The 72089-nt window shown below is 45.5% G+C and overlaps 6 non-coding genes across 6 annotated transcripts; 5 read left to right on the top strand and 1 right to left on the bottom strand.

The window, feature by feature from the left end:
- The first annotated feature begins 34803 nt into the window (after positions 1-34803).
- LOC121438106 lies at positions 34804-34962 on the top strand. Its single transcript, XR_005973053.1, has one exon. It is a non-coding gene; the product is annotated as a U1 spliceosomal RNA (small nuclear RNA).
- Positions 34963-36465: 1503 nt separating this feature from the next.
- Positions 36466-36536, bottom strand: Trnag-ccc. The gene has a single exon. It is a non-coding gene; the product is annotated as a tRNA-Gly (tRNA).
- A 4440-nt stretch (positions 36537-40976) lies between these two features.
- On the top strand, positions 40977-41048 carry Trnah-gug. The gene has a single exon. It is a non-coding gene; the product is annotated as a tRNA-His (tRNA).
- Positions 41049-46920: 5872 nt separating this feature from the next.
- Positions 46921-47084, top strand: LOC121438090. Its single transcript, XR_005973037.1, has one exon. It is a non-coding gene; the product is annotated as a U1 spliceosomal RNA (small nuclear RNA).
- Positions 47085-48115: 1031 nt separating this feature from the next.
- Trnan-guu lies at positions 48116-48189 on the top strand. The gene has a single exon. It is a non-coding gene; the product is annotated as a tRNA-Asn (tRNA).
- A 6431-nt stretch (positions 48190-54620) lies between these two features.
- On the top strand, positions 54621-54784 carry LOC121438092. Its single transcript, XR_005973039.1, has one exon. It is a non-coding gene; the product is annotated as a U1 spliceosomal RNA (small nuclear RNA).
- Positions 54785-72089: the final 17305 nt, after the last annotated feature.

Below are 72089 nucleotides of genomic sequence, written 5' to 3'. Positions count from 1 at the left end.
TATATATATGTCTATATATGTCTATATGATTAATGTTTAAGTTTTTCACAATGAACAATGAGTTTTTCCTGAAGTGACATTTGAAGTTTCCAGGAAGAAGATGGGGCCACATAAGAACAACTCCACCTGGTTGATATGACGTCATGATACTGATAGCGCTACTACAAGACCTGCTTTGAGTACCAGCTGCACAGGACAGTTCCAACATGGTTAGCTGAAATGGTGCACATCTTATACAACATTTTGGCCAGACCTGCACAAAATACTCAGAGACTATTGGCAATTTTAAAAGACATTGATCTTGAAATTTAACCATCATTTTACTTTCACAGGATCCCCCAGAAAGAACGTCGCGCCCATGACAGCTGGAAGTAATTCTAGAGGACGACGTCCCCTCTCCCAGTAAAGTTTGCCCTTGGGTTTAGGGACATCATTTAGGGGTTGATTATAATTAGTATACGATTGAGGGTTGGGGGAGGAATTTCATAAGCTCAGGGATCATTTTGAAAAAAAAAAAGAGAGATGATGGGATAATAGATTTGTAATTGTGAGTTACTGTTTTTAGACAAATATATTGGTATAGATTCTTGTATATTGATACAAAGTTAAACTATATTGACTATTGTATGCATGCATGTTTCTACCTCCGTTTAAAACATTTTTATGTATTGACATATATTGTATTGATATATATATATATTGTATATATTTACCATATTGCAGTGTACATTTCTACCTCTGATTAAGATACTTATATAATGTTTGTGTATTGATATATATTTACCTACTGCAATGTATATTTGTACATTGTTTATATTTGGAGGTCATTGTCCTCATTTGTTTCACAGTCATTTATTGTCTTAGTGTTTAAGTTAGATAGATATTGAGAATTATATAGACTAATAGTCATCTAAGTTTGTCATTTATAATAGGACTAATCAGGTTCTTTAGATATATAGAGATTATACTCAGTATAGATAGATAATCTTCAACTTCTTCAAAGAGCTGTAGAAAATGGCCTTTAATCTAACTCAGAGTTTTGTGGTAGTGAGACACAATTGCTCCTGGCAACACCACTCTATTCCCGAGAGAATGTTGAGCACCAAAGACACTCCACCTGGAGCCTTTCTTTTTGGCAGAACTGGCCTTGGGGCAAAGAAATGCCCGTACCTCAACCACTGACAAAGATACAGAGCGTGCATCAATGGATAAAACAGGACTGTCATATCCTGCCAAGACAGGGTAAGATAATTTTGAAAAGTAGCTTGCCTTTGAAAATGGTATGTCAGTTATGTTAGGCCTTAGCCAAAGTTGGTTGCTTCAACGCTGCTAACGTGACTTTGGGTGACTGCCCAGGTAGCTAGTTGTCTCTGTGATTTGTTGCATGTTTTGGAAGTTGTTTTACTGAACTTCCTAATTACCCAGGTAACATTATTTCCCTTCTCAGATCTTTGATGGGGTTGAAGACTATATAAATGGAGTTACTTTCTCTCATGAGTTGGCCAAGTTATTTATTATACAAGACCTAAGCTACTTAGAATAGGATATTTGTACTTATTGTATATAATTTCATAGTAGGTTTAGAACTCTCTTATTTAAACAAAAGGGGGAGGTGTTGCGGGAGGTCCTCCCGTTCCTCCAGCCTATAGCTGCTGAGATACCAGCCCATTGGGGCGTGGTCTCTCTCTCTTTAAAAAAAGCGGCCACTTCCCTCTCCTCTCTGTCTTTACTTCCTGCTCTGCAGGAGACTAGACTCCCTTCCTGGTTGCGCAGAGGGCTGACGGTGATCTGTAAGTTTTTTCCCCTTTAAATAAATACCACCCTATTAATCATATTTCCAAGCTGGTGTGGCATTGTTTATGACTTACGCCTTCAGGCCCTCCTTTACACAGAGGACAAATGGGCTGAGAGAGAAATCAGAGAAACATCACCCTTCACAATAGCCACAAATAGCATAAAATGTCTCAGAGAAACTTTAACCAAACAGGTGGAAGACTTGTATAACAAGAACTTTAAATCTTTGAAGAAAGAAAATAAAGAAGACACCAGAAAGCGGAAAGATCTCCCATGCTCTTGGGTAGGCAAAATTAACATAGTAAAAATGATAATCTTACCAAAAAACAATCTAGAGTCAATGAAATGCCTATCAAAATCCTAGAAAAATTCTTGACAGACCATGAAAGAATAGTACTCAACATCATATGGAAAAGCAAAAACCCAAGGATAGCCAAAACAATCCTGTACAATTAAAGAACTTCTGGAGGCATCACAATCCCTGAATTCAAACTCTACTACAGAGCTACAGTACTGAACACAGCCTGGTATTGGCATAAAAACAGACAGGAGGACCAATGGAACCAAATCTAAGACCTGGATATCAATCCACTCTTCTTTAAACAGCTTATTTTTGACAAAGAACAAAAAAAAATCAAATGAAAAAAACAGCACATTTAGCAACTGGTGCTTAAATAACTGGATATCAACATGTAGAAGAATGAAATAGAACCATATCTTTCACCATGCAGAAAACTCAAGTCCAAATAGATCAAAGATGTCAACATAAAGCCAGACACACTGAACCTGATAGAAGAGAAAGTGAGAAGTACATTTGAATGCATGGGCACAGGAGATCACCTTCGGAATATAACCCCAGCAGCACACACACTGAGAAAACCAATTAATAAATGGGACCTCCTGTAACTGAAAAGCTCCTGTAAGCAAAGGACATGGTCCACAAGACAAACTGAGAGCCTATAGAATGGGAAAAGATCATCACCAACCCAACATCAGACAGATGTCTGACCTCCAAAATATACCAAAAACTCAAGAAATCGGTCGTCAAAAGAACAAATGATCCAATAATGTTCTATTCTGGAGAGGTTGTGGGGTAAAGGAAACACTCCTGCATTGCTGGTGGGAGTGAAAGCTGGTACAGCCCCTTTGGAGGAAACGACCTTCCTCAAGACCCAGCAATAAAACTTTTGCGTATATATCCAAAGGAGGCTCAATCGTGCCACAAGGACATGTGCTCAACCATGTTCATAGCTGCTTTGTTTCTCATAGCCAGAACATGGAACCAACCTAAATGCCCCTCGATCAAAGAATGAAAAAGGAAAATGTGGTACATTTACACAATGGAGCACTATACTGCAGGAAAAATAATGACAGCTTGAAATTTGCATGCAAAGTGATGGAACCAAAAAACGTCATTTTGAGTGAGGTAACCCAGATCCAGAAAGACAATTATCACATGTATTCACTAATAAGTGGTTTTGAAACATAAACCAAAGAAAACCAGCCTAGAAATCACAACCCCATAGAACTTAGACAACAACGAGGACTCAAAGAGACACATACGTAAATGTAATCTACATGGGAAGTAGAAATAGACAAGATCTCCAGAATAAATTGAAAGCATGGGGACCGTGGGAGAGGGCTGAAGGGACCTTACCAGAGAATAATGTATTGCTCAATAAAATAAAATAAAATAAAATAAAAAAAAACCTGTTAAAGTGGGTTCCGTTGTTTGGCTGGTGATCCCGTCTTGCACCCAGTAACTTTTCCATTGTGATGTGTATGTTCATCATTGGTTGAGTATTTCGGCTGAATCATTTTATCCTTCTTTGTACCTGAAGCTACAGATAAATTCTTGTTTCAAAAACATTGTGAAAAGGTTTTGGGACCCAATAAACCTCTCCACCAATGCAATAACCCATAATCAGACCAAGTCAAACTGTATCAGAAAACGCCCATGTTTTTGAATGAGTGCTAACGCTCCCAGTGGCCTTCCAGATCCTCAGAGGGGAGATGAGGAAATAAGAGAGAGAAACCACAAGTTTGTCCCTGGGGGGGGGGCAGTTTAAACACCCTGTGGGAGTGGTTCTTGAGCATCTCTATGGAAGGGTCAGCCTTTGGCAGGCTTTCTCTGAGGTGAATTCTGAACAGAGGCAACTCCCACAGGAGGGGATTTGAGGTAAAATTTTCAGCTCAAACATTCCAGACTTTTTGTGTATATGGATGCCAGGGGCTGAGGTGTGGCCTCAACCCAAACACACTATAGAAGAGAAATTGCCATGTATGATGCAATGATAAACGGTACGATCATCTGAAAACCTTAAATTGCTATATTATGTCTGCACGTGGGCTAAAGAGGTTTTAAGGGGGTCAGGCACGGCAGCACAAAGCTCTTCTTGCCATCACTATGTAGACAGACCCTGTCTGGGGTGGGGGTGGGGTCTTGTGGAAGGAATGCAGAGAGGCAGAGAAGAACAGAGAGGGAGGGATTTTAAAGGGACATAGAGAGGGCTTGCAGGCAAGGGCTTGCTGTCAGGATTGATCATCCAAGACCTTGATCCACGGAGCAGGTACAGCAGAAAGAGATCCGACTGCTGCAAACTGTCCGCTGGCCTCCACACGCGAGTCATGGCACACACACCTGCCCATCCCACACAAACACAACACAGAAAAAAGCACTTACTTATTTTTGTATGTGTGTTTGTACCTGATTGTATGTGTGCAGGAAATACATGCAGGAGCCTGAGGAGTCCGAGAGAGGGCAGAGTGGATCCCCTGGACCAAGAACACAGACTCGGGCAACTCTGAATACCATGTCCCAAGGTAGTGTCAGTTTCATGGTGTTTCTGTAGAAGAGAGCAGAGAAATCCATACATCAAGAGCCTTGTAAAATGCAGTGGTGGAGACATGAGGTAGGCAGGTTCTAGGGTAGCTGGAGACCTCTGCTGTAGGGCTGGCTCTCTTGCTGCCTAGCTTCTCTGACTTCCTATTGGCAGAAGATAGGGGTCTGCCAGTACACAAATCAGCGACAAGGCTGTTAGTACATGGCTGTGAGCAGCCATCGGCTATTTGTGGGTCACAGAAAATTCAAGATGATTTGTCTCTGGTCCTGAAACACTCCATCCAGCTCTCAGCAAGGAAGAAAGTCCACCAAGCTATCCTCTGGTATGCAAACATCGGGAATTTCTCTCTCAAGCCCTGGGATGGGCAACAACACTCCCCCCTCTCCACTTCCACATCTCCTGTACCTGTATAGCAGGCCAGCTGGTGGCAACCTTACACTAGGGCCAGCCTTCACTCACAGCCTCACTGATGTTCCTAGCATCACTGAGGAAATTTTACATCAAATAGGAAGGAACGTCTTCAAATTCATCCTTACTATCTGCAGCAGGCGGTCAGCAAATAGTTTCCCTTTTTCATATCTGTATGCAAACAAAAGTATTAAAGCATCTTACAATAAAACGGTTTTTAAAAGTCAACTTCTGTACCAAGTTTCTGTGAATTCTTCTCATCCCAGCAAGGCCTGTGAGGGGAGGGGATAGAGAGCGAGGGGGACCGGGAGAGGGAGCCATGGTCAGAGGACAGTATTCATAGTTAAAGAAGCTGGCCTTCATCATGCTTGCTGGCAAGTCTTTTCATCCACCTTTAAAAGATAAGCCCCACTGCCTTTTCCATTTTGTTTTGTTCTGTTTTTGACAGGGTCCCAGGCTGATATAACTTGAATTAATGATCCTCTTGCCTAGGAGCCTCTGTAGAATTACAGACTTTAGCCGACAATCTAGCCTAAGTTTTATTCATGGATAGTAACATGAGTTACTGTGCTTTTGTGGCTCGTCTCAAACTTTAGAGTTTTCAGTTCTTGGAAATCTGGCCACTTTGGTGTGGTCGTCCCTCCCCCATTTTGTGTCCTCTCTGGTCTAAGTGTTATTCCTGCTGTAAGAGATGTCTTGACTTCAGCAACTCTTAGAAAGGAATACATTTAGCTAGGACTGGCTTACAGATACAGAGGTCCATTATCTTTCTTTTCTTTCTTTCATTTTTTCATGTAAATAGTTTTATTTTTCTATATCTACAGTCAATTAAACATAGTTATGTATCTTCACCAGCAGCTGGGGCGTCCCCGACCTTTGTGTTTCTCATGGAAATTACTTGGGCTCTGAGCTCTGAAACCAGCTTGATGAGCCCTTTACTAAGCAGCTCCTGAAGGGCTGCCCTGGCCAAGGAACCCTGAACCTTGAGTCTCTCGGGGACCACAGCTGGAGTAATAAGCTTACAGTTAGGAACGTCCTTACAGCGTTTGTCATATGGAGCCTAGTCAAACAGGACTAGATAGTTGAGCCTGCCCTGAACTTTGACTTTGGACCACTCCTTCGTTTTGCCTTGCCACCAGACTTATTTACTGGGCCTGTGTCCTTTTGGGCCGACTTTCAGTCATCTTTCTTCTTCTTGCCACCCTTGGGCGGCATGATGGAGCTCAGAGAGTGGAAAGGACACTGCAGCCTCCCTAAGATGTCGGGAAAAAGTCAGAGGTAGACAAGAGAAATATATAGCTCACCAGACTTATTTTGTCATGCCACAAAGAAACAAAGAACACTTTTTATTTTGCTCTTCACACACACCCTGCTTTTTACCTGGTATTTGTTAAGAAAATTGATATTGAAAGAATATATTTAACAAAATTATAGAAGAAAACTTTCCCAGCCTGAAGAAGGATATTTCTACGAAGGTATAAGAAGCTTACAGAACACCAAATAGACTGGATCAAAAAAAATCTCCTTGCCATATAATAATCAAAACACATAACATACAGAATAAAGAAAGAATATTAAGAGCTGCAAAGGAAAACGGTCAAGTAACATATAAAGGTAACCCTATCAGAATTGAACCTGACTTCTCAATGGAAACCATGAAAGTCAGAAGGTCTTGGATAGATGTGCTGCAGACACAAATAGACCATGGATGCTAGTCCAGACTACTAAACCCAGCAAAGCTTTCTTTCACCATCGATGGATAAAACAAGATATTCCATGACAAAAACAGATTTAAGCAATATGTATCCATAAACCTAGCCCTACAGAAGGGCTATAAAGTACTAGAAAGTACTCAAAGGAAAACCTCAACCCAAGGAAGGAAAAAATACCCACAATCGTACAGACATTTGATAACCATCCACAACACCATTTAAAGAAGGGAAACACACAAACACTAACACCAAAAAAAAAAATTGAAAAACCAAAAACCAGAGTTAACAACCACTGGTCTTTAATATTGCTTTATATCAATGGACTCAATTCACCTATAAAAAGGCACAGGTTAAAAGAATGGATACGAAAAGAGGATCCAACATTCTGCTGTTTATAAGAAAGACACCTTAAACTCAAAGACAGATGCTACCTCAGAGTAAAGACCTGGGAAAAGATTTTCCGATCAAAAGGAACTAAAAAAACAAGCTGTATGGGTATCCTAATTCCTAACAAAATTGATTTCACACTAAAATTAATCAGAAGAGATGGAGAAGGACATTTATACTCACAACAGGAACAATTTATCAAGATGAAGTCTCAATCCTGAATATCTATGCCCCTAAAATAAAACACCCACACACGTAAAAGAAACATTACTAGAACTCAAAGCATATACGAAACCCCACACTCTAATAGTAGGAGATTTCAACACTTCTCTCTTACCAATGGAGGGTCAACCAGACAGAAACTTAACAGAGAAATAAGAGAACTAATAGATGTAAGGAATCAAACAGACTTTAACAGACAGCTATAGAACAGTCCACATAAACAGGACAGAATATACTGTCTTCTCAGTACCTCCTGAAACCTTCTCGAAAATTGATCACATACTCAGTAACAAAGCAAACATCCACAAATACAAAGAAATTGGAGTAAACCACCTCTGTCTTATCAGATCACCATGGAGTAATGTTAAAATTTAACAACAATATAACCCCCAGAAAGCCTACAAACTCACGGAAACTGAACAGTCAGCTACTGAACCACCCCTGGGTCAAGGAAGAAATAAAGAAAGAAGTTAAAGTCTTTCTTGAATTCAACGAAAATGAAGACACAATATACCCAAACCTATAAGGGCTTTATGAAAGCAGTGCTAAGAGGAAAGTTCATAGCACTAAGTGTCCACATAAAGAAAACAGAGAAAGCTCACATTACAGACTTAATAGCATACCTGAAAGCTCTAGAATAAAAAGAAGCAGACTTACCCAGGAGGAGTAGAAGACTGGAAATATTTAAACTGAGGGCTGAAATCAACTAAATAGAAACACACACACACACACACACACACACACACACACACAAAACAACCAGTGAAATACAGTGCTGGTTCTTTGAGAAAATCAACAAAACTGACAAACCCCTATCCAAACTAATCAAAAGGCAGAGAGAGAACACTCAAAAAACAAGATCAGAAATGCAAAGGGGGATATAACAACAGACACTGAGGAAATTCAGAGAATCATTAGGTCTTACTACAAAAGCCTGTATCCCACAAAAAAGGGGATTCAAATAAGAAAGAAAGAAGTCAAACTTGCGTTATTTGCAGATGATATGATAGTGTACATAAGTGACCCCAAAAACTCTGCCAGAGAACTCCTACAGTTCATAAATGGCTTCAGTAATGTGGCAGGATACAAGATCAACTAAAAAAAAAATCAATTGCAATCCTATACACAAACGATAAAGAAGCAGAGAGGGAAATCAGAGAAACATCACCTTTAATGATAGCCACAAATAGCAAAAAGTATGTTGGGGTAACACTAACCAAAAGAGTGAAAGATCTACTTGACAGGGACTTTAAGTCTTTGAAGAAAGAAATTGAAGAGGATACCAGAAAATGGAATGATCTCCGATGCTCTTGGATTGGTAGGATCAGCATAGTAAAAATGGCAAGTCTACCAAAGGCAATCTACAGATTCAATGTAATCTCCATCAAAATCCCAACAAAATTCTTCACAGACCTTGAGAGAACAATAATCAACTTATATGGAAAAACTAAAAACACAGGCTTGCCAAAACATTTCTATACAATAAAGGATCATCTGGAGGCATTACCATCCATGACATCAAACACTATTACAGAGCTACAGTAATGAAAACAGCTTTTTATTGGCATAAAAAACAGAGACACTGACCAACGAAATCAATTCACAGACCCCGATATTATTCCAAAAACCTATGAACATCTGATTTTTGAGAAAGAAGTTAAAATTATACAATGGAAGAAAGAAAGCATCTTTAACAAGTGATGCTGGCATAACTGGATGTCAACCCGTAGAAGAATGAAAATAGATCCATACCTATCCCCATGCACAAAACTCAAGTCCAAATGGATTAGAGACCACACTGAAACGGATACAAGAGGAAATGGGAAGTAGCCTGCAATATATGGGCACAGGAGACCACTTCCAACGTATAACCCCAGTAGCACAGTCAATAAGAACAACAATGAATAAATGTTGAAAACTGAAAAGCTTCTGTAAAGCAAAGGACACTGTCATTAAGACAAAAAGGCAACCTACTGAATGGGAGATCTTCACCAACCCCACATCAGACAAAGGTCTGATTTCCAAAATATACAAAGAACTCAAGAAACTAGATATTAAAATTCTATTTAACCCAAATAAAAAATGGGGTACTGAGCTGAACAGAGAATTCTCAACAGAAGAATTTCAAATGGCCAAAAGATACTTAAGGGCATGTTCAACTTCCTTAGCTATCAGGGAAATGCAAATCAAAACAACTTACACCTGTCAGAATGGCTAAAATCAAAACCACCAATGGTAGCCTATGTTGTTGAGGATGTGGAGTAAGGAAAACACTCATCCATTGCTGGTAGGAATGCAAACTTGTGCAAACACTTTGGAAATCAATGTAGCAGTTTCTCAGAAAGTTGGGAGTCAACCTACCTCAGGATCCAGCAATACCACTCTTGGGAATATACCCAAGAATGCCCAATCATACTACAAAAGAATCTTTTCAACTGTGTTCATAGCATTATCTGTAATAGCCAGAACCTGGAAACAACCTAGATGCCCCTCAATGGAAGAATGGATTCAGAAAGTGTGGCACATATACACATTAGAGTACTACTCAGTGGTTAAAAAAAATGACACCTTGAATTTTTCATGCAAATGGATGGAAATAGAAAACACTCTCCTGATTGAAATAACCCAGTCCCCAAATATGAATATGGTATGTCCTCACTCATTAGTGGATTCTAGCCATAAACAAAGGACATTGAGCCTATAGTTCATGACCAGTAGATTCTAGTTATAAACAAAGGACATTGAGCCTATAGATCATGATCCTACAGAAGTTAAAAAATAAGGTGAACCCACAAAAAACACATATAGATCCACCTGGAAATTGGAAGCAGACAAGATTGCCAGGCAAAAGTTGGGAGCATGGGGGTGTGAGTGGGGTGGGTGGGAGGAGAGAGGGTTAGAGAGAAGGGAGAAGGAGAAGGTTGGGGACAGCTTGGGAGAGTGGGATGGTTGAGATGGAGGAAGGACATATATGGGAGCAGGGAAGGGGATATCTTAATTGAGGAAGCCATTTTGGGTTTGGCAAGAGGCTTGGCTCTTGAGGGTTTCCCAGGAGTCCACATGGATGACCCCAGCTAGGACCCTGGGCAGTGGAGGAGAGGGTGCCTCAACTGGCGTTGTCCTGTAGGCAGACTAATGACTATCTTAATATGACCATAGAACTTTCGTCCAGAGACCGATGGAGATAGAGAGAGAGACCCGGTCTCCGTGGTGCACAGCCCCCAATCCCACCCCCAGGCCACCCCCCCCGCCCATGGTTCCCTCTCCACTCCGGGTCAAGTTCGTCCATCTCCCTCCTGTCCTGACTCCCTGAGCACTGGCACCTCACTTGCTGCCTTTCCCACTGGTGCCCCGCTGAGGTTCCAGCACACACCTGGGGCGACCACCCCTCGCGCGTCAGTTGCCGGGGTGTGTAAAAAACCCGACCCTAATGCTTACTTGGGCTCCTTTGCAGCGTCCTGATGGTCGGCCGGAACGCTACTCCACAGGTGTGGAATCCTAGACGGCCCCGACCCCCGGTGGCGTAGGGGTCAAAGTGTCCTGGATGCTCCGGGTTCATAAAGTTCACGCGAGATCTGGAAGCGGCCATGGGGCCGGCAGGGAGCCCGGCAGGTTGCCTTCGCTTGGCCTCGACAAAGTGGACATCACAGGTGTGACTGCCATGGTGATGTCTGGCTCACCAAGGAGACCGGGTTTGATCTTTTTAAGGACTCTGTGGAGCAATCGTTTAGTGTGTTATGCTATTAATCGAGAGGTCGAGCCCTCCCAGACGCCACAATTTTTAGGCTTTTAACAAACAGCTTTCTAAATTTACAGTCCTTGTGTGGTGACTTGGCAAATGGAAATTCCCCTACTTCCCTAAATACTGGAAACCCAGTAAATAAAAAGATAAGAAAAACCCCCTATGGACTTAAGGTACCTAAGGCCTTACCTTTCTGTCACACCCTGTCTATTTATGGCCTGTCCTGCGGCAGGGTAATCAATGAAGGCAATTTTTATTTTGGATGGTAGGGTGGGGATGAGGACACCTGTGAAAACCCCCACCTTCTGTCTTTGGCCTATTTGGGGATGAAAAGAATGGGAATATCTTTTTTTTTCTTTTGTTTTCGAGACAGGGTTTCTCTGTGGCTTTGGAGCATGTCCTGGAACTAGCTCTAGTAGACCAGGCTGGCCTTGAACTCACAGATCTGCCTGCCACTGCCTCCCTAGTGCTGGGATTAAAGGCATGAAACAGCACCACCCGGCGGGAATCCGTTGTTAATAAAAGAAAATTATGAAAAACAAGTCACTAAAGCAAGGAAACGAACCAGATTTTAATAAAACGGGTAAACTTTACACTACCGGCTAAAGATATGCATATGACAAGGGAACCGACAACATAATTCGTAATCAAAAACCCTAGAACAGATTTATTTCAAAAATCATGTGCTGTGGAAACAAAAAAATAAACCACAGAAACAGGCAGGCCAAGACTTGTTTAGTAAGGAGTCCAGGGACTGGCAGTGACGGCATTAGACACTGTAGACGGGGGCGTCTAGGGAAGGCTCTGGACAGCTGGTTTGCTCCCCAGCTTTTTGGGAGGACCCCAGAGCAGCTGTTCCCCTCCCCACCTGCCACAGCCAACACAGAGAAGAGGGCAATGGAGGGCTATCAGGTGTTGGAGGAAATACTGCACCTGCAAGAGTGGCAGCGCCCCACCGACTTCACAGTTAGCGACTGTCCTCACCACCCAAACATGGCACAGACGCGAGCACTTGGCAGCATCATAAGCCCAGCAGCTTTGGAGAAATCACTTCTGCAGGACAGGCCGGTTGAAGGAAGCCTCGGAAACCGGTCCGGGCCAGGATGAGTTTTACTGAGGCTTGTGTGAGCACCCACTTTAGGGCTCATTGCTTGGCATGTCGTACTCTGTGTTGTGGTCTGAGCAACCATGGTTCGAATCCGAGTCACGGCAATTATCGTCCTGCCCGTCTGGTCTGACTGCTGCTTTCTTGCTCCCATGCTCTGAGGCCTAGCTAATGTCTTGACACAGACTCCAGGCTCCCTAGTTCAAGTCCCGCGGACATGGAGGAACTCAAACACTATTAGTAAAATTTGCTGCTTGGAGTCTTCACTGTCAATCACGCTGTCTCAGGTGGACTCACAAAATCACCTTCACTGTCAGTCACCCTAGACCCAGGGCATAGTAAGCACCATCTTTGAGCAACACCCCTAGCCCAGGTTTTGGTCATGTCAGCATGATGCAGGGTTTGAATGTTCCTATCTGGTATTTGTCTTAGTAATAACACGTTAGTGGGAAATCTTGTTTTCTATGTCCTGCCCTCCCTTTATGTGTCCTCCCCCCATTCCTAGTGATGGCTCCTAGTAATGGAGTCTCAACTGGCCATCTCCTTCACCAGGCAAGGATTCCAGTGGTAGGACTGGGCTGCATTCTATTCAGTTGTTGGTCAAGGTTGCCCCATGGAAATCTCCAAACCACCCAGGCTGCTGCTAAGACACAGGGCTGCTCTCCAGAAACTGCCAGCGGGTCCCATTGCTGAGGTAACATCCACACATGGAATATGGGGAAGTCAAGCTTAGTCATACAGGAATCCTGCATCCTACCTTCTAGTCTCTATAGAAAAAGAAAAGCAGACACCAACCAACCCATTCACAAAACCATTGACCTACAAAATGTCCTGCCTACAAAATAAGAAGGGTAATCGGGGCACAGAACTTGTGTGAATAGCCAACCAGTGTCTGATTTGACTTAAGGCCCTCTCCACAAGAAGGAACCCACATCCAGCACTTGCTTGTGTAGCCAAGAACCAGAGTAGATATTATATATACATACATATATATATGTATATATATATATATACATATATATAGGATAGAGAGATAAAAAGATATGAAAGACCTGGATAAATTCAGACCCCTCTAGCAGAAAAAATAGAGCCAAAAATCTAAGCAGGGAGAGAAGAATCAAAAAATCTAGATTAACCGTTTCAGTGAAGATAAAGTTAGATTATATTCTTGAGAAACAAGGAGTTACCCCCTTGTGATTATCGCTGGTATTTTCAGAATTTTTCAATGACCACTGTTATTTTTGGAATTTTCCAATGACGCCCTCTCTATCCCTTTTGGATAGTTTCTTCCCTTAAATACTCCTTCTCCCAGTTACTCGGGGTCAAACTCTCTACCCCTGCATGGGAAATGAGTTTTGGCCCCAGTGCACTGGTTCCTGTCCTGTGAATAAACCTCGTGTGATTGCAGCAAGGACGGTCTCTCGTGAGTTCCTGGGGGGTCATGTTATCCTGAGACTTGAGAGTTTCCCTGCTCTAGAGGTCTTTCAGCTAGATAGATAGTTAGAGAGATAGTAGATAGCCCAGTAGTAGGCAGTCCAGAGACTTAGGATAAAATCAAACACTACTAGTTTATAAAAAAAATATTTTACCCTATGTCTCTGGGTACCTACTACTAGGCTATCATCTATCTATCTATCTATCTATCTATCTATCTATCTACCTACCTATCAACCATCTCTCTTAATTTTTTATAGTCTTGCACAGAAACACTCTCCACAGGAGGTAGGTGGCCACTGATACAGGCTTCTTTTACTCCAGCTAGTCATAAGGCTTACTTAGACTATGAAGAGGGGTTCCTTACCCCACCTCTCTATTCACAATAGGGTCTTCTCAAATTCTGCATGTGATTAGACAGTCCTAACCTGTATTGTCAACCTAGATGAGAGATGAAGAAATCCATTCCAATCAGACAGTCAGCGATGCTGGGTCTGGGTCCGGAACCGATGTGAGCCCTGCATGGATGTCTGGCAGCCTAAGACAATTAGCATGCCTGCTTCATGTGCCTGTCCCTACAGGTCTCAAGAAACGTCTGTCTTTGGTTGGAGGTGATCCAATCTACTGATAGAGCACATATGACTCGGAGGACAAAGTCAAGGGCAGGGACTGGAGAGATGGCTCATGCATTAAGAGCACTTTTGGCTGTCTCAGGAGACCTACCTAAATAAAGCATATACTTTATAAGCAGTCGGGACCAGGCAGAACACACTAAAGCTTCCGGCTACAGTTAGTTGTGTTTCCCTTCAGTTTGCTCTGCATGATGATGTCATGAACATGTTGTACATTGTGTGTACCACATTCTACTGAAGCTAAATATATGACCTCAGGGATACAATATGTCTAGATTTTCTGTAGACTAGTGGGTATACACGGAGTAGGCCATGCCATCAGTATCCATATCTGAGGTGCCATCTTCCCGTGCAGGCCATGACTGGAAAATAACTGTGCAGCCCAAGCTACCTGGAACTTGCAGTTACAGATCCACGCCTGTGAGTTGTGGGTTTACAGGAGTATGACAGCTCATCTGACTAAAGAAGGTTCTTAAGAGTGAAAAGTTGGAAATAGCTTTTTATTCATAAAACATTCATTTTATTCAATGGGGGCTTTAAGACAGCGATCATTAAAGACAGTGTGTAACCTTAGCAAACTATTAAAACAATGGTAATAATAAAAGAAATAACAAAAACTTACACTAAAATGAAGAAAACCAAAAAACTAATGCACAGATATCCCAAGATATAAATGAAACCAAACAATCTAAAACATAACAAAACAACCACAAAAATAAAATTAAGCAAATTTCCCACTTTCCCTTGGAATATTAAGAAAAAGCAAATCAATAACATAAGACACGAGGAAGTGGATTAGTCTCTGTAGTGAATTATCATCACCAACACTTGTGAGTGATATGGGGTCAGCGTCAGCTCTGCACTAGAGAGAGAATCTTGGGCTTTTGGGTGTGGTCTGTCTGGATAGCAGTGTGACAGAGTCTTCCTTGTCAGATTCCACATCACATATGCAGTCAGCTTGCCAAAGCCCTTGACAGTAACTGACAGAATGACTCTTGCTCACCCAAGTATCTCCCTCCATGTGGTTTTGCCCACTTGGTGATGGATGTTCGGCTTCTGAGTAATTTGTGGGGTGTCGTCTGAATCTCAAGCTTACTTCTGATGCAGTCTTTTCTCTGAAAATTGTGAGCCAACAGAGGTGAATCAGATTGTGGCTGGATCCTCTAATGATTGGTTGATATTTGCCTCAATGTTGTGCTCACAGTAGAAAGGGACATGGCTTTCTCAGAGGAGGCCTGGATCCTGGAGTGTAGAATGTCATGCCTTCAAGGTGTCTCTGGTTACCTTCAGTTCTCTTACGAGGTGCTGTTATAGAAGAAATGGAAATCAGACATAGAAACAGACTCTCTGGGGCACAAACAAGAAGAAAATCAGGGCTATTCGCCACTAGTAAGGAATAGTCAAGGAAGAAAACCCACACCGTGAACCCCTGGTTGGTGGGAATGGGCTCAATGGTGGCTCACTTGCCTGGCACATAGTGCTCCTGCTGCAGCAGCTCCATCTGCAGGAGGCTCTCCTCCTGGGCTGTGGTCTGTTCCAGTTCATGCTGGAGATGTTCAAACCTACAGGAGGAAGGCAGCTGGGACACAGGCCTGGTGGGGCCCTGCCATGTCAGCTTTTGAGTCCCCACCAGGCAGACAACCCAGCATCACCTTTTAGCTGAGCTCAATGACTGCTTCCTCAAAGGAAAAGGGTCAGAGGCCCCTGGACTGGATTTTTTCCTCAACGTTTAAAAACTGCTATAAATTGAACTGGAAAACACACTGTTAACAACATATTTTCCAACAGTCCAAAAACTTTATTTTGGAGGAGTCTCAATGTCTGAGTTAGATATTCCTGGCCTTGATTGGATACCAGGTGAAATGTGAACAACCTGTCAAACTCTATGTCTGCCCTCTAGTGGAGCCCACACAACACTGCAGGGAAGGCTCTAATTATTCCTACAGCCCAGAACCTGCATGGGCTAATTTGTCAACTCCTAATCTGTTTATGGCAGAGTAAATCTTCTCACAGGAAACTGACGAACCCTGCAGAGAGCCTGCATACAGCAGGGGTGCGCTACGTTCAAATCAGTCAAAGACTAGAAATTTATCTCTAAATGTGATGTTTCTGAAGGAAAATAAAGTGGCAGAGGACACACTGTCCTTCACAATTTACCTGCCGCTTCTCACAGGAGAAGAAGGGGACACAAACCCCAGAAGACCAAAACCAAACATATTGTTTTCTGGACAAAACTTCCCGGTGATTAGCCAACTCGATACTCTGAGATATTTTTTCCCTGAATGTGGATGGGAGCCTTGCCAAATAGACTAAAACCCAGACAGGTCAGAGACCCCGAAACAGAGAATCCACTAGACTACAACTGCTTCTGTCAGTCTGTGCTCCTACCTCATCTGGGACTCAGTGAAGTGATGCTGCAGCTTTCCTGCCAAGTCCCTTTGCTGGGTAACCAGTTCCTTCCACGTCAGCAGGAATTGAAGGTGTTCCTCCAGTCTTTGATGTTCCTATTATTAGAGGATTGTGTTCTTAGGGCAGGGTTGTCTGCGCACACGTACACAAGTGTGCATGCATGTTCACAAACACAAACACACACAGTCGTGTTCATCACAAGTACATGGATGCTCACATACAAGCACACTGCATTGCATCCACATGTGTAGTTCCTAGCTAACAATATGGAAGAAGAGATCACCTGGGAATCTATGAAGAAGAGAGTTAACTTTCATTAGCCCACACCCTCTCCCCCCGAATTATAAACCAGGTACAGGGATGTGTTGATATGATGAGGAATGTGTACTTTGTCTTTGTTTTGATAATTTTCATTATATGTCTACTTTATATGTGTGGGGGTTTTGCCTGCCTGTGTGTCTATGCACCACATGCACGCCTGGTCCCTGGGAGAAGAACACAGTGGGCAGAGCAGTCAATGCAGTGCTTGCCTTGTGCACCCAGGCCACAAATGATGGATGCCAGGGTTCCTTGATCAGTTATCTAAGCTTGCATACAAATTTTCCAGTCTGTTCATTAAAGTCTTAGTTCCGTCGTACAGGACCACTGCCTGATGGTGGAACAGCCCCTTCCTCTCACTCAGTGCTTTCCCATGGCTCCAAGAAGGGCAGCTTCCTCCAACAAGAACGTTCTAAACCACAGGTTACCTCATTTTCTGCCCAAGGAGTTTGAGCAATGAGCTCAGAAAGCCAGAAAATCTCTACAAGCAGAAGTCAAAATAAACCTTTCCGTCCAGTAAGATGATTGTGTCAGGGATTTCTCTAAGTAACAGAAGGCTGACTGAAGGTCAAATAGTACATCTATTACTTCATACTTAGCAATATTCCATGGAAGGACTTGACTTCATTGAATTTTTACTCATCAATGTTGGGCATTTGAATATTTTCTGGATTGGGTTGCTCTGAGGAATGCTTCTATAACCCAGGTGTCCCCTAGATACTCTGTGACCCTTAATTCTCATTTTGAGATTACTGCATCATTTGGAGACTGCAATTCAAGTTTCTGAAAAATTATACATAGCTTCTCACAGGGCTACACAATTTTCCCTCCTAGCAATATCTGAGGATCCTCATTTCTCCCAGCCCCCATCAGGCCAACTTTAACTCAGCGTAAAGAAGCTTGGAATGAAAGCAGCTTCTGAGCTGCAGACACAACACGCAGTGAGTGCTTTAGACGATGATGAGCCTGAGTGGGCTGCACTAAGACAGCCTGTTCTCACAGCTCAGCATGGCTATGGGACTTCTGCTGGGGGAGACACCTCTGCAGTTCAGCATCTCTTAAATGACAAAATCCACGCCAAGATCCAGAAACAAAGTGAACCAACTCAAGATTGGACAAAGGTGAAAGGAAAATGGCAGCAGGCAATGATGAGGAGAAGAAAACAGGATGCAGAAGTCGTTATGGGCAGTCACCTTTCACCCAGAGCAGAGAAGGACACACATCCTCAACCAGGCTTTCCTGCTCTCAGGCACCTTGATTTGCCTCAGCACCCTCTTTCTCACCTCCATGTCCTGCATTACCTTGGTTTTCTACAAAGGATTTCTTTGCAGATGAATATTTATGTCTCTACAAACACCTGACAAACTTTTAGCTGCATGAGTTTTGTGGTCCTTTGTTCTACTTAGCTGGGTGGACATGCCAAAGATGGGAGCTCCATGTACTCTGTGACTGATGCAAACTGATGCTGACCAGAGCAGGAACAGTACTTTCTATTAACACTGGTCTCCGTCATCCTTAAAGATGTCCATCATTCCATGAGTGGACACACATATAGAAGCTTAAACACATATTCTCAAACCCACAAAGATACATATAAACACAACACACACACAATAACACACACACACACACACACACACACACACACACACACACACTCCTCCTGAACCCAGAAAAGCAAAGGAAAAGACTACAATGTTGCAGCACCTTTCCTGCTGCAGGGGGAGGCAGCGGTCCTCAGTGCTGTCTCTCAGTGCTCTTAGCACTGGCTTCTGCCCTAGTCAGAACTTCTTTCCCCTTCCAGGAAAGTTCTTCATCTCAAGACTCACTGATCATACAGGTGAGTGAAAAACATCTGCACACCTGAGCTTGACCACAAAAGACCAAGTCCCAAAGGAAGAAGCTGCACATGAAGCCTCTCGATAGCTCTAAGCTGACCCATTCTAGTTTCCTAAGGGACCTTACCCAGGCTACTCCAGAGAAGACCTTGATAGCACTAGAGAATGAGACTGACCCATGGTCATGACCCAACAACTTTGGACCATAACACGGGGCATAAAATATGAAAATAGAATCAGATCAGTCAGTAGGAGCCTAGTGAGGTCAGCACAGTGTTGTTCTGAAATGCAGCTCTCTGTACAACTATGAGGGGATCTGTACTAAGACATAACCATGCGCATGATAGAGTGAGCATCACAATGTCAGCAAAGAGACAGACTGCAGGTTCCTTGTTGTGAAGCCAATGAGACAAACGAGACATTTCCTGGGAGGTTGCCTCAGTTCGGTGAAAGGAAAGATCTACTTTTTATTTTCAAAATAGCTCTGGGGTTTGAATTTTCTTTTACAAAACACATTAGTTCCAAAATAGTTCTTTGTCTTCCTTATAAAACAAAGCAGTTAGCAATAAGATGAGACAGAAAAAGATAGGAATCTCTACCTGTGAGGAGACAGGAGATCCAAAGAGCTCTGGCCTGGTAGCTTAAGCAGAACAAAAATATTATGTTCTAGCAAACAAATGATCCCCAGGTCCTTGTCCTCACTCACTCACTCACTCACTCACTCACTCAAAGCTCTGTGATTCTCCCTATGTGGCTCCCAGGATAAAACCCTTCCTACCATACTGACATGTAGGTGTGTGATATGTGATTTACAAGTTTCCCCAAAGAACTGCAGCTTCTACCAGAGCAGGATGGTTTGTTTTCCAGTCAGGTTGTGTCTTCCCAGAGGTTACTCCCCAGAAAGACTTGTGACGATCCCAGAAATGAACTTTTAGATGGAATGGAGGTGGTCAGCTGGGTAACTGAGTGGACGGTTACATGACAGTGTACATATATGTGTGTGTGGTTAGATAGGTGGGCAGCTTGCTCCTGCTGGCTCAGCTTACCTGCTGCTGCTTTGTCAAGATCTTCTCATGGGCCTCCTCACAGAGCTTCTTTGTCTCCTCACAGGACTCTTGCAGGAAGATCTGCTCCTGCTGCAGCTTTCTGTTGTCCTCTCTCAACATGCCCACTTTTTCCTTCATCTGTGTCTTTTCCCTCAGAAGTCGGCTGTGGAGGGTGCTTAACCATCACAAACAATGATGAGCTCCAGTCCACCTCCATCTGCCACTCCTACCTACTAATACCACCTTCCCTGCAAGGTTCTATGTCCTCAGACAGTCCCAGAGTGCAGAACACATTAGCCATGCCAGTATCACCAAGATGATGTACCTCTGAGAACAGGATTCTGCACCCCTAACACATGCCGGTCCTACACTGATCATGGTTTTGGGAGAACATTATCAGGTATAGAGCAAATCTTCTGAGGGTGAACCGAGGATCCAAGAGGAATACATTCCACATCTGTGTCCCATATCAACAGGCTCTTTAAGTCCCTGTTAAAGTCCCAGACACCATTCATGGTGCAAACCATGTTTTCTATCTAGAAGTTCTGAGAGGTGACAGGATAGTGTTGGGAGGGGCTCTCAGACTCCTTGCAATTGGGAGAAATCAGTCTTGGAGGACAAGCTAGAAGCACAGCCCTCACTCTGGTTCAAAGAGAAATAAGTGCAGCAGCTGTCCTTCCCAAGTGCGGGGTCCCATCCAATCAGACACTCACCTGTATGAGATTGTCTTCTCAGTCAGCTCCTTGCACTTGCAAGAGTCCTCACTAATTTCCTTGGGGACTTTCTCCAGCTCTGATGTCTCCTTCTGATGATCCATTTTCAGCTCCTCAAGCTCAGAATTCAGCCTGTGGTAGAGCATGGGACCAGGAACAAAGAACCCCATGAACACAGTCATCAGAACCCCATGAACACATGAATTACGGCTGGGTCTTGGATTATCCTAGTGCACTAGATGTCATGTCCCGAATCTTAGGTACTAAGACCTGTTGATATTTATTAGACTTGATAAACTGCTCCAGGGCCAGAAAGGCAGAGCAGCAGGATGGAGACAGACAGGGCTACATGAGCTTCCTCATAGGCCTGGAGAAACAAACTAGCTCTTTATAAGATGTCCCAGGAGTCTGTGCTATGGGTCTGGGCCTACCTGAAAACTCTGATGTCATGTCTCCTGTCTTCAGAAAAAAAATATTTATTCTGTGTTCCTGTTATCACAAGGATACTCAGAACTCATAATCAGGATTTCCATGGAGGAGACCGTACAGTACAATGACTCTATAAACTCCCCCAGGGAATTCCATTCAGTCACCAAGGCGAGCACAAAGGATGAGGGCAGGGATGCTCAAAGTGAGACTCCAGGGCCTCAGCACTTATATCACCTGAGACTCTGAGTCAGACAGATCCTCAGCCCTGCCACCAATCTCTGACTCACAGGATCTGAACAGATACACACATGAACACACACACTGTCAGGGAACCCCTCAGAGACAGTACAGAACACACCAGACACCACAGCACAAAGGAGATTTATTGACTCAGAAGAGCAATCATGGAATAGGTACCTGCCTCTGAATCAGGCAAGAATTGAGAGCAAACAACCGGTATTTTTCTCAGCAGTGGATTTTTAAGAAGATAAGGGGAAGTCTGTGCTAGGATGAGTTGGTGAGACCTGATTGGACAGCTTAGCCAGAATAGCCAAATAGTGAATTTTGATTGCTGGACCTTGGTGTTTGGCTTCAGGAATGAGTCATAGGACAAATAATGGTATGAACCTTGAGGACAAATTTCAGAAATTCGAATTAACGTTATATCAAGTGAGAGGGAAGTGAAAAGGGCAAAATCTGCCACTGCCATATTGGCAATGTTTGGGCCTGTTAGCTCTTCACACACATAAACCCATACACAAGTAGGATGCCAGAGACATGCAGGTAGGTGGCATTATCTCAGAGTATAAGGAACAAGAGCAGAGAGATGCCGGGATGAGCTCCAGGTCTTCCAGTCACACACTGAGATAAACCAAGTGGGATCAGGCCCTGCTCCCAGAGCAACCAGCTAGAAATTCCCCAGTCAAATACAAAGACTCCCATGAACTCAGCACCCAGCATATCCCACAAGCCAACACCTGTCAAGGCCTCTTTGAAAAGCGTGTTGTGAGCTCACACACTGCTTCCCCATCCATAGAATGTGACTCAGGCCACAGGCTCTGCTTTTCATTGGGAGGAAGCAGAACAGCCTGTGTCCCCATCTCACTCCTGCCCCGGCTTCAGTTCTGCCTCTCAGATGCACTCGGGAAAAGCACACTGGGCAGGAGGACACCTTGGAGGTGCAGCCTCAGGTGACATGAGGAATGCTGGGGTTGACATAGGGGGGTCAAGACAGTCACCAGAGAACTGGACATAATGACTACCTGTTGTTCACATCATTGGTGGTATAGTTGGCCAGGATTGCACCAAGTTCATTCCTTTCATTGGTCATCATCTGGAGCTGAAGGCTCAGTTCATCAACCTTGTTCATCTGCTGTTCATGCTCAGTGAGGGAGGCTGAGGTCCATGCCTTTCCAGTACTTCCTGTAGGTAGACAAACATCAGTGAATTTGTACAGTTAGATGGTATGGGGCCATGAGAGACCATGTTAAGTCCTAAAGGAGGCTTGAGGAAGAGGGAATGCATGGAACCCACTGAAGACCTCACAGAGTAGACAGCTATCCTCTAGTTGAGACCCATAAGCCATGTCTCCATCCTCAATCACTGTTGCTCGATATGTCCATCAATGTTGGGAAATATTATTTTCAGGTGTATAACTTTCCTTTATGCTTCATTTGTTTAACTCTGTGAAGCTGTGTTACTGTGCTTTTCTAAAATACCTGATGGTCCTAATAAAGATATGGACAGCCAATAGTGAGATAGGAGCAGGGATAGGTGGTATTAGCAGGCAGAGAGTATAAATAGTAGGTGAACTCTGAGAGGAGAAGAAGAAGGAGCCCAAGAACAAGAGTGGAGGACTCCAGGGGTCAGACACCAGCTCACTCAGCAGCCATGGAATAAGAGTGGAAGTAAGATTTACAGAAGAGAGAGATAAAAGCCCAGAGGCAAAAGGTAGTCTGGGTAATTTAAGTCAAGGAGAGCTGAGAAGAAACACGTCAAGCTAAGGGCAGGCATTCAGAAGAAAGAAGAAGCTTCTGTGTGTGATTTATTTGGGAGCTTGTCTGGGGGACGTTACTCTCCCTCTTTCTAGTGAAACACAAGCAAAAGAAATCCAGTGACGGTGAAGGGCAGGGCTGGAACTGGAACCACTGTGGTCCCTCGGTGCTTCCCACGCAGAGGCCGAGGGAAAGAAGAGGGCCCTCAGCACAGCAGTTGAAGCCTTGACCATCCCTGGCTCTCTGCCACACACACCATCAGAAATCCTCAACTCTGGGTCTGCTCTTTAGTAATTCAGAAAAGCAGAAGAGGACATCGCTTCCCAGAAACTCCCACCTCCTGAGTCCACTCCTGAAAGGATCAACTGAAGCCTTCATCCTTCAGGAATCTCTGTCCCCTGCCCAGGACTCACTGCGCTTTCTCCAGAACCATTTATTCGTTGATGTGTGGCTTGGAGACTGAAGGCCATCTTCCCTGTGCCTCTCTCTGGCCTCCCTGCGCTCTCCATCCTGTCTCCCAAGCAGCCTGTTGAGTCGTGTCAGCATGGCTGTGGGTGAACCTCACAGGCACTGAACGAATGCCTCAAGGGCAGTTGGCGTTGCCACAACACAGGTGACATCACAGAATTCCAGGCTCTCCAGGATACAGTAGAATGTCCAGGTGGGGGACTGCTGATGTCATATGATACAGCTCTTAACCCCTGCTAACTACTTCACCCAAAAGTGACCTGAAACTAAGGTGCCATTTCCAAGAGCCTCTCTGGGGACACCGGTTAAGCCTTTAGGGACATTTTCTTCCTATGGCTGGAAATATATCCCTATGCTGCTCACGTTTTATGTGAGAAGTTGAAAGCTCACTTCCCAACCGCTGCTCAGGGATGGCTTTTCCCTCCTGAAGATCCACACTCAAGTAACGTGAGAAACAAGGATGCTTAGAAATGAGGTCAGGATAAAGGGAGTAGAACAGATGAGGTCTCTGAAGTGAACGAGCACTGGTGCAGATCCTCAGACTTTTAGAGACTGGAGGATTCAAAACAAAGAGAAGACACATAGGAAGTGATGAAAATTTCACTCAGAATGTCACTAGAGCTCACTCAAGCTATGAAGTTGATAGAGAGGGTGAGACTAGCTCTTGGCAGGTCTACCTGGAACCACTGAGCCTAGGTGAGCCTTCAGATATTGAAAGCAAACAGTTGGAGAAAGAGTATGATGGGCCCCAACCTTGAATCAATAGACTGAGGAGAGAGGAGTAGCACCCAGAGGTCAGTGTGCGCCATCTAGAGGAGGCATTAGCGATGGAGACACAAGCACACACACATACATAAATAGGAAAACCGGCACACTCACACACATATGTAAATAGAAAAACCTGTACATAATCACACAATTCCGTTGCAGAACAAGATGTAGACCACTGCTATGCTGTGTCAACCAGCAAACAAAAGCCAAATTCCTTCTCTGGAGGCACCTGCTCCAATTCCCATGCTCTTCCATAGGTGGCGCTGCTAGCTTTGGTGCAAGATACATTAGGAGAGCATGGGAAGGGCAGGCAAGGGGAGAGACTCAGGGTTGTTGCACCATACAGGTATTTTATAGCCATCACCACCTTTCTACGTATCCTGACCATCCCTGTAAAGAGAAGCCAGTCCATGGTCAGCCTGGAATGCATGTTCTTCAGATATAACCTCTGCCACTGTTGACATCTGCAGATACCACTACATGGGACCTTGCCCCTCCCAGACTCTCCATCAATTCCCACAGTGTCCCTATCTGATAGTAGTGGCTGTCCAGCTCCTTCCCACTTTTGTGGAGTCTCAGGATCTGACCCTGTCTTTTTGCTTCCTCTCATGTCCACACTGGATGCTCTGTTACCAAACTAGCCCCAGCTGGCCTGTGGCTCACATTCCCCTCACATTGGTCCAACCACAATGTTCCTCGTATTCCTGGATCCTTCCAGCTGTGTCTGGTTCTTGCAGATTCCATGCTTTTCCACTTCCACACTTCAAAGACACATTGTGACATATAGATTTGTGGGTCTCTCCAGTCCTCAGATATTTCTGACAAGTCCTTCTTTGCTGTAGCAGATGGTTTTCCTGACACCGGAGGACCCCGAGCAATGCCGAGGGCCTGGCCTCATCCATGCCACTAGTGTTCCATGCAAGAATTTGCAGTCAAAAATGGTCTGAACAAATCAGTCCTGTCCAGGCTGCCTAATAACTGTGTGACTGTGGGAATGCACCTTTTCCTGGCACCCCAGGTGGTTAGTGTCATTCACCTTCCTCGTGGACACATTCTCATGGTAGTGACCCAACACCAGACCCTGGGATGCTGGAGAGGTGTTCATTGACCGGAAGGAAGATGTGTGAGACACTAGCCTGTCATGCCAGTGTTGGGGGTAACAGCACAGGAAGATCAGGAGTTCCACACCATCCTGGACTAAGAAACTTTGGTTCAAAGAAGACAGACAGACCAGGATGGGAGCTCAGGTGGTAGAGGGCTTCCCTAGGACATTAAACCCCAAGCTCCAATTCAGCACCATGTAAACATGCCTTGCCATCTAGGCAAAAAGATCACAGCTTGCATGTTAGCCTTAGCTGTATGGTGAGATGGAGGCCAGCCTGGGCTACATGGGAGCTGTCGAGATACAGAGATTTAAAGAGGGGAGCTGGCTTTTCAGGACACAGGCAGGTGACCCCAGACGGGAGATCTGCCATGAGAGATGGAGAGATGGGTGGCAGAGTCGGTGGCAGATGATAATTAGGGTGGCCCAGCACAGTCTTGGAGGGCTGCTGTCTCCAGGACCTTTCCTCCTTCTGAGGCTGAGCACCCACCAAGGTCCAGCAATCAAAGTCTTGAAGTCCAGTCATCCAAAGCCCCAGTTGGCTTACCAAATCTACCTGCCCAATTAAAATTAAAGACCTCATCCTAACATAGGGGTTCCCATTTTACCCTCATTAATCACCATTTTCCTATGTGCCATGTCTGTCTCCTCTCCATCAAGAGCCAGTCCTTTGTGCTTCCAGAAAGCATGCCTGTCTCCTTCCCTTGTCCCTGTCCCCTTCTCCCTCATTCCCTATCTCCTATATCTCGTTCTTTTTCCTGCCCTCTGTTCCTCTGGGGTAAATAAGTCTCTTGTGTGCTAAGAACTTGGTCTTGAGGGTCCTGAGTTGAAACTTTACCTTTCAGTGGGTGTTCAGACACTGCAGAAGAAATGGGGTTCTCATGGGCCCCATGAGTGTCAAGTCTGTCTTGTGTGATGTTTGCTTTACCATACACCCAGGTGGTCCTTGAGAATGAGTCTGATTGTGGAGGTGTGGACAGGTCAGCCCAGCACACAAAATGCGATGGCTGCAGGGGCAGGAAATTGATACTAGCCTGGGCTACATAGCAAGGCCCTGTCCCACACACAGTTATTTCAATTGTGATAAACACACAATTAAACTATCAGCTATTTTTAGAGGCACCCTTCACAACCATAAAAACATTTATGTTCATCAGAATCCTGGGGATATACATCTTTCACTCAGGAGACAGAAACAGGCAGATCTCTAAATTCCAGGCCAGCCTGGTCTGCATAGTGAGTTATGGGTTAGCTAGGGCGACACAGAGGGGAAAAAGCCTTCATATTAAACAACTAAAGAGACAGGTTTTTGGTTAAGAGCACTGGCTGCTCTTGCAGAGGATCCATGTTTGAATCCCATCACCTACATGGAGGCTCACACCTATCTAACTCCAGACCTTGGGGGTCCTCATCCCTTTTCTGATCTCCTCAGGTACCAAAATAACCATGAAGATTGCATACATGCTATGTGATGTGTGTGTGTGTGTGTGTGTGTGTGTTCATATTGTGTCAGAAAAAAATAGTAAAGTTTCCATTAAGGCTGAAGACTTAAGTTCAATAACCAAACAGTACTGGTTCATTAAAAAAACAAAAAGGTTTTACCCTATGTGCCTGGACTATCTACTTCTGGGTTAACTACTATCTATCTATCTATCTATCTATCTATCTATCTATCTACTTTGGTTCTTGGCTACACAAGCAAGTGTTGGGTGTGGGTTTTCTTGTGGAGAGGGCCTTAAGTCAATTCAGACACTAGTTTGCTATTCCCACAGTTCTGGGCCACCGTTGTCCTTCATATTTTGTAGGCAGGACAGTTTGTAGGTCAAGGGTTTTGTGACTGGGTTGGTTGATGTCTGCTTTTCTCTTTGAATAGCACTCAGACTACCCTCCCTCACCCAAGAGACTAGAAGGTCGGGATGCAGCTTCCTGTATGACCCAGATGACTTCCCCATGTTCCATGTGTAGTGTTACCTCAGCAATGGGTCCTGTTGGCAATTTCTGGAGAGCAGCCCTGTCCTGTGTCTTAGCAGCAGCCTGGGTGGTTTGGAGATTTCCATGGGGCACCCTTGACCAACAACTGAATAGAATGCAGCCAGGTCCTACCACTGGAATCCTTGCCTGGTGAAGGAGATGGCCAGTTGAGACTCCATTACTAGGAGCCATCACTAGTAATGGGGGGAGGACACATAAAGGGAGGGCAGGACAAAGAAAACAAGATTTCCCACTAACGTGTTATTACTAAGACAAATACCAGATAGGAACATTCAGACCCTGCATCATGCTGACATGACCAAAATCAGGGGAAGGGGTGTTGCTCAAAGATGGTGCTTACTATGCCCTGGGCCTAGGCTGATTGACAGTGAAGGTGATTTTGTGAGTCCACCTGAGACAGCATGACTGACAGTGAAGACTCCAAGCAGCAAACTGTACTAATAGTTTTTGAGTTCCTCCATGTCTGCGGGACTTGAACTAGGGAGGCTGGAGTCTGTGTCAAGACATTAGCTAGGTGTGGGGTGCAGGGGACAAGAAAGCAGCATGCCAGATGGGAAGGATGTTGATTGCTGTGTCTCAGATTCGAACCGAGGTTGCTGTGGCTACAATGCAGAGTACTAACCACTCATAGTATCGCAATGAGCCTCGCGCCTGATGGTGGGTGCTCACCAGAGTCTCAGTCAAGTTCAGATTGGCTCATGCCGGGTGGCTTTCTTTAGACCAGCCTGTTCTGCAGAAGTGATTTCTCCAAAGCTTATGCACTGTGAGCAGTACCGAGTGCAGGCATCTGTGCCTTGGTTGGATGGTGAGGGCAGTCACTAACTGAGAAGTCCATGGGTCGATGCCACTCTTGCAGGTGCAGTATTTCCCCCAAGCACATGAAAGCCCTCCATCGCCCTCCTCTCCGCGGTGGCTGGGGCACCTGGGTAGGGCACGCACTGCTCTGTGGTCCTTCTGAAGAACTGTGGAGCAAACCAGTGGCCCCGAGCCTTCCTTCCATCGATGCTGCTTACCTGCATCTCTTGGATTTATTTTGGTATTCCCACACCAAATGGTTTTTTTAAATAACTTGGTTCTAGGGTTTTGTGTTTACAAATTACATATTGGTTGCCCTGTGATATGCATATCTTTAGCCAGTGGTGTAAAGTTTACCCGTTTTTTCCTGTGCTTTGGTGACTTGCTGTCCATAATCATTTTTTTTATTATTATTAAGAAAGGAGTCTCAGCTGAGCGGTGGTGGCGCACGCCTTTAATCCCAGCACTCGGGAGGCAGAGACAGGCGGATCTCTGTGAGTTCAAGGCCAGCCTGGTCTACAAGAGCTAGTTCCAGGACAGGCTACAAAGCCACAGAGAAACCCTGTCTTGAAAAAAAAAGAAAGAAAGAAAAAAAGAAAGGAGTCCCATTCTCCCCATTCCCAAATAAACCAGACAGCAGGTGGAGGTTTCCACAGGGGTCCCCTCTCTTCCCACACCAAATAAAAATTGGCTTTGTTATTTTCCCTGCCCACTCTGCTATCTAGAAAGAGCAAGGGCTTCTTACAACAAAAGGAGGATCCATAACTAACTAGGCTACATTATGGCCATATTAAAGGCCTCCCATCTCCGCAGAGCTATAGGAATTATTCACTGATGGTCTCATCAGAATCTAGTCATCTCTAAGGGATCAGACTCCATCATCTCTAAGGGAAACAACCAAGCTGACCAAGCAGCCAGGGCAGCAGCCTTCCAGGCCCAGACTTACCTCAATCACCTCAGGGGGTTCATACAGTACGGCCCACATTCTCACAGTCACCACCTGACACTCGGCCAATTCTGTCCTACCTACATCAACTCTTCATCCAAATAGTCAGGCTCTGTCTCACTTTGTCAAGGCTCATCTCCAATCCACCTGGAAGACTTAAAGTTCTTAAAAACGATCACTGTGTCTTATAAAATCTGTCAAAGGTTAGATTCCAAGTCCAAGTATGGTAACTTCCCTTTTCCCACCCACCAGGTCAGGGTTTCCCTTCTAGGGACTGAGTGGCAGCTTGATTTTACTCATATGCCCACAGTCAGATGGGTTAAATAACTCTTGGTTTTGTTAGATACCATGTCTGGGTGGATTGAAGTGTTTCCTGCCACTAACAAGAGGGTCCAGATAGCTTTTGATGTTCTTCTCCAGGAAAATAGCCCCAGATTGGAATCCAAACCTCTCTTCAGTCAGATAATGGTCCAGGGTTTACCTCCCAGATCTCTCAAACTTTATCTAAGGCTCTTAACATTCCCTGGCATTCTCATATTCCATACTGTAGACCCATATTTCTACATGGTATGGCGACCAGAATCCCAGGCCACAGTTTGCACCTGCAGCACAGGAGGTGGTCACCTCCCTAACAAAGGGTCAGGATATGCTAATGTTGTTCTGCTCCTTCTTTGTAATGTGGAGGATGCTTGGGATAGAGATGCTAATTTGACCTATGTGACAGAGCTGGCATCAGTGCAGGAAGATAGGGAGACAAAATGGGCATAGAAAGGTGTGGTCAAAGGTGGGGACGAGACCAGAGACATTCGCCTGGTTACCTCGGAAGCAGAATGCCAATGAATTTCCCCCTCAGTTTATGTTCTGGTATATAAGTCTATTTGGAGAAAAAATGCAGAGGAATTTTCAGGATGTGAACTCAGGATTTCATGAGGGATTCCTGAGAATCTCCTTCCCGATAAAGCCATTTGAGTTGTGAGTTTATTCCCACGCCTCTCCTCAGGTCCAGGAGAAATAATTTAGGCTCCGGGCTAGCACCAGACCCTGACATAATGGTGCCCGTATGCGAGACTGATTGGTGAACCCCAAAAAACATGGAAGAAGTGACCAAACGTACAGAGGAGAACGTGAGGAACCCACGAGAAAAAAATTGCAGTACAGGTGCATATGTGAGTAATGTGCACTCAGAAATAAAGAATAGAGTTTCAAGAAGTATAGAGAAGTGGGAAGTTTAAATCAGGAGCAAAAATTTGTAAATAATAAGTTTCATATATGGGATAAGGAAGGAGTATTCAGTAGATATGTTGATAGCTAAAGGGAGTTAAACTGGAGCAGAAACAGAGGCAGAGAGATTTAGAGCCTGTAAGCATGCTAGCCGCAGAAATGCAACTTTTATCGCTAGCTAAACAGGTAGGAGAAGTAAAGGAACTATGGCATTTGGCCCAAGAATCGCCTAGGTTACTGCTAAGATTGAGACGCCAGGCGCCGGGGGCACACAGTAACCAGCTGAATCTAACCCACCTGCGGGAGTACGTTTAGAGAACAAATTTTACCCCACACAGTTGGTAGCCCAGAGTCGTCTAATAGAACAGCGGAGAGGATTCAGGAATTCTCCTAATTTTACGATTACAAGTTCAAATTAAAAAAACAAAGTTTAAAATCGGTATGACTATACACACCAGAGCTTGTGATGGCAGACTGGCAGACGGAGGGAGCCTGTGTCCTGCCCCCTGCCAAGTGGCCTGGCTTCAGCAGGGAGTTGAAAGGCAGGTTTGAAAAAGTAGCCTCAGAAAGCTGCAGCTTCAGGACAATTAAAAATAAACAAGCAGGTTAAATATGCTTCTTTTTCCAGTTCACAATTTTGCTTCTTTGTCAAAAATCTGCTGTTAGTAGGCATGTGGATTCATACCCAAGGTGAACTGATACCAGTTCTTTTGATCCTCATACCTTCTCAATGTGTTTTCAGTACTGTGGCTCTGTAGTGAAGTTTAAAACCATGGATTGTGATGCATTCAGAAGTTCCTTAATTTACAGGATTTATAAGATTGTTTAGGCTACCCTGAGTATTTTTTTCTTACAACGTTGAAGATTGTTCTTTTGAGGTCTGTGAAGAATTTTGCTATAATTTTAATGGGCATTGCATTGAATCTGTAGGTTTCAGTAAGATTGTCATTTTTGCTGTGTTGGTTCTACCTTCACAAGAGAATAGGAGATCTTTCCATTTTCTGGTGTCTGAAATTTCTTCTTGAAAGATTTAAAATTCTTATCATATATAATTTTCTACTTGTTTGGTTAAAGCTACTCCAAGATATTTTATGGTATTTATGGCTATTGTAAAGGGTGATGCCTCTCAGGTAACATATTGTAGAAGAGGTGCATTTTGGGTAGTTTCCAAATTCTGTCTATGACAAAGTAATTTTGCTATAAACATAGTTTGGCGCATGTCCTTATTGGTTGAGCATCTTTGTTGCATAGGCACAAAACTGGTATTGCTGAGTTTTAAGGTAGATAGTTGCCTAATTTTCTGAAAAATAACCATACTAGTATCCAAAGTGGCTGTGCCAGTTTGCACTTCCACCAGCAATGGAGAAGTTTTTTTTTTTTCCTTTACCGCACATTCTCTTTTTTTTTTTTTTTTTTTTGGTTTTTCGAGACAGGGTTTCTCTGTGGCTTTGCAACCTGTCCTGGAACTAGCTCTGTAGACCAGGCTGGTCTTGAACTCACAGAGATCCGCCTGCCTCTGCCTCCCGAGTGCTGGGATTAAAGGCGTGCGCCACATAGTTTGGCGCATGTCCTTATTGGTTGAGCATCTTTGTTGCATAGGCGCAAAACTGGTATTGCTGAGTTTTAAGGTAGATAGTTGCCTAATTTTCTGAAAAATCACCATACTAGTATCCAAAGTGGCTGTGCCAGTTTGCACTTCCACCAGCAATGGAGAAGTTTTTTTTTTTTTCCTTTACCGCACATTCTCTTTTTTTTTTTTTTTTTTTTTGGTTTTTCGAGACAGGGTTTCTCTGTGGTTTTGGAACCTGTCCTGGAACTAGCTCTGTAGACCAGGCTGGTCTCGAACTCACAGAGATCCGCCTGACTCTGCCTCCCGAGTGCTGGGATTAAAGGTGTGCGCCACCACCGCCCGGCTCCGCACATTCTCTTAAGCACAAATTGTCAACAGTGTTTTTAATCTTGGCAATTCCTACAGGGATAAGATGGAATCTCAGAGTTTTGATTTGCATCTCTCTAATGGTTAAGGATGTTATACTTGAGCATTTTTAAGTGTCTTTCAGACATTTTAAGATTCATCTGTTGAGAATTGTTGGTTTAGGTCTGTACCATATATTTTTTATTGGGGACTCTGGGGACCCCTCCCCCACCTTCCATCTTGGGACCTTCCTCCCTCAATCACCAGGATCTCAAATTTTATCACCAGGAGAAAAATTTTTCTAGACACAATCTTTAGCATTGCCAGCATCTTGTCAGGTCCAAGCTGCCTGTCAGCCAGTTCCCCAAAGACCAGGAAACCCTGAAGTAACCAGCTACCCCAAGACGTGGTCAAGCATCCCAACTGTCTGACGCCCACACATCAGCAGAAAGTAGTCTTGTTAGACGTGATGCCCCATTCCTGCCCATCTGTTACCTTTAACCTCCCAATTTTCATAATAAATATAAGGGTGAAATGTTATCATTTCTATCACCCATAGTTCTGCCAAAATGTCTAGACACCTGAAGCACTGGCACTTCTGGGTTCCAGAGCAAGGCATGCACCATCAAGTGTTGTGGCAACGTACATAGCCATCCAGGGCCTCAAAGCCTGTGTGATCTTGATCTACCCTGCAGAAGCTACAGCTATGTAAGCCACGTCAGTATGCACATATGCTAGGCGGTTTCAAAGCTGAACTCGCCCACTCCGTGTTTTCTTCTCAGCACCAGCTCTCCCCAGGCCTGTGCACGCACGTGTCTTTTCCTCTCTCTAATAAACATCCTTCCTGTGTACACATTCACGGCTGTGGGATGCTTCAGATGTCATGTCTGTGGTTTCCATGCCTCACATCTTGCTGCCTCACTTTTAACAACAGAGATGAAACAGGGCCAAGGAAAAGGATCTCAGGCCCAGAGCTGAGACCAAGCAATGGCCGTCACCTTAGGGAGCAACACATTTCTGGGCCATAAGGACCTACCCGCACCTACCCGCACCTATCCGCGCCTACCCGCGCCTACCCGCGCCTACCCGCGCCTACCCGCGCCTACCCGCGCCTACCCGCACCCTCAGAGAAAGCCCAGACATTGTATAGCTGTGGTTTCAAATCCACAACATGAGGAGAGGATGGCCCCAGTTTGAGTTTATTGTTAGGACTTGGAAACAGAGGTGATCTCTGTCCATTGCTAACTGTCCTGAGAGCGTCTGTTAGCTTGACAAGTTCAATTTTCTTTTATTTGGCTTCCTTAATGGTTAACAAATCTGCAGATAAAAAAATATGGTTGTCATTCTGTCTACTTGCCTTATTCCCCGGCAAAAATCACAGACAAGATCTAGACTGTAAAGCAGACTGGTAGGAGCGCTGGCTTCACACGGGGTCCCAAATATTAAAGGACACTTGAGGCTGAGACGTGGAGCCTGAGGACTCAGTGGAAGAAATGTTTTCTTAGTATTTGTCGTTATTATTAATGTGGGTGCTGCCATTCCTGTTTCGAGAATTGACATCAACAACTTCTCAGATAAATACGTTCTCTTTGTAGTGAGAGCAAAGCACATTTATCTAGATATTTTCTCATCACAGACATGGATGTGGTCCCTGTATTTATTATCACCAGTATTACTGTTGGAAGTCAGGCATGGTGCTACACATCTCTTACCAGCATTTGTGGTGGCGCAGGCTTTTAATCCCAGCACTTGGGAGGCAAAGGCGGGCGGATCTCTGTGAGTTCAAGGCCAGCCTGGTCTACAAGAGCTGGTTCTAGGACAGACAGGCTCAGAAGCTACAGAGAAACCCTGTCTCTGGGGAAAAAAGAAAAATGAAAGGAAAAAAATGAGGGTATTACTGAAATTTTGTTTGGGGGGAAAATTACTGATGCCAGGAAGTAGTGGTACAGGCCTTTAATCCCAGCACTCGGGAGGCAGAAGCAGGAGAATCTCTGAGTTCGAGGTCATCCTGGTCTACAGAGAGTTTCAGGACAGCCGAGGCTACACAGAGAAACCCTGTCTTAAAACAATAAAACAAAAAGTTTAAAAATTGACTGTTTAGACAAAAATAGTAACAATAAATTGTGGGGTCTACAAACTTGGAAGAAGCCAACTTCACGGTAAGAACCACATAAGCACGGGGAAGGAAGAACAGTCCTTGAGCACAGGCTGTAGGAAAGTAAAAGGTGGTGCTGTAAATCTTAAAGCAAAATTTCAAAATTTATCACGGCCAATGAGCCAATAAAATAGCGAAAATGTCATGAGGGTAAACCCACAGACTAAAAGCAGGACCCATTGCAAGAGGGGCGTGATGTTTGTAGGTAAGTGGTGCGCATGAGCCTCACGGTCTGCATCTCTTTGGAGACTGTGGAGATTTCTCACGACGCGGGAAGAAAAGCCGGGCTGTACGTGGCAGATAGACTTAGAACATAAATGTGCGTCTGAGAAAGCTAGCACACGCATGCGGAGAAGTGACTGCGTGTTCAGAGCACAGGGTGGGTGGGGCTGAGTCGGGGCTGGGGAGGGGGAAAGCAGGAGAGACACTATGATCAGGTGGGTGGGCTTTCCCAGGCTGAGGCTCACCCATTGCACTTGGGGTGTGCTAACCTCTGCGATTTTGCTCCCAAGTGCGGGAACCTGGACTGCATAATTTGTGGCAGTGGGGAACTGTGTTCGCTCTCTCCCCTAGTTTTCCTTGTAGTTAAAAAGAGGTGGTCTGATTTTGTTTGGGGGGGGGGGAGGCTGATGTTTAACTACAGCACTGCTCGATACGTGTTCTCTTGTGGATGCGCTTCTCCTTGCTTTCTTTTCCTTGCGGTGGTCATATTAATCCGAGTTCCATCTAACGTCCTGTGTGGGTGTACGTTTGATGTGTACAAAAGGAGCGAAAGCAATCCTAACGTCCCCCAAAGACGGTAAAGATGTTTCTGTCACTGGCAAGTGCCTGCTTTTGTTTGTCTTTTCCGGTCTGTAACGCTTGGAATGAGAATGTAATAAAACAAGCCAACAAAGGTTTTGCTTTTGAAGCTTTCGTGTATGAATATTTTGCCTACTTTGTACATGAAATACTTCTCAGTTGTAACACTGGTACCGTAGAGGTCGGAAGAGAATCCTTATGTGGGTTGAGAGAATGCTGAGTTAATCCTGGTGAGGACTGTAAGTTTTAACCAAGTGTGTAGTTGGCATTACAATAGTCCTAGGGCTCTGCGGTTTGTGTCTTCTAACCTATTTTTTTCCAAGTCTGCGTTTAGGATACTATTTAGTTGCTGTCCTCTACAAAATTGTCATCAGAAAGGATGGTTGCAGTGAGAGACATCCAGCTCTGAGACTTCTATTTGGCTCCATTAACTGCAGTTCAGGGATGCTGAGAAAAACCAGGACAGGATCCACAGACATGAAAAGCCTTCCAAATCATTCCACTATTTTTTTCTTTTTCTTTTCCTTTTTTTTCTTACTTTTTTGTTATTGTTGTTTTTGGGTGGTGGTGGTGGAGAATTTTTTTTTTTCCTTTTTAGGGACAGGGTTCCTAGACATGAAAGGCTTTTGTTGTGGTTTTTAAGACAAGGTCTCACTCTTCAGTTTTTCCTGGCCTGGAGCTCACTATGTAGGTAAGGATGATCTCAAACTCACAGAGATTCTCCTGTCTCTGCTGAGTTTAAATTTCCTGAATGCTGAAACTAAAGATGTGTGCTACCACATCCAGATTTACAGTCCATTTTAACCCCAATAAACTTGACAGTCACCTCCCTTTTCTGGATCTCTTGCAGCCTGGTGTTACCCTATAACTCAGTTACAGTCTAGAGCAGATAGGCAGAAGCCTCTGGGGATGGTACTCTTCCCTGAACAAACTGTTTGCATACCTTCTGCCTGCCCATCCTAGTCTCTTTTTCCTGCCCAGAATATCGGTATGAAGTCATCTTCTGCTATGAGAATAAAAACCTCAGGGTAAGGTGTCTGAACGGAAACAGGAAGACTCTGTTTAATTACAGCTGTGGTAGCGATATTCGATATTCACAAATTTGTGCCGGTACTCATTGACAAATGAGAGTACTTAGCTGTTTGAGCCATTGCTAATTAAGTTCACTGGTAACATTTCCAAAATCAGTCTGAAAGGATAGAGTACTGGTCCATTCTCTGGTCGCACAGAAAAATTGCGAGGGTGGCAGGCAGAAGAGGAGAAAAGAACAAGTTGCATTGGCCAGGAATCGAACCCGGGTCTCCCGCGTGGGAGGCGAGAATTCTACCATTGAACCACCAATGCATCCTCAAGAACACTTTGTGACAGCACATTGAGAAAAGGTGAGAGAAACCACGTGTCTCAGTGAATTTTTACTGAAAACAGCTATGTAAACGTTTTCCTCATGACTTTTTGAATTTTCCATTCCTGACAAGGAAACACATGTCCTCCTACATGCTAGACTGTGATAAATCTGGGCCAGATTTGCCACTCAAGGACTTTCGGGGCATGACTTTCAGCTCATTAGAAAGGAAATGCTAATTCCGGTTCCAAACTCGTACGTGGCTCTGAAAAGCCTCCTTTTAAGTTTGCCAGTGTCCAAACCATGCTCAGTTCAGACGTCGTGGAAACACCCTGGATGTAGATCCTGGGGACAATTCTATACCACACCCTATCTGTGTGAATAGACGGAGGAACACCCTTCTCGGGCAGGCCTCACTCTCGGTCCACTGGAGTAGACAGGAAGAGGGAGAGGTGTGAACGAAGCCTGAGCCTACTTCCTCTCTGCATATGCTTCCTGGTTTGTACTCAGTACATCTCAGGCACCATCCTGCCCTCACCTCTATTACGAATTGTGTCCCCTTGTACTGTAAGCCCAAAAGAACCCTTCCTCTCTTAATTTTCCTAATGTCAGGTGTTTGGTCAAAGCAACAAGGAAAATAACCAATCCGAGGAATAATAGAGAAGGTTGTCAGCATGATAATTCTGCTTGTACGGAGAGAACATGCATCCCCACATCCAACACAGACAAAAGCAAGTCATAAAGAAAACAGAAGAGCACTGGGCATGGCTTACATCTTTAATCCTAGAATTTGGGAAGCAGATCTCCATGAGTTCAAGGTCAGTCAGGGCTAGGGCTACATAGAGAGACCTTGTCCAAAAAAAAAAAAAAAAAAAAAGGAGAAAAGAAAAAGGAAAAAGATGAGGAACAAATGTCTGGGACCATCAAATTTCCCCTTTCTGTTGGACAAGCTGTTTGCAGGAGGGAGGTGGGCTGACTTCAGTCAGTCTTCTCTGGTCCTGTGCCAACCCCAAGGACTCAGTTATCATCACTGGGAAGCAACCATGGAATACCAGGCATGCCAAGGCCCAGGGAGCCATTTCCATCAGTGAAACAGAATCAGACATGTCCTGGGGTTAGCATTAGGAGACAGGACTTTCAGTTATTATGCCTAAATTCCATAGGTCCAGATCTTCAAAACAAGATTCAGAATGTGTAAAATCAACCAAGGGAGACAGCAGAGATTAAAAATAAGATGTTAGAGAAGGCAGATTCCCTAGAGAGATTAGTCGCAAGTTACACATCGCAGAACACCTGATCAGGGAAATATATCCTTGAGCAATTGAGAATGTCCAATCTGGGGCTGGAGATGGCTCAGGGGTTAAGGCCACTGACTGCTCTTCCAAAGGACCCATGTTCAATTCCCAGCATCCACACAGTCACCCATAACTCTTACTCCAGTCTCAGGGTCTGGTGCCTTCTTCCGGCCTCCTAGGGCATCAGGCACACATGGGTTGTGCATTTATATATGTTGGCAAAACCCTATACATATATAAAAAACTTAAAAATGTAAAAAAAATATTCAAACTGAGATTTAAGGACAAAAAAGAATTTTTAAAAATGGACAGATGCATGAATTCTAAGACAAACTTAAATGATCTAATATGGGAAAACTGGGCCTCATGAAAACTGTGGGTAGAGGAGAAGGAAAAATGTTTGAAGAAACAATGGCTGAAAACCCCAGCCATGGCAAAGATTATAGTGTGGAGTATCTGCCAGAGAAGATTACTCTGGTGTGGGAGGTCCTTCTCAAACACCAGAGTTTGTTGCTCTTATTGCTTATTGAATAAAGAACTGCTTTGAGCCTATGGCAGGGAAGAACAGAACTAGGCAGGGAAAGCTAGGATGTATGCTGGGAGAAAGAAGGGCAAAGTCAGAGAGAAACCATGGAGCTGCCAGAGATAGACACCAGAACTTTAGCCAGTAAGCCACAGCCACATGGCAATATACAGATAAAAAGAAATGGGTTAAATTAATATAAGAGTTAGCCAATAAGAAGCTAGAGCTAATGGGCCAAGCAGTGATTTAATTAATACAGTTTCTACGTGATTATTTCGGGTCTAAGCTAGCCAGGTAGCCGGGAACCAACAAGCAACCCCTTCTCCAACACTACTCAGACGTGGGTTTAGACCAATAGAAAGGCATTAGTAAGCCAGGCATGGTGGTGCAGGCCTTTAATTATAGTACTTGGGGAAAAGAGCCAGGCGGGTCTCTGTGAGTTTGAGAACAACCTGATCAATAGAATGAGTTCCATATCAATTGTTACACAAGAAAAGCTCTGTCTCACAAAACAAAAACAAGAAAGGAAGTCATGATTAGGAGCTGGTGGTGACCACACTGGGTGTTCAGGATCCCAGTGTAGATGGAACCTTTCTCAGGGTGAGCTTTTAAGCACAAAAACCTCATTCTGGGGGTGACACGCCTAAGTCAACAAGAACAGTTTGCAAGAAGCAGAACCACAGAATCTGAAAAGCAAGGTTAGTACATTTAGAGACTTTCTCAGACCTGTGGACTTTGATGGACTAGGTCATTGTTTTCGTTTTGGCAAGCGCAGCTGTCTACGAGCGGAGTGGGCTAACGGAGGTCTGGGCCTGTTGCAATTGAAGGAAGAGATGCAAAGACTTGAGAAACTCAGTCCAGGAGTCATTGTGCGGAATAAGCCCCAGACAGGCTGTAGTCAACTCCAGGGAAAACAGTGTTGTATATGCACAGGAACAGAGAGGAAACGCATGTCAGATTTCTTTCTGCAATTCCTAAGACTCCATCTGACGGCATGTAAAAGAGGACACAGCAAGGAAAACCTATGCTATAACATAATCTTTTATGCTATAATCTTTTTGTCCACTGTGAAGATGTGTCTTTGCCGAGGTGCCTTCTGATTGCTTTAATAAAGAGCCAGTAGCTAGCTAGGCAGGAAGAGTGGGGGGCGGAGAGAAGGAAAGAGATATAGGAAGAGGTTAGATGGGACTTCCAGCTAGAGAGAGGAAGAGGAGATGAACTTAGGCTCTGGAGAGACATCAGAGGACATAGAGAGGAAATAGAAGGTACAAGATGGAAGAGAGGTAAGAAGTCACAGGGCAATTGTAGGTTAATTTAAGTTCTAAGAGCTAGTGGGACAAGCCTGAGCTGTAGGCTGAGCTCTCCTAATGAATAAACCCATATCATTATTTGGGAGCTGGCTGGCAGAATAGAAAAAGACTTATTAAAATAATATTTATCTTCTAAAAATTGATAAAAAAATTTCAGGCATAAACCTGAAATCCCAACATTGGAAAAGCTGAGGCAGGAAGATGGGGAGTTCAAGGCCATGTTCTACACATAAGGAACTGAGGCCAGCCTGGGCTACATAAGGTCCTACTTTAAAAAATAATTCATCTAAAGAAGGGCATTTCCGGAGGTGCTGAAATATTTCACTGAGAGATGACACACTGCTTAAATTGGAAAGGGAAGAATGTCACTTAAACATGGTCTGTGGAAAACAAAAGGATGTCAGACAACCCTATAGCAAGTATTAAGAGTTTTAGAAAATACACCTCCAAAGGAGAGAAAAAAATTAATGAATGTTTTAAAAAGTAAAATATATAAACACTAAAATAGGGCAACTGGGCTCCCTCACCCCCAGAAAAACTTAGATCATTGGTCAAAGACATGGGGACAAGAATGGGAACCAAAGCTCATGTCAGAACCAAATTAATTCAAATTGACACAGAAAAATGGCAAAAAAAAAAAGAGAAAAAAGAAAAAAAAAGAATGCCTCCATTGTGAAGAACTCCGAGACTGCCAGTGACTGCGGTGCCTGTTTTGTTATTTCAGAGTCTGTGTGCAGCGGGTTTCCTCGTTGGCTCTTTGAAAGGATCCCAGGGAATGACTTTTAACTTTTCTTTTTTATTTGATTATCCCGTTGTTGTTTTGAGTAGGGTCTTACTGTGTACCTCTGGCTGAACTCACTGTGTAGGCCAGGCTGGTCGTAGCTTCTCGAAGTGCACCAGACACAGCAAAGACTTGGAAGGCAATGAAAATGTCTTGCGAACAAAAGCACAAAAAGAAAATGAAAGTGGCGAGGACGGAACTTTTTACCTTCATCTCATCACACACCCTCACTAGCCAACTGAACCACAGAAGAAAACAGGAGTATTTTCTGTCATTGCAGCAAGAGGAAGTCTCTAGCTCGATGCTAGCCACAGCCACAGCATTCGGTGTCACAGGCCACTCAAAGGAGACGATAACTAGAAACAGATCCATCCGCGTCCCGCTCGCTTCCAGCGGAGCAGCGGGTAGTCGAGTTACCGCGCAGGCATCCCGGGAGAAGCGGGCGCCAGGGTCAGTGTTAGGCGGAACTGAATCGAGGCTTGACCAGTTGTACAAGCGCCGGTGACGTCCTTGTTGTTCCGTGTGTGTGGCTCGCCGTGATCGTATAGTGGTTAGTACTCTGCGTTGTGGCCGCAGCAACCTCGGTTCGAATCCGAGTCACGGCACTATCGTCCTTCTGCCCGGCGATCTTTTGCTCCAGCTCTGAGCTCGTCCCTGCCAATGCTCTCCTCTGCTCTGCAGAGCACAAACACGGGGAACTGCTCTCTCAAGCTCTGGGAGGGGAGACAACATTCCCCCTCTCCACTTCCTCCACTCCATTATCTACAATAGCGGCCAGCAGGTGGCAACCTTACACTAGGGCCAGCAGGCACTCAGCCTCACAGATGTTCCTAGAATCACCTCCCAAGATCTGAGATTCAGGCAGATTTCCAAATTCAGCTCCATTTTTTGTATTTATATTTTCTTAGGTGCTATTTAGCATACATTTGTATATCAACGTATCACCATCTCCTTTAAGTACTTTATCAGTAAAATTTTAAGGTTTGGTCTATGACACATCAAATTAAGTTGGGTGATACTAGGGTTCAAACCCAGGACCTTGTACATGCTAGGCAAGCGCTATACTACTTTATACCCACAGCCTCAAATTCATGTTTATGTATAGTGTTCTACAGAAATAAAGTTGATGACATTTTGCTCTCCACCATGGACACCGTGTTAAATTGTTCTGACAGCATGTATTAACGCTATTTTCTTTCCCTCTCTGAACTACTTCAGCTTAAACCCAATTGATTAAAGAACTACGAATTGATTTCAAATCTCATTATTCATCCTTTATGTATTTGTGCCTCCTGTTGCTACTCACCCATTGTCTAGTCTGACGTGGCTTTCACTAACTCTAAAGTCAAGTAGTTTGTCCTTTTCCTCCAACGACACACCACTGGGCATAGCAACCACACTCCTGAGCAGGCCCGTGTTCAGAAATAGTTGTCCAGCAAAAATGAATTTCTCATTTGTTTTGTGGACTTTTTGTTTTGTTTTGGCATCTTTTGTCTTATTGTGGTTTTTTTTGTCTTATTGTGTTTATCTGTTATTATTTTCAGTGTTTTGTTTTGAAGAATGTGAGAGAGAAAGGGCATGAACGTGAGTGGTTGGGAGGATTCGGGAGGAGTCATGGGAGGGAAAAACAATAAAAATACATTGTATGGAAAAAGTTGTGCCATTATGTCTGCCTATATTTCATCTTCTTATATAGTTCAAAATATTCTGGGATCTTACCCTTCACAATCATTGTGAGTACATGCCTTCCAATATGGGCTGCTTGTCCCCTGTGGCCAAAAACTCCAGTAGGCCAGGCAGGGACTGTTGGAGAATTATTATTTTCAGGTGTGTGACTTTTGTTTATACTGCATTTGTTTAACTCTGTGAAGCTGTGGTTCTTTGCCTGTGTAAAACACCTGATAGTCTAATAAAGAGCTGAACAGCTGGATGTAAGGGCGATCTGGCTGCGACATCTGTAACCCCCTTGATCGCCAGGGTTGATTCGGCTGATCTGGATGGCTAGGCGGGTGTCCCCTTCCTCCCTCACCGCTCCATGTGCGTCCCTCCAGAAGCTGCGCTCAGTCAAAGAGGACGACCTTCCCTGAATAGAGGAGGACGGGTCTTCAATCAAGGGTATATGAGTAGCTGCGCTCCCCTGCTAGAACCTCCAAACAAGCTCTCTAGAGATGAACGGCCAATAGTGAGGCAGAAGCAAGGATCGGCAGGGCTGGTAGGCAGAGAGAATAAATAGAAGGAGAAATCTGGAAGGAAAGGAGCAATGAGAGAACAAGGGAAGGAGGACATCAGGCCAGCTATACGGCCAGCCAGCCATGGAGTAAGAGTGGAAGTAAGATATACAGAAGAAAAGGAAATAGCACAGAGGCAAAAGGTAGTCAGAATAATTTAAGAAAAAAGTCAAGCTAAGGCCGGCATTCATAACTCAGAATAAGCCTGTGTATGTGTGATTTATTTAGGAGCTGGGTGGCAAGTCCCCCAAGAGTAAAACATTCACAACATGGAACACACTTACAGACCAATATATAATGCTGTATTGGTGAATCCTAAGTTGGAATGGAGAGCCGAAGATGTTGGAGATGCCAGGCTTGTAGGCCTACCTCCAGCAAGGACAGGCACAAAGCTCCGGATCAATCCAGCAGCCTGTAGTAGCTCAGATTCCAACCCTGCTGTCATATAAATCTGCTTGCTTTTCTGCCTTTTTGCTCCTCTCTCTGTCCCCCCTCCCCAGTAGGCCTTGGTAGGGTGATCCCCAATAGATCTTTTCTACCCACAGAGTAGTCCAATTGGGTAGTTTCTCTGTCCAGTCAATTATACTCATTTCACCCTTTTGGAATGGGGATGTTTATGGTCTGCCATTGTATATTGAAAGTGTGTAACTTGAGATTTTGATTTCATAGTGAAGAATCCAAGAATAAGAATAAAGAAATAGCCGGGCAGTGGTGGCACACACCTTTAATTCCAGCACTTGGGAGGCAGAGGCAGGCGGATCTCTGTGAGTTCGAGACCAGCCTGGTCTACAAGAGCTAGTTCCAGGACAGGCTCCAAAACCACAGAGAAACCCTGTCTCAAAAACCAAAAAAAAAAAAAAAAAAAGAATAAAGAAATATAGGTCCCACAAGTAAAAATGTAGAAATACAGAAGTATAAAGTTGTAAGCCCAGAAGAATGTTAGCAGCTTTTTTAACAGCTTAAGGATTAATTGTTAACAGTGGGGTACTTTGCTTTACAACCCATAGCTCTGTCTGCAAGGCTGAAGCGGCCCTCTGCAAACCAAGGGTCAGCTTTTAGATAACCCCAGCCACTCATGACCAACAATTGATGTGAGCCGAGTTAGCCTTGAAAGGATGGGGTGTATGTGACTTTTCGGTTTTACACTGTCCCTGCTCTGTAAAACTGGCAGCATCGGAGGAGGGCAGTACTTCAGTGGACACTGTTGGGGAGCGCCAGGGAGAACGACAACTTAAAGACAAACGCTCCTGTAACTAAAATCCCTGCCCATGGAAATAGTAAAAAAGGGCAATTTGTATCTGAGTTTTACCTCGCAATTGTAAAAATTTCTTGTTGCTTCTTGTTATGAAAAGGGGAGCCCGGAAACAGCCCATGACCACAGCCATCTCTGGCTGTGGCCTCAGCTAGCTGGTAAGCTTTTGTGCCCCATGGAGATTTTTTTTTTAATTTTTAATTTTTTTCCTGGAATAAAGTCTGCTTCTGGCTTACTAGACTTTGGTGGTCTGTCCCCATCTTTGCGCTACCCCTATGGGCCCAACAATAGTTAAGAATTGTCTTGAGTCTCAAAAGTGACTGAGCTGCTGTACGGTGCTAGAACTGTTGAGACTACGGGACTCTTGAAGGTGAATTGAATGCCCTTTGCAATATGAAATGGCTCTGATGGAGGAGGAGCAGAATGTTCCGGCGTGAATATAAAATATCCGCTCCAGGCTCTCGGGATGGAGCACATGTTCCCCTGTTAAGGGGCTATCCAGAGAGCTTGTCTTTCTCCGCCCACCAAGATGTGGATACGCACAGTGCAAGGACTGAGCCACTGTAGCTGCCCTGCCTTCTCCCCTGCAATGCTCTGCAGTCTCTGAAACAAACAAGAGGAAACCTCTCTTCCCTTAGGGTGCTCTGCCGGGTCCTTGTCACTTCAGTGAGGAAAGTGAGTGGTGCGAGCTGAGATACAAGGAGGAGGCATAAGCTAGACTCAGCAAGCTGAACTTAGGGCCTGAGTCTGGACACCTGGTTTTGGAGGACACCGATGGGCACATGCAGACAGGTCACTGGAAGCAGCAGATAAATGAAGGACACTTTATAGTTTTCATTTACATGCGATTCTTTTTTTTCTATTTTTGTAAATATGGTGACCCCAATATGTGGCAAACGTTTGGTTTTGTTTGTTTGTTAATGTTTTCCAAGGCAGGGTTTCTCTGTGTGATCCCCATTATCCTGGAACTTGTTCGGTTGACCAGGCTGGCCTCAACTCATTGATCCACCTGCCTCTGTCTCCTGAGCGCTGGGATTACAATGTGGGTCACCATACTTGTCAAGTTAAATACATTTTTGCAATAAACTCTTGTGTCCCCGATTTTAGATCAAAGAACTCTTAGAAGCAGTAGAGCTGCAAAGTAAAAATCTTTATTATTGCACCGGGCCTAGGCACTCCCCACTGGAAGAGGGGGTGAGTGGCAGCAATATTGGGATACACACACAATTGATCGGGGAATACAGAGATGCAGGGGTCAACCATAGGTCAGCCAATCAGGACGGACAGAATATCCACAACATCACAAAAGCAGAACTGCCTGTTTACAGAAGAGTTTAGCGAACGATCAGCCAACTGGAATAGGCGGTATGTTTATAACCTTAAGACTAGGACACACTTGGTATCATTCCTTAATCATCATTGTGACAGGTTTTACAACCTCATGCTTTTTAACCACCTCTAAGGTTACAACCCCACTATGACAGACTTTACAAGTCCATGTTTCTGTTGTGGGATATCTGTACACTGTGTGAAGGTGTATTGCTGTGGTCGGTGTAAGAAAGAGCTGAATGGCCAGTCAGGCAGCGGTGAAGCGTGCTTTTAATCCTAGCACAGAACAGGCTCCAAAGCTACACAGAGAAACCTTGTCGGAAAACAAACAAACAAAACAATCAACCAAACAAAAGAAAGAGAGAGTTGAATGGCCAATAGCTAGACAGGAGAGGATAGGAGGATTTCCCGGGAGAGAGAGGAAGAGGAATCGAGGCAACTGGATTTCACCAAAGACTCGTAAAAAGTCAGACATAAGGTACAGATCAGAGGTAACCAAGCCACGTGGAAGAATGCAGACTAAAAGAAACAGGAATCCCAGCACTCCAGAGGCAGAGGCAGGCTGATCTCTGTGAGTTCGAGACCAGCCTGGTCTACGAGAGCTAGTTCCAGGATAGCCTCGTAAACGACAGAGAAACCCTATCTCGAAAGAAAAAAAAAAAAAAGAAAGAAAGAAAAAAGAAAAGAGACAGGTTAATTTAAGTTATAAGAGTTAGTGGGACAAGTCTAAGCTAATAGCCAGGCTTTTTATAAGTGTTAATAAGTCTTCATGTAGTTACTTGAGGGCTGCTGAACCTGATGAGAAAGTATAACTACATGTTTCCCCAAAAGCAAATGTTTTATCTCCTGCTTTACTTAGAGAGATTCACTGACTCCTTTGGCAAACATGGGGGTCATGCCAGAACCCAGGTGAGGAATTTAACTCGTCTAACACATGTAAAGAAAACAGATCTGCTGTTCAAGTAGCTTCGGTCTCTGCGCCTTGGGGCACAGCACTGGCTCCATCTTAAGGTACATAGGTCTGGTACCTGTGGCTATTTATTTTAGTTTAAGAATTGCCCTGGTTGTACAAGATTTCTCAAAATGGCCTATGGAGCTATTTTTGCTGTGTTGTAACTCAGCAACCACTTATCACAGGTGAATGAGATTTGTAAAACCTGCCCAGCAACTTAGAGAATTTTCTCTCTACAGGGGTCGAATGATCTCATGTACTTCGTGTTGGTGGAAGATAGAGGTCTGCTGGTACACACCAAAACCAGCGACAGGCTGTGAGGCCATAGCGGCGAGCAACCATCGGCTATTTGGGATTGGAGATAATTCTAGGTGATTTGTCTCTGATCCTGCAACACTCCATCCAGCTCTCCGCTAGCAAGAAAGTTCACCAAGCCAACGGGGAAAAGGGGAGGAGTGTGATGTCACCCCTGGGTGCAGGTTGGAGGCAGGGTCTATGCAGATGAGGAGCGCGCAGGGACTGTCACATCCTCAAACTCTGCGGAAACGCGAGGGATTTCCAGCGCGGCGTGGAAGTCACCGCGGGTTCACGAGTAGCAGCGGTGCCCAGGAATGGGGTGCGCGTCCGGGCAAGTCCTGAAGTATGCACGGCGAAAGGACCATATGTTCAGAGCGCAGGACCGGTGGGGCTGAATCTGGGCTGCAGGACAGCAAGGCATACTTACCTGGCAGGGGAGATACCATGATCATGTAGGTGGTTTTCCCAGGGCGAGGCTCACCCATTGCACTTGGGGTGTGTTGACCCCTGCGATTTCCCCAAACGCGGGAAACTCGACTGTATAATTTCTGTTAGTGGGGGACTGCGTTCGCGCTCTCCCCTGATACTGTCGTAAAGAAAAGGGTATATAAGTAGCGTTTGTGCCTCTAGCTAACTGAAATAGACGTGGCAAATATGTACTACCGGATTTTTATTTTCCTCTACGCATGCACCTGTTTTTTCCTATTTGATAAGAAAATTGGTATTGGCTTTATAGAAGTTATCCTTAGGAAATCAGGTACTATGTTAATGAGAAAACGTCGAAAGCTTTGAAATTATGAGTTTTTTTACCTGAAAGCCTGAGTACTTTTTGGCAACTGTCAAAATCTAGGTTGGTACTCCACTCTACCTTTTTTTTCCCCTTAGTTCCTGTGCTTAACATGCACCAGACCCTGACTCACTCGGGAACAGCCCATCCCTCTCAAAGAGTGTTTTAAAATTACCCCTAATTGATACCGTTGTTAGGAAGCAATTCTCTCTCTCTCTCTCTCTCTCTCTCTCTCTCTCTCTCTCTCTCTCTCTGTCTCTGTCCCTCCTCAGGTGTTTTTACTGTCACACACACACACCCCTCATCCTAGTGGAATATCGTCTTCCCAACACGCTCCAGTGGCTTACTAGTCACCATTCTCTCGGATATGCCTTGGGGTTCCACCGGGCTCCGGATCCTCTGATGCCCGCGGTGCGTAGCCACACGTACACCCCCAACCAACCCTCGCCTCGCCGGTCCCTCTCCACTCCGGGTCAAGTTCGTCCACCTCTTCCGTCCGGACTTTCTGAGCAAGGGCACCACACTCGCCGCCTTTCCCACGCAGGCCCCGCCGAGGTTCCAGCACACACCAGCCCCTCTCACGTCCGTGCTCGGGGTCTGCAAAGGACCGGACCCTAAAGCACACTTGGGCTCCTTCCCCGACCCCCGGGTGGCGGCGGGGTCTTAACGTAAGCGCGAGGTCGGGAAGCGGGGCGTCCGGGCGTCCGGGCTGTTGGCTTTGAATCTTCCAGCTCAGGTTGCTCGGCTGCAGGCGGGCGGGCTTCCCAGGTGTGGCCGCTGCGGTGTCGCCGGACTCACTAAGGAGACAGGGCATTTGCTTGTGCATAGTCTCTGTGGCGCAATCGGTTAGCGCGTTCGGCTGTTAACCGAAAGGTTGGTGGTTCGAGCCCACCCAGGGACGATGGCTCTCAGATTTTAAACAGTCTAAATACACAGGTCAGTCGCTCGTGTGCGAGCATGTTGATTGTTAGTTTGAAAGTGCACGCTTCTACCGCTTTCTCAGCAAGCCTCCGAAAATCCCTTACTAAAGTGCCTGTCGTTCGTTTTTTACTGCCTGGCCCGCTGGCAAGGAAAACAACAAAGCTAATTTTTATTTTGGGCGGGAAGGGTGACACCTATGGACAACCCCCACCTGCTGTCTTTAGTTGACTTGGGGATGGGTAGAATGGGAACCCTTTCTTAATAAAGGAAAATTATGGAAAACAAGTCACCAAAGCACAGGAAACGGACCAGATTTTAATAAAACAGATAAAGTACACCACCGGCTAAAGATTTGCGTACGACAAGGGCGAGCTCATCGTAATTCCTAATCACAAACCTTAGAACCGATTTCGAAAACCATGTGGTATGGAAACACCAAAAGAAACCACAGAAACGGGCAGGCCCGGCGGTGTTTGGTACAGGAATCCGGGAACTGGCGGTGATGGTTTTGGCCTCTGTAGGCGGGCAGCGTCTAGGAAGGCTCTGGACCGCTGGTTTGCTCCCCAGCTCTTCGGAAGGACCCCAGGACAGTTCGCCCCCTACCCAGGTACCCCAGTCACAGTGGAGAGGAGGGCGATGGAGGGCTATCAGGTGCTTGGGGAAAATAGTACACCTGCAAGAGTGGCATCGACCCACCGACTTCACAGTTAGCGACGGCCCTCACCACCCAACTGAGGCACAGATGCGTTCACTCGTGCGGGCGCCGCTCCCAAGCTCCCAACTCAGCTGCGTTGGAGAAATCACTTCTGCAGGACAGGCCGGTCAGAAGTCTCGAAAACCAGCTCAGGCTGGCCTGCGCTCAGTGCTGACCTCCGCCCCAGCACCGATGCCAGAAGGGAACAGATGCACATCTGGACTGAGCCACGGTCTTATAGTACTCTGTGTTGTGGCTGCAGCAATCTGGGTTCGAATCCGAGTCATGGCACTATTGTCTCTCTTGCCCATCCCAGCATACTGCTCTCTTACCCCCTGCACCCCACGCCACGCTAATTTAATGTCTTGCCACAGACTCCAGTCTCCCTTGTTCAAGCCCAGTTGACCGAGGAACTCAAACATTATCATTATGGTTTGCTGCTTGCAGTCTTCTCTGTCAATCACACCGTCTCAGGTGAACTCACAAAATCGCCTTCACTGTCAATCACCATAAGACCCAGGGCATAGTAAACATCATCTTTGAGCAAATGAAAGACCTCTGGGTCGGGGAGACTCTCACTCAATTCTGGGATAACATGACCACCCCGCCCCAGGAACTCATGAGAGACTGTGAAACAAGAAAAAGAACACACCAATTGAAGGTCGTGGGCTACATTCTTAGGTAAACATTCTGACGCTAGAACAAGACAAAGAAGGCTCAGCTCACACCCTAGACCAAAATATTCTGTAGGCAAACCACTCCCTGGGTGGAATCCATTGTTATCTCCTTAGGGTAGGACCTTAGTCAGATCCTTAGACTTTCGTTTGGGATAGAAACACATCTATTTCTCTATTCATGAAAGACAAGGTCTGCATATTAGCCACACCTGCGGACAATAACCTTGAGAGAGCAGAACTCTAGGCTCTAAATCTAGATGGGATCTTTATCTGAGGTAGAATCAGACGGTCACCTTGAAGGAAAAGAGCTAAGTTCCAACTCTCTGACCTTTGCTCAAGGTGAAAATACGCTCACTTTTTCGGGCCCCAGAGTCTATTGGAGTCTGTCTCTCCTTAGCTCTCAATAATAAGGCACAACCTGTGGTGAGGATCAAACCTGCCAAACACAAAAACTTTCCCTTCGGCAGTGGCCGGGATGCAGCACAGGGCACTGACTTGTGGAGGGGAAGCACTCCTACTTCGATCCCACACTGCAGAATCAGGAGGTCATAAAAACTGATCATGTTTAAGTTACATGCTCAGTACACGACACACCCTCCACAGGCACACACGTACACGACACACAGCCTCCACAGGCACACACGTACACGACACACAGCCTCCACGGGCACACATGCACATGACACACAGCCTCCACGGGCACACACGTACACGACACACAGCCTCCACGGGTACACACGCACATGACACACAGCCTCCACCGGCTCACACGTACATGACACACAGCCTCCACGGGAACACACGTACACAACACACAGCCTCCACGGGCACACACGTACACGACACACAGCCTCCACGGGCACACATGCACATGACACACAGCCTCCACAGACACACATGCACATGATACACAGCCTCCACGGGCACACATGTACACGACACACAGCCTCCACAGGCACACACGTACACGACACACAGCCTCCACGGGTACACATGCACATGACACACAGCCTCCACCGGCTCACACGTACATGACACACAGCCTCCACAGGCACACACGTACACGACACACAGCCTCCACAGGCACACACGTACACGACACACAGGCTCCACGGGCACACATGTACATGACACACAGCCTCCACGGGCACACACGTACACGACACACAGCCTCCAGAGGCACACACGTACACGATACACAGCCTCCACGGGCACACACATACACGACACACAGCCTCCACGGGTACACATGCACATGACACACAGCCTCCACCGGCTCACACGTACATGACACACAGCCTCCACGGGCACACACGTACACAACACACAGCCTCCACGGGCACACACGTACACGACACACAGCCTCCACGGGAACACACGTACACAACACACAGCCTCCACGGGCACACACGTACACGACACACAGCCTCCACGGGCACACATGCACATGACACACAGCCTCCACAGACACACATGCACATGATACACAGCCTCCACGGGCACACATGTACACGACACACAGCCTCCACAGGCACACACGTACACGCACACAGCCTCCACGGGTACACATGCACATGACACACAGCCTCCACCGGCTCACACGTACATGACACACAGCCTCCACAGGCACACACGTACACGACACACAGCCTCCACAGGCACACACGTACACGACACACAGGCTCCACGGGCACACATGTACATGACACACAGCCTCCACGGGCACACACGTACACGACACACAGCCTCCACAGGCACACACCTACACGATACACAGCCTCCACGGGCACACATATACATGACACACACAGCAAAATTCTAATTGGTTTTAATAAATAAAAACCCAAGTCAGATATGGAAGTAAATGCTGAAAGATCAAAGAAGCAGAGCAGACAGCCCCTGGTTCTTACCTCTAACAAATCCTCTGACTGAATGGGCGATCCTGTCTCTCCCAAGTACTGAAGTTAGTAACCTTTCCACGTGATTGTGTGAATTACCAAATCTTTGTTTGGGGAATAAAGAGAAAGTCACATTAGAGACAAAAATCACATAGCTAGGTTGTTGTTTTGTTTACAGAGGACTTGTTTTGGCTTTAGAGACAGCATCTCACTTTGTAGCCCTGGCTAGCGTGGAGCTCACTCTACAGACCAGGCTGGCCTCGAAATCACACAAATCTACTTGCCTCTGCTTCTGAGTGCTGGGATTAAGGCCGGGCACACCCTGTGGGCTATGTGATTTCTGTTTTACGTGTACAAGTGTTTTGCCTGAGGTGTGTAGCATACCGAGTATATGCCAAGTGCCTGCAGAGGCCAGAAGAGGGCTCTGGATTTCTTGGAACTGGAGTCGTGGCCTTTTGCGGGACAGTGTGTGGATGCTGGAGAATATAGCTGGGTCCCTGCAGACAGCAACTGCTCCGAACAGCTGAGCCACGTCTCTAGCTCCCAATACAGTAGTTTTAAATTTTCTTTTAACAAAATTGCTTTTTTTAATGTACCAAATATTAATAGCATGGATAGCAATGAGAGGTGAGACCTGTCAAATATCAAGACTTGTATGTTTGTGGGCTTAACTAAATATAACTCCCCTTTCTCCCCCCTCACTATATAACTGTCCACAATCTTAACACTAACCAATAAAATCCTAATAAACTAATTCCAATGCTATAGAATCATTACCACAAGCTTCTTAATGTGTCTGAAATTTATCTCTTTTTAAAAATGCAAACATTCCCACGAACTCCAGAGAGCCAAATTGGACCCAAATGAACAGACCAGACTTGCCCAGAATAAGTATCATTTCCTTCCTTGATCTTGGGACTCCTGGGAAACTCCCTCCTCTATCTTGGGGACTCTGGGGACCCCCTTCCATCTTGGAACCTTCCTCCCCTGATCACCAGGATCTCAGATTTTATCCCCAGGATCTAAACGTAATCTTCCGCATTGCCAGCATCTTGTCAGGGTCAAGCTGCCAGCCAGCCAGTTCCACAAAGCCTGGAAAACACTGAAGTAACCAGCTACCCCCAGGATGTGGCCAAGCACCCCAACTTCCCAATGCACACAAACCAACAGGAAGCAGTCTTGAGAGACGCGACGCCTCATTCCCACCCATCTGCTACCCTTAACCCCCGAATCTTTATAATAAACAAAAGGGTGAAATGTCAGCATTTCCGTCACTTAGCGTTATGGCAAATGTCGAGCCACCCCAAGAGTAGGCACTTCCGGGATCCACGGCCACGCATGCATCATCCAACATTCTGGCAACTTACATAGCCACCCAGGACCCTCAAGCCCTGTGTGATCTTCATCTGCTCCTGTCAAAGCTACAGCAACAAACGCTATGACCCTATGCGCACGCGCCAGGCAGTGTCAGTGTCTAACCACTGGAACCGCCCACTCCACGTTTTCTTCTCAGCATCAGCTCTCCCCAGGCCTGCGCGCACGCGTCTCTCTCTCTCTCTCTCTCTCTCTCTCTCTCTCTCTCTCTCTCAAACTCTTTTTTTTAAAAAAAATATTTGTTTATTTATTATGTATACAATATTCTGTGTGTATGCCTGCAAGCCAGAAGAGGGCACCAGACCTCATTACAGATGGTTGTGAACCACCAAGTGGTTGCTGGGAATTGAACTCAGGAAGAGTTCTGGAAGAGCAGTCAGTGCTCTTAACCTCTGAGCCATCTCTCCAGCCCCCTCTAATAAACTCTTAAAGTGGATTCACTTGTATGTCTTGTGATCCGTTCTTGCGGCCGGTAATTTTACCTTTGTGATGTGTATGTTCATCATTGGATGAGTATTTCAGCTGAATCATTCTATCCTTCTTTGCACCTGAAGCTACAGATAAATTCTTGTTCCAAAAACATTGTAGAAGAGAAAGTGCATGTATGACGTCATGATAAACAGTATGATCATCTGTAATCCTTAAAATGCTGTGTTATGTCTGCACGTGGGCTAAAGAGGTTTTAAGGGGGTCAGACAGGGTGGTACCAAGCTCTTATTGCATCACTATGTAGATAGACCCTGTCTGGAGTGGTGTTGGTGGTGGCTTGAGGGGGAGTGCAGAGAGGCAGAGAAGGACAGAGAGGGAGAGGTTTTAAAGGGACAGATAGATGGCTTATAGACAAGGGCGAGGACACTTGCCATCAGGTCTGACCATCCAAGAGCTTGATCCACGGAGCAAGCATGGCAGAAAGAGATCCGACTGCTGCAAACTGTCTGCTGGCCTCCACATGCGAGTCATGGCACATACGCACCTGTCCCTCCCCCACAAACACAACGCAGAAAAGGGAGTGCTTATTTATTTTATGTATGTGTGTTTGTGCCTGATTGTATGTGTGTGCACGACACACATGCAGGAGACCGAGAGAGGGCAGAGTGGATCCCCTGGACCAGGAACACAGACTGGGGTCACCCCAAATTCCATGTCCAGACTTAGTGTCAGTCTCATGGTGTTTCTGTAGAAGGAACAGAGAAATCCATACATCAAGAGCCTTGTAAAATGCAGTGGTGGAGACATGAGGTGGGCAGGTTCCAGCGAAGCTGGAGACCTCAGCTGCAGGGCTGGCTACCCTTGCTGCCTGGCTTCTCTGACTTGGTGTTGATTGAAGATAGGGGTTTGTCGCTACACACGGAAACCAGCTATAAGGCTGTTAGGTCACGGCGGTGAGCAGCCATCGACTATTTGGGAATTGGAGATAATTCAAGATGATTTGTCTCTGATCCTGCAACACTCCATCCAGCTCTCCGCAAGCAAAAAAATTCACTAAGCAAACGGGAAAAGAGGATGGGTGTGATGTCACCCGTGGGTGCCGGTTGGAGGCGTGGTCTATGCAGATGAGGGGCGCGCAGGGGCTGTCCTGTCCGCAAACTCTGCGGGAACACGCTGGATTTCCAGCGCGGCGTGGAAGGGTGCCTTGGCCCGCGGAGAGCATCGAGTCGAAGGAATGGGGTGCGCGTCCAATAAGGTCCTGGAGTATGCGCGGCGAAGTGACCGTGTGTTCAGAGTGCAGGGCCGGTGCAGCTGAGTCTGGGCTGCAAGACAGCAAAGCATACTTACCTGGCAGGGGAGATACCATGATCACGTAGGTGGTTTTCCCAGGGCGAGGCTCACCCATTGCACTTGGGGTGTGTTGACCCCTGCGATTTCCCCAAATGCGGGAAACTCGACTGCATAATTTCTGTTAGTGGGGGACTGCGTTCGCGCTCTTCCCTGATACCTCTTGTTTTAAAAAAAGGCCTTTTTCTTCCTACAGCTGTTTTTCCTCTTGGTCTTTTTTTATTCTTTTCTATGCTTCAAAATATGTGGTCAAAAGTGCCAAGTTAACTTAAGGTCTTAACCTTTGAAGTGACATCTTTAGGAAGTTGGTCCTTAGACTCAGTAGAACATTTCTTCAATTTTGAACTTTTTGTCTTAAAGTCCAGGAGCACTTGTCTTAAACTTTGCTTTGAGACTCCAGACTCTCCTTAATTCTTTTCTGCTCTTAACCCGCACCAGACCCGGGCTCGGGACCAGCACACCCCTAGCTGAAAGACAGATATCGTTGCTAGGAATTCATTCTTCTGATTCATTCAAAACAAAACACCCCTCATGATTTTATTGTCTTCCTAACATAAATTGCCTTCAAACTACATCAGCTCAGTTTAAATGCACCATTCAATCTGACGTGTCCTAGGGCTCCACCTGGCTTCTCCGCAGGTCTCTTCGGTGCGTATCCCCCAATCCCACCCCCAGGCCACCCTCGCCCCCGTCTGTCCCTCTCCACTCGGGGTCAAGTTCCTCCCGTCCGAACTCCCTGAGCACTGGCACTGCACTCGCCGCCTTTCCCACGCCGTCCACGCGGAGGCTTCAGCACACACCCGGGGTGACCAGCCGTCGGGCGTCCGTGCTCGAGGTCTGCAAAGGACCGAACCCTGAGGTTCACTTGGGCTCCTTCACGGAGTCCTGATGGGCGCCCTGAACAAGACTCTGCGAGCGTGGAGTCCTAGGCGGCCCCGTCCCAGCGTCCCGGAGGCGCCGGGTTCATAACGTTCGCGCGAGCTCGGGAAGCTGCCGTGGGGCCGGCAGGGAGCCCGGCAGGTTGGCTTCGAGGGCTCCTGTTCCGGATGCTCGGCCGCGACACGGTGGACATCACAGGTGTGACTGCCATGGTGATGTCTGACTCACCAAGGAGAGGCGGCTTTGTCATGTCAAAGTCTCTGTGGAGCAATGCGTTAGTGCGTTATGCTGTTAAGCGGGAGGTTGGTCGTTCGAGCCCACTCAGGGACTACGATCTTTGGGCGTTTAACAAAGAGCTTTCTAAATTTACAGTTCCTTGTGTGCTGACTTGGCAATGGAAACACTCCTACTTCTCTGAAATACCGGAAGCCCACTAAATAAGAAAAAAAAAAAGCCCTATGGACTTAAAGTACCTAAGGCCTTACCTTTCTGCTTTCTGTCACACGCTATTTATGGCCTGTACTGAGGCAGGGTAAACAATAAAGCCAATTTTTATTTTGGAGGGGAGAGGGGGAGGAGGACACCTGTGGCAACCCCCACCTGCTGTCTTTGGTTTATTTGGGGATTGATATAGTGGAAATCCTTTCTTAATAAAAGAAAATTATGGAAAACAAGTCACTAAAGCACAGGAAACGGACCAGATTTTAATAAAACGGGTAAACTTTACACCACCGGCTAAAGATACGCATATGACAAGGGCGACGACAACGTAATTCGTAATCACGAACCCTAGAACCGATTTATTCCTAAGGCCAAGCCATGTTTAGTAAGGAGTCCAGGGACTGGCAGTGATGGTTTTGGCCTCTGTAGGCGGGCGGCGTCTACGGAAGGCTCTAGACCGCTGGTTTGCTCCCCAGCTCTTCGGAAGAACCACAGAGCAGTGCGTGCCCTCCGCAGGTGCCCCAGCCACCGCGGAGAGGAGGGCGATGGGGGGCTATCAAGTGCTTGGGGGAAATACTGCACCTGCAAGAGTGGCATCGACCCACCGACTTCACAGTTAGCGACTGCCCTCACCACCCAACCGAGGCACCGACGCCTGCACTCTGTGCAGCTCCCAACCTCAGTGGCTTTGGAAAAAAATCACTTCTGTAGGACAGACCTGTTGAAGGAAGCCTCGGAAACCGGTCTGTGCCGGGCTGAGCTTGACTGAGGCTCAAGCGAGCACCTACCACTATCAGGCGCGTGGCTGCCCGTGACCGTATAGTGGTTAGTACTCTGCGTTGTGGCCGCAGCAACCTCGGTTCGAATCCGAGTCACGGCAGTTGTTGTCCTGTCAGTCTGGTGTGCTGCTTTCTTGCCCCATGCAGCCCATGCCTAGCTAATGTCTTGACACAGACTCCACTCTCCCTAGTTCAAGTCCCGTGGACATGGAGGAACTCAAGATAGTATTATTACAGTTTGCTCTCTCTCTCTCAGGCAGGCTCACAAAGTCACCTTCACTGTCATTCACCCTAAGACCGAGGGTGTGTTAGGATGAGGTCTTTAATTTTAATTGGGCAGGTAGATTTGGTGAGCAAAAGGGGGCTGTGGATGACGGGACTTTAATAATTGATTGCTAGACCTTGGTGGGTGGTCAACCTCAGAAGGGAAAAGGTCACATAAGGGAACATACCTTTTGGGATTTTCTCCAGCACTGGGAAAGGAAACCAAACCTCACACACACTGGGCACTCTACCTCTGAGCTATAGCCCACGACTGACCCTGCACTAGCGAAGCTGAGGCAGGGGGTTAGAAGTTCGGACTAGCAGGGCTACTCATCAAGACCAAGTCTCAAACGAAGACATAATAAAGAACACACAAATTCAGAGGAAGGCAGAGATGAAGACTAGTGGAATGTGACCTGAGACTCAGGCCATCCACGTCCCAGATCCTGGAAGAGGCAGGAAGGAGCCTCTACTTGCACCCTCTATAGAAAGCAGTCTCCAGGATTTGGGACTTTGGGTCACCAGAACCAGAAAATCCATCCCTGTTGCTTTAAGTGATGTGGATTGGAGCCACTTATGACAACCCAACACCCACTTCTAGGTGCCCAGGAAGGTAGACATTTATTAATTAGAGCTTCACCATCTGAAATAACACAGATCACTTGACAGACTCATCAGTCCTAAGATGCAAGTACCATATTTTGGTGGAGAACGTCCCGAGATCTGGAGAACAAGCAATTCAGGCTGACCACGGATTGGCTTCCCTTACAAGGACTGTCAGGATACTTAGAAAGTTGGTGATGGCTATAAAACACCTGTATGGTGCAAGAACTCTGAGTCTCTCCCCTTGCCTGCCCTTCCCATGCTCACTCAAAGCTAGCAGCGCCACCTATTGAAGAGCATGGGAATTGGAACAGGTGGCTCCAGACCAGGGAACTTGGCTTTTGTTTGCTGGTTTACACAGCATAGCAGTGATCTACAGCATGTTTTGCACCATAATTGTAATTGTATGTATGTGTGTGAGTGTGTGTGTGTGTGCTTGCATCTGCATAGCTAACGACTCCTCTAGATGGTGCACACTGACCTCTGGGTGCCACTACTCTCTCCTCAGTCTATTGATTCAAGGTTGGGGCCATCATACTCTTTCTACGACTGTTTGCTTTCAATATCTGAAGGCTCACCTGGGCTCAGTGGATCCAGGTAGACCTGCCAAGAGCTAGTCACATCTTCACTACCAACCTCATAGCTTGAGTTGTGAGATCCAGCCATGATAATCTAAGTCTGGGCAGAAAGGAAATTCTTTACTTCCTCCAACCATTATCACCTGGGACTCTGGCCAGCGATGAATTTAAATGGAGTCTGGAGTCTTTTTAATAGTTTACCCTGCGACAATGCCTGGCAGGCAGAGATTACCTGACCCCTACCCAAGAGCAGACCATTCAAAGGAAATTCCTGGCATTCCAAGCACTGTAGATAGGAAACACCAACCAGCACTTCCCCAGGACACCCCTAGATAAATGTCAGCCAATGAGGGGTCCTGAACCTCAGAGACCCCTCACCCCCACCTTTACTACTATAAAAACCCAATTCCAATTGAGCTCGGGGCTCTCCAGATATTCCAATATGTTGGACATGCAGAGAGACCGAGTTTGCAAACTTGATTAAAATAAAGGCCTTTTGCTTTTACATACGGGACTCGGTCTCCTTCGTTGGCTTTTGGGGGGACCCTCGGATTTGGGCATAACAGAGTGAGCTCTAGTGACATTCTGAGTGAAATTTTCATCACTTCCTATGTGTCTTCTCTTTGTTTTGAACCCTCCAATCTCTAAAAGTCTGAGGATCGGCACCAGTGCTCGTTCACTTCAGAGATCTCAGCTGTTCTACTCCCTTTATCCTGACCTCATTTCTAAGCATCCTTTGTTTCTCATGTTACTTGAGTGTGGATCTTCAGGAGGGAAAAGCCATCCCTGGGCAGTGGTTGGGAAGTGGTCCTTCAACTTCTCACATAAAACGTGAGCAGCATAGGGATAGATTTCCTGCCATAGGAAGAAAATGTTGCTAAAGACTTCCCCGGTGTCCCCAGCGAGGCTCTTGGAAATGGCACCTTAGTTTCAGGTCACTTTTGGGTGAAGTAGTTAGCAGGGGTTAAGAGCTGTATCATATGACATCAGCAGTCCCCCACCTGGACATTCTACTGTATCCTGGAGAGCCTGGAATTCTGTGATGTCACCTGTGTTGTGGCAACGCCAACTGCCCTTGAGGCATTCGTTCAGTGCCTGTGTGGTTCACCCACAGCCATGCTGACACGACTGAACAGGCTGCTTGGGAGACAGGATGGAGAGCGCAGGGAGGCCAGAGAGAGGCACAGGGAAGATGGCCTTCAGTCTCCAAGTCACACATCAACGAATAAATGGTTCTGGAGAAAGCGCAGTGAGTCCTGGGCAGGGGATAGAGATTCCTGAAGGATGAAGGCTTCAGCTGATTCTTTCAGGAGTGGGACTCACTCTTACTCCATGGCTGCTGAGTGAGTTGGTGGCTGGCCACTGAACCCTCCCCTCTTCTTATGCTCCTCTTTATTCGCTCCTTCTATCTATACTCTGCTTGGTAGTCCCACCTATCCCTGCTCCTGCCTCGCTATTGGCTGTTCATCTCTCTATTAGAACCATCAGGTGTTTTAGACAGGCACAGTAACGCAACTTCACAGAGTTAAATACAGCACAAAGAAAAGTCCCACACCTGAAAATCATAATCCCCAATATTGATGGACATATCTAGTCCATCAATAGCAACAGTGACTGGGAAAGGAGACCTGGCTTATGGGTCCCAACTAGAGGATAGCTGTCTACTCTGTGAGGTCTTCAGTGGGTTTAATGTATTCCCTCTTTCTCAGGCCTTTTCTTTCTTTTTTCTTTTTTTATTGAGAAAAGGAGAAAAAAAAAACAAGTTTCCACCTCCTCCCAGCCTCCCATTTCCCTCCCCCTCCTCCCACAATAACTCAGTCATCTAGAGACCTTTCACCAGCGCAACTCAAAGACGGGAAACACACAAACCCTACTACTAAAAAAGTGACCGGAGTTAACAACCACTGGTCATTAATATCACTTAATGTCAATGGGCTCAACTCACCTATAAAAAGGCACAGGCTAATGGATTGGATACGAAAACAGGATCCAACATTCTGCTGTCTACAAGAAACACATCTCAGGCCTTTTCTAGGGACTCAACATGGTCTCTCATGGCCCCGTACCATCTAAGTGTACAAATTCACTGATGTTTGTCTACCTACAGAAAGTACTGGAAAGGCACGGACCTCAGCCTCCCTCACTGAGCAGCAGATGAACAAGGTTGATGAACTGAGCCTTCAGCTTCAGATGATGACCAACGAGAGGAATGAACTTCGTGCAGTCCTGGCCAATTATACCAACAATGATGTGAACAACAGGTAGTCATTATGTCCAGTTCTCTGGTGATGTCTTGACCCTCCTGTGTCCACCCCAGCATTCCTCATGGCACTTGAGGCTGCACCTCCAAGGTGTTCTCCTGCCCAAACTACTTTTCCCAAGTGCATCTGAGAGGCAGAACTGAAGCCTGGGTAGGAGTGAGATGGGGACACAGGCTGTTCTGCTTCCTCCCAATGAAAAGCAGAGCCTGCGTCCTGAGTCACATTCTATGGATGGAGCACCAGTGTGTGAGCTCACAACACGCATTTCAAAGAGGCCTTGACAGGTGTTGGCTTGTGGGAGATGTTGGGTGCTGAGTTCATGGGAGTCTTTGTATTTAACTGGGGTATTTCTTGCTGGTTTCTCTGTGAGCAGGGTCTGGGCCCACTTGGTTTTTCTCAATGTGTGACCAGAGGACCTGGATCTCAACCCTGCACGTCTCTGCCCTTCTTCCTTATACTCTGAAATAATGCGACTTACCTACATGTCTCTGGCATCCTACTTGTGTATGGGTTTATGTGAGTGAAAGCTAACAGGCCCAAGCATTGCCAATATGGCAGTGGTGGGTTTTGCCCTTTTCACTTCCTTTTTCCCTTGATAAAACATAAAATTGAATTCCTAAAATTTGTCGCCAAGGTTCATACCCTTATTTGACTCCAAACAAACACTAAGGTCCAGCAATTAAAATTCATTATTTGGCTATTCTGGCTTAGTTGTCCAATTAGCTCTCAGAAACTCATCCTAGCACAGACTTCCCTTTGTTTCCTTAAAAACCCACTGCTGAAAAATAAAACCCATTGCTTGCTCTCAGCACTTGCCTGATACAGAGGAAGCCCCCTCCCCCACCAAGTTCCATGATTCCTCTTCTGAGAGAGAGAGAGAGAGAGAGAGAGAGAGAGAGAGAGAGATCCACATCCTGTGAGTCAGAGATTGGTGGCAGGGCTGAGAATTTGTCTGTCTCAGAGTCTCAGGTGATATGAGTGATGAGGCCCTGGAGTCTCACTTTGAGCATCCCTGCCCTCATTCTTTGTGCTATGCTTGGTGATGGAATGGAATTCCCTGGAGAGTTTATAAAGTCATTGTACTGTACGCTCTCCTCCATGGAAATCCTGATTATGAGTTCTGAGTATCCTTTTGATAAAAGGAACACAGAATAAACATTTTTTTTTCTGAAGACAGGAGACATGACATCACAGGTTTCAGGTAGGCCCAAACCCATAACACAGAATCCTGGGACATCTTAAAAAGAGCTAGTTTGTTCCTCCAGGCCTAAAGTGGAAGCTCACGTAGCTCTGTCTCTCTCCCTCTGCCTTTCTGCCACTGGGGCAGCTTAGTAAGTCTAATAACATCAACAGGTCCTAGTACCTGGGATTCAGGATGTGACAGCCAGTGCACTAGGATAATCCGAGACACAGCCTTAATTCATGTTTTCATGAGGTTCCTTGTTCCTGGGCCCATGTTCTACCACAGGCTGAATTCTGAGCTTGAGGAGCTGAAAATGGATCATCAGAAGATGTCAGAGCTGGAGAAATTCCCCAAGGAAATTAGTGAGGATTCTTCCAAGTGCAAGGAGCTGACTGAGACCAACTCCTACAGGTGAGTGTCGTCTGATTGGATGGGACCCCGCACATTGAAAGGACAGCTGCTGCACTTATTTCTCTTTGAACAAAAGTGGGGGCTCTGCTTCTAGCTTGTTTACCTTGTCCTTGTGCTCCCAGTGCAAGGAGTCTGATCTCAACATTGTCCTGTCAGCTTCCAGAGCTTCTAGATAGTAAACATGGTTTGCACCATGAATGGTCTCTGGGACTCTGACAGGGGCTTTCAGATCCTTTTGTTAAGGGACACAGATGTGGAATGTATTCCTCTTGGAATCTCTGTCCTCCCTCAGACCATGTTTGCTCTATACCTGTTGATGGTCTCCCAATACCATGATCAGTGTAGGACCGGTGTATGTTGGGGTGCAGAATCCTGTTCTCAGAGGTACATCACCTGGGTGATACTGACATGGCTAATGTGGGCTGCAGTCTGGGGCTGGCTGAGAACATGGGACCTTGCAGGGAAGATGGTATTAGTAGGTAGGAGTGGCAGATGGAGATGGACTGGAGCTCATTATTGTTTGTGACGGTTAAGCACCCTCCACAGCCGGCTTCTGAGGGAAAGGACACAGATGAAGGAAAAAGTGGGCATGTTGAGAGAGGACAACAGAAAGCTGCAGCAGGAGCAGATCCTCCTGCAAGAGTCCTGTGAGGAGACAAAGAAGCTCTGTGAGGAGGCCCTTGAGAAGATCTGTGACCTCTTGACAAAGCAGCAGCAGGTAAGCTGAGCCAGCAGGAGCAAGCTGCCCACATATCTAACAACACGCACACCCATGTACACCGTCATGTAACCATCCACTCAGTTACCCAGCTGACCACCTCCATTTCATCTAAGAGTTCATTTCTGGGATCCTTCACAAGTCTTTCTGGAGAGTTCACCTCTTGGAAGACACAACCTGACTGGCAAACAAACCATCTTGCTCTGGTAGAAGCTGCAGTCCATTAGGGAGATTGGTAAATCACATATCACACACCTACATGTCAGTATGGTAGGAAGGGTTCTATGCTGGGATCCACAAGAGAGAATCACAGAGCTTTGTGTGAGTTAGGAAGTGAGGACAAGGGCCTGGGGATCATTTGTAATGCTAGAACATCAGATTTTTGTTCGGCTTAAGCTACTAGGCCAGAGTTCTTTGGATCTTCTGTCTCCTATCATTTTTTCTCTCATCTTATGCTAACTGGTGTGTTTGGTAAGAAAGAGAAAGGACTAGGTGTTTTCTCTCAATTTTTACACATTTTTACTACTTTGGAATTAATGAGTTTTGTAATAAAAAATTCAATCCCAAGAGCTATTTTGAAAGTAAAAAGTAGACTTCTTTCCTTTCACTGAACTGAGGTAACCTCCCAGGAAATGTCTCGTTTGTCTCATTGGCTTCACAACACAGAACCTGCAGTCAGTCTCTTTCCTGACATGCGATGCTCACTCTATCATGCACATGCTTATGTCTTAGTACAGATCCCTCATAGTTGTACAGAGAGCTGCATTTCAGAACAACACTGTGCTGACCTCACTGGGCTCCTACTGACTGATCTGGGGCTATTTTCATATTATATGTTCTGTGTTATGGTTCAAAGTTGTTGGGTCATGACCATGGGTCAGTCTCATTCTCTGGTGCTATCGCGGTCTTCTCTCAAAAATTATACATAGTTTCTCACAGGGCTGCACCGTTTTACACCACTAGCAATAACTGAGGAGCCTCATTTCTGCCAACCCCCATCAGGCCAATTTAAACACAGTGTAAAGATGGTTGGAATGAAAGCAGCTTCTGAGCTGCAGACACAACACTCAGTGAGTGCTTTAGACGATGATGAGCCTGATCGGGCTGCACAAAGACAGCCTGTTCTCACAGCTCAGCATGGATTTTATCATTTAAGATATTCTGAACTGCCGAGGTGTCCCCCCCCCCCAGCCAAAGTCCCATAGCCATGCTGAGCTATGTATAATTTTTCAGAAACATGGATTGCATTCCAAGATGACTCTGTGATTCCAGAAGCAGAAGTAAGGGTGCACAGAGAATCTAGGCGATACCCAGATTATAGAAGTATTCCTCATAGCACCACCAAACCAGATAATATTCAAATGCCCTTCATTGATGAGTAAACATTCAATGAAGTCAAGCCCTTCCATGGAATATTGTTAAGCATGAAGCAATACATGCCCTCATTAGGCCGTGAGTCAGCCTTCTTCTCTTACTTAGACAAATTCCTGACATAATCATCTTACTGGATGCACAGATTTATTTGAATCTGGTTGTAGAGATTTTCTGGTTTTCTGAACTCTTTTCTTGAACTCATTGGGCTGAAAATGATGTAACCTGTAGTTTAGAGCGCTCCTATTGGAGGAAGCTGCCCTCTTTGGAGCCACGGGGAAACACTGAGTGAGAGGAAGGAGCTGGTCCACCATCAGGCAGTGGTCCTGCACCACAGAATTAGGCCTATAAGGTACAGATTGTAAAACTACCTATGCAAGCTTAATTAATAGATCAAGGAACCCTGGCATCCACCATTGGTGGCCTGGGTGTACAAGGCAAGCACTACATTGACTGCTCTGCCCACTGTGTTCTTCTCCCAGGGACCAGGCGTGCATGTGGTGCATAGACACACAGGCAGGCAAAACCCCCACACATATAAAGTGGAAATAGAATGAAAACTCATCAAAACAGAGACAAAGTACAGAATCCTCACCACATCACCACATCCCTGTGCCTGGTTTAGAATACGGGGGGAGAGGGTGTGGGCTAATGAAAGTTAACTCTCTTCTTTATAGCATCCCAGGTGATCTCTTCTTCCATCTTGTTAGCTAGGAACTACACATGTGCAGTGTGCTTGTTTGTGAGCATCCATGTCCTTGTGATGATTAAGACTGTGTAAACACATTTGTTTGTGTTTGTGTACATGCATGCACACATGTGTACGTGTGCGCAGACAACCCTGCCCTAAGAACACAATCCTCTAATGATAGGAACATCAAAGACTGGAGGAAAACCTTCAATTCCTGCTGAAGCAGAAGGAACTGGTTACCCATCTAATGGACTTGGCAGGAAAGCAGCAGCATCGCTTCACTGAGTCCCAGACGAGGTAGGAGCACGGACTGACAGAAGCAGTTGTAGTCTAGTGGATTCTCTGTTTCGGGGTCTCTGACCTGTTTGGGTTTTAGTCTATTTGGCAAGGCTCACACCCACACCCTGGTACAAAATACCTCAGAATATGATTTGGCTAATTTCCAGAAACATTTGTCCACAAAACAATATGCTTGGTTATTAGTCTCCTGTGGATTGTGTCCCTTCTTCTCTTGTGAGAAGCAGGAGGTCAATTGTGAGGGACAGTGTGTCCTCTGCCACTTTATTTTCCTTCAGGAACATCACATTTACAGAGAAGTTTCTAGTCTTCTTGCTAACTTGGATGCAGCACACTCCTGCTGACTGCAAGCTCTCTGCAGGGTTCATCAGTTTCCAGTGAGAAGATTTACTCTGGCCATCAACAGATTAGGAGTTGTCAAATTAACCCCATGTAGGTTCTGGGCTGTAGGGATAATCAGAGCCTTCTCTGCAGTGTTGTGTGGGCTCCACTAGAGGGCAGACATAGAGTTTGACAGGTTGCTCATTTTCACCTGGTATCTAATTAAAGCCAGGAATATGTTTTCTGAACTGTGACTCAGATATTGATATTTCTTCAAAATAATGTTTTTGGACTGTTGAAAAAATGCTGTGTTTTTCAGGTCCAGCACAGTGTATTTTTTGGTTCAACGAACAGCATTTTTTAGACATTGAGAAAAAAAACCATCCCAGGGACACTACGACTTTTTCCCTTAGGGAAGCAGTCAATGAGCTCAGCTAAAAGGTGATGCTGGGTTGTCTAGCTGGTGGGGACTCAAAAGCTGACATGGCAGGGCCCCACCAGGCCTGTGTCCCAGCTGCCTTCCTCCTCTAGGTTTGAACATCTCCAGCATGAACTGGAACAGACCACAGCCCAGGAGGAGAGCCTCCTGCAGATGGAGCTGCTGCAGCAGGAGCACTATGTGCCAGGCAAGCGAGCCACCATTGAGCCCATTCCCACCAACCAGGGGTTCACGGTGTGGGTTTTCTTCCTTGACTTTTCCTTACTAGGGCTGAATAGGCCCTGATATTCTTCTTGCCTGGGCCCCAGAGAGACTTTTTCTTCTTTTCTTTCAGCACCTCGTAAAAGAACTGAGAAGCCTGAGGGAAACCAGAGACACCTTGAAGGCATGACATTCTACACTCCAGGATCCAGGCCTCCTCTGAAAAAGCCATGTCCCTTTCTGCTGTGAGCACAACATTGATGCAAATATCAACCAATCATTAGAGGATCCAGCCACAATCTGATCCACCTCTGTTGGCTCACGATTTCCAGAGAAAAGACTGCATCAGAAATAAGCTTGAGATTCAGACGACACCCCACAAATTACTCAGAAGCTGAACATCCATCACCAAGTGGCCCCAGTGTTGGCAAAACAACATGGAGGGAGATACTTGGGTGAGCAAGAGTCATTCTGTCAGCTACTGTCAAGGGCTTTGGCAAGCTGACTGCGTATGTGATGTGGAATCTGACAAGGAAGACTCTGTCACACTGCTATCCAGACAGACCACACCCTAAAGCCCAGGATTCTCTCTCTAGTGCAGAGCTGACGCTGACCCCATATCACACACAAGTGTTGGTGATGATAATTCACTACAGAGACTAATCCACTTCCTCGTGTCTCGTGTTATTGATTTGTTTTTTTCTTAAAGAATATTTCAAGGGAAAGTGGGAATTTTTCATTTTGTTTGGTTGGTTGTTTTTGTTATGTTTTAGATTGTTTTTGTTTGGGTTTGGTTTATATCTTGGGATATCTGTGCATTAGTTTTTTGGTTTTCTCCATTTTAGTGTAAGTTTTTGTTATATTTTGTCATTTCTTTTATTATTTCCATAGTTTTAGTAGTTTGCTAAGGCTATACACTGTCTGTAATGACCGCTGTTTTGAAGCGCCCATAGAATACAATGAATGTTTTATGAATAAAAAACAGTTTTCAACTTTTCACTCTTAAGACTCTTTTTGGTCAGATAAGCTGTCACAATCCTGCAAACACACAACTCACAAGCATGGATCAATATCAGCAAGTTCCAGGCAATTTGGAATACACAATGATTTTCCAACCATGGTCTACACAGGCAGATGGCACCTTGGATATGGATACGGATGGCATGGCCTCCTCCTTGTATTCCCACTAGTCTATAGAAAATTAGACAAACTGCATCCCTGAGGTCATATATTTTGCTACCATTAAAATGTGGTACACACTGTACAACATGTTCATGACATCATCATGCAGAGCAAACTGAAGGGAAACACAACTAACTGTAGTCTGAAGCTTTTCTGTGTTCTGCTTGGTCCCATGACTGCTTATAAAGCATACTCTGAGGCTTAATATTAATTAAAATTATTCAGTCAGTGACTCAGATTATTACTAGCTAGTTCTTACTTTAACCCATTTCTATTAATCTGTGTATTGCCACATGGTTATGATTTACCACTAATTCTCTGACATCCCACTCCTCTGGTGGCTTCATTACATCTCCTGGACTCTGCCTTCCTTCTCTCTGTATCTCTGTTAGGATTTGCATAGCTATATTCTCCCTTACCCTTGGCCAAATCAGCCTCTTTATTAAGAAATGATAGTAAAACATATTCACAATATACAGATGGGGCGTCTTATATCACACAACTACATTGTTCCTGGCCTCTCAGGAAATGAGAACATTCAACAAAGGAATGTACAACAGAAATCAGGAAATTCAAAGCAATCTGCCTCTGGTTTTCTTGAAATGTGAGTGATACGCAAAAATGACAACCGCACAGTAGAATTAATGTCCTTCAAGACATGTTGGGTCATTTTGTGGTGCTTTTATTTCTACTTGTGGGTGTTTTGCCACCACGTACATGCAATTCCCCAAGTGACCAGATGAGGGCAGTGGATTCCACCTGGAAAGCACATTAAAGAGGTTTGTTTGTTGTCATGTGGGTCCCTGGAGACAGCTGGTGCTCTTAATGCATGAGCCATCTCTCCAGTCCCTGCACTTGACGTTGTCCTCCCTGTCCTGTGTGCTCCATCAATAGATTAAATCAGCTCCAACCAAAGACACAAGTTTCTTGAGACCTGTAGGGACAGGTTCATGAAGTAGGCATGCTAATTGTCTTAAGCTGCCACATATCCATGCAGGGCTCACAGAGGTTCAGGACTCAGCCCCAGCATCACTGACTGTCTGATTGGAATGGATTTCTTCACTTTCATCTAGGTTAACAATACAGGTTAGGACTGTCTAATCACATGCAGAATTTGAGACAAACATTCTATGGGTAGAGGAGGCATAAGGAACCCCTCTTGATAGTCTAAGTAAGCAATATTATGAGGAGCCTTATGACTAGCTGGAGTAAAAGGAGCCTGTATCAGTGGCCACATACCTCCTGTGGAGAGTGTTTCTGTGCAAGACTATAAAAAAGGGAGAAAGATGATTCATAGGTTGATAGGTATAGATAGATAGATAGATAGATAGATAGATAGATAGATAGTTGATAGCCCAAGAGATACGTACATAGATAGTTGATAGCCCAATAGATAGGTGGATAGATACATAGATGATAGCCCAGTAGATAGGTGAATTGATAGATGTATAGATATTTGATAGCCCAGCAGTAGATATCCAGAGACATATGGTAATATATATATGTATATTTTATAAACCAGTAGTGTTTGGTTTTCCCTTGGTCTCTGGATTGTCTACTACTGGGCTATCTATCTATCTATCTATCAATCTATCTAGCTATCTACTCTGGTTCTTGGGTACAGAAGCAAGTGTTGGGTGTGGGATCCTTCTTGTGGAGTGGGCCTTAATCAATTCAGACACCGGTTGCCTATTCTCACAAGTTCTGTGCCACCATTGTCCTTCATATTTTGAAGGCAGGACATTTTGAAGGTCAAGGGCTTTGTGATTCGGTTGGTTGGCGTATGCTTTTCTCTTTCAATAGGCCACAGAGTACCCTCCCACACCCAAATACTAGAACATACGGATGCAGGCTTCCTGTATGAGCCAGCTTGACTTCATCGTGTTCCATGTTTGGATGTTACCTCAGCAATGGGACCTGAGGGCAGTTTCTGGAGAGCAGCGCTGTGTCTTAGCGGCAGCCTGGGTGGTTTGGAGATTTCCATGGGGCACCCTTGACCTGAATTGAATGCAGCCCAGTCCTACCACTGGTATCCTTGCCTGGTGAAGGAGATGGCCAGTTGAGACTCCATTACTAGGAGCCATCACTAGGAATGGGGGAGGACACAGAAAGGGAGGGCAGGACATAGAAAACAAGATTTCCCACTAATGTGTTATTACTAAGACAAATACCAGATAGGAACATTCAGACCCTGCATCATGCTGACATGACCAAAACCTGGGCTAGGGGTGTTGCTCAAAGATGGTGCTTACTATGCCCTGGGTCTAGGGTGACTGACAATGAAGGTGATTTTGTGAGTCCACATGAGACAGCGTGATTGACAGTGAAGACTCCAAGCAGCAAACTGTACTAATAGTGTTTGAGTTCCTCCATGTCTGCGGGACTTGAACTAGAGAGTCTGGAGTCTGTGTCAAGACATTAGCTAGGCGTAGGTTTATGGGGAAAGAAAGCAGCACATCAGACAGGAAGGACAATGATTGCCGTGACTCGGATTCGAATCAAGGTTGCTGCGTCCACAATGATGAGTATACTAACCACTGTATGATCACGGCCAGCCATGCACCAGATGTTCAGTGCTCACCAGAGTCTCAGTCAAGTACAGCCCTGTTCAGACCGGATGGCTTCCTTCTGACTGGCCTGTCCTGCAGAAGTGATTTCTCCAACGCCTATGCATTGTGAGCTGCACCGAGTAAATGCCTCTGTGCCTTGGTAGGGTGGTGAGGGCAGTCACTTACTGAGAAGTCCATGGGTCATTGCCACTCTTGTAGGTGTGCAGTATTTTCCCCAAGCACGTGAGAACCCTCTATGGCTCTTCTCTCCATGGTGGATGGGGTACCTGGAGAGGAGGCGAACTGCTCTTGGTTCCTTCTGAAGAACTGGGGAGCAAACCAGCCATCTTGCACCTTCCGCAGGTGCTACTCACCTGCAGAGGCCAAAACAGTCACTACCAGTCCCTGGACTCCTTAGCAAACAAGACAGAGGCTGGCCGTTTATTGGATTTATTTCGGTGTTTACACACCAAGTGGTTTTTGAAATAACTTGATTCTAGGGTTTTATGATTATGAATTACATTTTGGTCATTCTGTCATATGTATATCTTTAGCCAGTGGTTTAAAATTTACCTGTTTATTTAAATTCAGGTTATTTCTTGTGCTTTGGTGACTTGTCCATAATTTTCCTTTATTAAGAATAGATTCCCACTCTCTACTTGTCGTAATAAACCAGACAGCAGGTGGAGGTTGTCCACAGAAGTCCCCTCTCTTCCCACACCAGATAAAAATGTGCTTTGTTATTTTCCCTACCAATGGTGCTATCTGGAAAGAGCAAGGGCTTCTTACAACAAAAGGAGGATTCATAACTAACTAGACCTCATTATGGCCATGTTAAAGACCTCCCATCTCCGCAGAGCTATTGGAATCATTAACTGCTGGTTTCATCAGACTTTAATCATCTCTAAGGGATCAAACTCCATCATCTTTAAGGGAAATAACTGAGCTGACCAAGCAGCCAAGGCAGCAGCCTTCCAGGCCCAGACTTACCTCAATCACCTCAGGGGGTTCATACAGTACGGCCCACATTCTCACAGTCACCAACTGACACTTGACCAATTCTGCCCAACCTACGTCAACTCTTCATCCACATAGTCAGGCTCTGTCTACTTTGTCAAAGCTCACCTCTAACACACCCCGTAGAACTTAAAGTTTCAAAAACTATCATTGCCTCTTATAAAATCTATCAAAAGTCATATTCCAAGTCCAGGTATTGTAGCTGCCCTTTTCACACCCACCAGGAAATGAGCTCCCTTATAGGAAGTGAGTGACAGCCTGATTTTACTCATGTGCCCACAGTCAGATGGGTTAAATATCTCCCGGGTTAGGTAGATACCATGTCTGGGTGGACTGAAGGGTTTCCCATCACGAATAAGAGGGTCCTGATAGTTGCTGAAGTCCTGCTCCAGGAAATTAGTCCAAAGTTTCTAATTCCAACCTCGCTTCAGTCGGATAATGGTCAAGAGTTTACCTCCCAGATCTCTCACACTATCTAGGGCTCCTAACATTCCCTGGCATTTTCATATCCCATACCATCCTAGGTCCTCAGGGAATTAGAATGAACTAAGCATTTCTTAAAAAATGTTCTTTGGCCAGCGGTGGTGGCTCACGCCTTTAATCCCAGCACTCGGGAGGCAGAGGCAGGCAGATCTCTGGGAGTTCGAGGCCAGCCTGGTCTACAAGAGCTAGTTCCAGGACAGGCACCAAAGCTACACAGAAACCCTGTCTCCCCCAAAAAAATGTTCTTCTTGACTGGGAAAAGCTTTTGCCTTTGGCTCTATTCAAGCCACAGGCTCTCCCCAAAAGACCCCTTTCCATCTTGCCCTTTGAACTCATGTATGGGCAACCCCTCCTGACTGCGGGCCTCTCACCTAAATCTTCAGCCATCCCTGCTCAGCTGCTCACCCTATTGTTTCATCACCTAGGCTCCCTCTTATGGGACTTTACTCACTACCCTAACCATGCGCCAGCCCTGTCCACCTCCAGTTAACATTGGGGATCAGGTCATTCTCTCTCCTCCAGACCAACCTCCCTTATCCCTTTCCCCTAAATGGCATGGCCTCTTTAAGGTAATTCTTGTAACTCCCACAGGTGCCAAGCCTGACGGCCTCCCTTAGTGGATTCACTAATCTCATAGCAAAACTTTTACTTGTTGAATTTTCTTGGATTGATAAATAACTAGGCTATCTAAAAGATAAAACAATTATATTTTTTATTTGTTATAGTGGTCAAACTCACGAAACAGGAATAAGAAGTCCAAACTCAGCTGTTCTTCAGGGAACCACAAAGTGTG

The sequence above is a fragment of the Microtus oregoni genome, unplaced genomic scaffold, assembly GCF_018167655.1.
Source record: "Microtus oregoni isolate MIOR12 unplaced genomic scaffold, Mior012 000054F_ref0000373, whole genome shotgun sequence".
Classification (NCBI taxonomy): Eukaryota; Metazoa; Chordata; class Mammalia; order Rodentia; family Cricetidae; genus Microtus; species Microtus oregoni.
Note: the sequence above shows the minus strand (reverse complement) of the source record. Positions and strands in the feature narration are given on the sequence as shown.